The sequence below is a fragment of the Triticum urartu genome, chromosome 2A (genome assembly GCF_056163025.1).
Source record: "Triticum urartu cultivar PI428250 chromosome 2A, HENAU_Tu73, whole genome shotgun sequence".
Lineage (NCBI taxonomy): Eukaryota > Viridiplantae > Streptophyta > Magnoliopsida > Poales > Poaceae > Triticum > Triticum urartu.
This window is the reverse complement of record NC_141874.1, coordinates 92,451,065-92,523,153: the sequence shown is the minus strand read 5'-3', so window position 1 is coordinate 92,523,153 and position 72,089 is coordinate 92,451,065. Positions and strand designations below refer to the sequence as shown.

General features: G+C 49.4%; 2 protein-coding genes across 2 annotated transcripts; one reads left to right on the top strand and one right to left on the bottom strand.

The window, feature by feature from the left end:
* Window positions 1-1,051: 1,051 nt before the first annotated feature.
* On the bottom strand, window positions 1,052-1,462 carry LOC147984010 (ethylene-responsive transcription factor ERF053-like). Its single transcript, XM_087540949.1, has one exon. It carries the CDS (start codon window positions 1,460-1,462, stop codon window positions 1,052-1,054), a length of 411 nt encoding a protein of 136 aa, XP_087397075.1.
* Window positions 1,463-41,302: 39,840 nt separating this feature from the next.
* LOC147984009 (uncharacterized) lies at window positions 41,303-41,994 on the top strand. Its single transcript, XM_087539664.1, has 2 exons — window positions 41,303-41,849; window positions 41,960-41,994. Exons 1-2 carry the CDS (start codon window positions 41,318-41,320, stop codon window positions 41,992-41,994), a joined length of 567 nt encoding a protein of 188 aa, XP_087395790.1. The 5' UTR covers window positions 41,303-41,317.
* The last annotated feature ends 30,095 nt before the right edge of the window (window positions 41,995-72,089 follow it).

Below are 72,089 nucleotides of genomic sequence, written 5' to 3'. Positions count from 1 at the left end.
ATATAAGCAATGCGATGAAACTAACCTTGATGGAAAACAACACTGTTCTCAATATTGTCCTTTATGACTATATATGAAGGCATGTTAAGCACAACAGGCTAAACATCAAGCAAATATATCCATGGTAGACAACATAATCTACAAATGATAACTTCAGTGTGTAGCCTTAAGCACGCTAGTTAAGAAAAACAAGAAGTGGAAAGGTGTGTTAACTGCATCAGGCATAACATTTAAAAACAAGCAAATAGTCATTCAAATTGGTATTGTGCACATCTAGATTACACTAGTTATTGTTAAAAAAAGAAAAGACATGTTAACTGCAATATCCTTAACAACAACCAAATATCGTAATTCATAGTGGTATTGTTGAAATTGTTATTGATGAAATTGAACTGCACGGCGAATAGTTGCACATATAGAGCATCACTTTGTGAAGAACTGAAATAAACAAGGCATAAGGCCATGTCTAGCCGATCCTTTAAAAGTTAAAGGATTAAAACCCTTAGTGGGTGTATATATACTCCAGCAATTTTTCGCCATTTCTAGTCGATCCCCTAAACTTAATGTTGTAAACTTGAATTTGGTCAAGTTCAAAGCAGGTTCAACTGAAAGTAGCATGCATTCAAACATAAACATAGATAGTTTTGCATAAATGAAGATAAAACATAAATTTAAACTAAGCTAAACTACTTTCGGTCGAAGTAGAGGTCAAGTCAATCCTTCCTCTTCATGTACGGTGTGCCGCGAGCCGGGTCCGGGATGGTGCCGTCGTCGGGGTCGTTGGGGAAGACACTCCTCCACTCGTCGACATCGATCTCCTTGTCTTCGCCGCCCACCTCGACACCCTCCGCGCCGTCGTCCTCACTGCCTTCGACCTCGTCATCGGAGGAGAGCGCGATAACCTCGACGCCCTCCGCGCTGTCAAAGATAGCCCGCTCTGCCTCCACGATCTCCGGGTGCTGTCGACGGAGCTCTTGCATGTAGACCTCATCGGCGGCCTCGGCCTCGAGGTGCTCCCATGCCTCGTGGTCCTCCCGCACCATAGCCGAGCTCACCACCCTGACTCCGGCGGAATGAGGTGAACCGGACGTGTGCCGAAGGGGAAATTCAGCCTAGCCGCCGCGCCGTGGTAGCGGACCTGCCAGCGGTCATACTCCATGGCTGCGAGCTCGGCTGTGTGGAAGCTACCGAGCCACCAGCGAGTGTGGGTCTGCCGATCTGTAATCTCAGTGACCCACGTCCCACACCGCCACTGCCGAACCCTGAGGTAGGACCTCGTCGGTTGCCGGGTCAGAGGGAGGACGGGGAAGTCCTCGAACCGGCGTAGGGGCGTGGCGGCGGGCAGATCGGGGGACCGGCGATGGGGGATCGATAAAGAGCCCACGGAGGACGATGGGGACACCTCGGCAGCCACCTCGCCAGCGTCGGGCAAAGAGGCCGCAATAAACCTCTTTTTGGCCATTGGCTCCTCGAGCTCCCCGTCACACATGCAGAGGTTGAGGATGGAGGCGGCGGCAATGGCGGCGACCTACCAATGGTTTCGAGGTGGTGTGTGTCTATGTGAGCGGAGGTTTGGGGAGTGTGTGGTGTGTGTGGAGGGGGGCAAGGTGGTGTTTGAGGAAAGACCGCGACAACTGAAAATTTTACTAGGCGGGAGTAACAAGGCGGGGCTACAGAAAATTTGGATCAAGGGTGAGCAGATGTTTTTGAGATTGCGAGGGATGCAGAGGCAGGAGTGAAATGCCGGGGCCCGGGGCTACTGAAAATTTGAATCAAGGGACTGAAGCAGAGCGGGAGTAAGAAACATCGCACACGGTCCACACATACTAATTCTGTGCTATCAAACATTAAAACCTTCCACATAGTAGATATTTTCGAGATTACGAGGCAGTAGATATTTTCAAGACCGGGAGGCAAGCCTCATGGAGCCCAATCTACTGTGCTGATGTGAGGGACTGCAAGGCACGGGTGTGGCACATGGGTAGTCTGACCAAACCGTGTCTGTTGCGTACCCAATCGCAGCTGGTTTCTACATCCAACTCGTGCGCTATTTATAAATTTGGCAAAAATAATAACGCGTGAGAGTGCTATCAAACATTAAAACCTTCTACGCGGTAGATATTTTCGAGATTACGAGGCAGTAGATATTTTCAAGACCTGGAGGCATGCCTCATGGAGCCTGTCGGGTGGTTGGTGCGACATATGCCAACGGTGTCTTATCATTGTGGGAGCCAATAAAACATCGCCGGTTCCTGGAAACGGGATAAGGCGAAGACATGCACGCCGGCGGATCTTACCCAGCTTCAAGGCTCTCCGTGGAGATAACACTCCTACTGCTGCTCTGTTGGGTCTCCGCATGGTCACTAGGTCGACAAGTAGCTACAAGAGGCTCCTTGAGCTGTTCGGTGAAAGGATGAAGAAGGGCAAGGCTAGCTCGCTTCTCCTCTCGATGTGGTGTCTAGAACTACTGAAGAAGGATCCCCCTGCATGGGTGCCTTGGGGGGTTTATATAGGCCTACCCCCCAGGGGTACAATGGTAATCCGGCAGGGCGTGGGCCCTAGCCGTCTATGTCTATGCTCGCCGGCTTCTCCACCGACCGATGGGGCCCGCCGACTGGTGGACCCCGCCGGCTACCGGCCTTCTGGTCGACAGGCCGGTCCCACCGCTTGGGGGTTTTGTCTACCATCTTCTGCACATTCTTTGAAGATTCAAAATAAGCTGTCAATGTAAGTAAGCTGTCAACTATTTTGAAATAAACAATATAAATTAGTTAATAACTATGTTTGAGAAACTCACATTGCGGTAGAATCGCAAGCGTATCAACAAGGACCCAAATGTCCATATTGTCTTGCTCGATGTCAGGATTACCAAGATCCATGGTGACAATCATACCCTCATAAAAACCATACATTTTGCAAAGTGCTTCCCAATTTTGGCATCCAAAATGGTTATGCTCTGAGAATTGTACATATTTACTTCGAAATCGATATCACGATGGGTCCTTAGGTGTATTTTCTTTGTTTCAAAATTTTCATGGTCTTCAAAACCCATCCTCTCCAAGACATAGCGTCTTGCATGGCATGGGATAAGCTAGTCGAATTGTAAAAGATGAAAATTAGACGTTGAAATAGTTGAAGTCATGCTTAATTACGAAAAAAACATTTGCCATTGTTGCGTACCGTTTCAACATCGAAGATCTCCTCGAGCTTAATGCTGAAGCGCCGATCTTCATCCAGCTCAACGAACCTATTGCACATACCTCGATCATCGTGGCACCAGCTGCACTCCCTCGGGAGACTGTCGTCGTCCGAGTACGACATTTCCTACGTTCATAATTCAAAGATTAAACTTGTACAATTAAATATATGTACTAAAAAACCTAAATTAGATCATTATTTTTTGAGAAAATCCAGGCCACTCGATATTTCCTACATATTCTAGCACAAGTCATGCCAGAATTCACAGAAAAATCCGGCTTGACCTTTGCTAAAAAAGGACATATCGAGCGCGTGAAATTTGCCGGAACGGAAATTAATCAACACTCGGGCAAAACATAGGCCACTCGGAGGTGTAACCAAAACATGACCGGGCACTCCGGCAAAACAAGCGCCTGAAACTCATAAAGGACTCATATTGACATGGAGATTTTCCTGGTCTCACCTCGAGGTCGGAGGGGGTCGATGACGGGGACGACGGCGGGGATGATGGAGGGGCTCCTTGATTTCTGCAAAAGCAAAAACCCTATTAATTCAACTAGTACATCCCGAATAATTGCTTAAACTAAAAAAATAACAACAAATATGACATGTTCAACTAGTTCTATTAACTCAACTAGTTCTTACTAAATATAAACTTACTATAAATAGAAAAAAACTAGTTCTTTCTAAAAATAAAGTAGTTCAACTATTTATTTTAATTTTCTTACTAAAAATACATTAGTTCTATTAATTCAACTAGTTTATTAATTTACTTACTAAACTAGTTCAACTAAAACTAAACTAGTTCTATTAATTCAACTCGTTCTTACTAAATATAAACTTACTATAAATAGAAAGAAACTAGTACATCTACTACTACTAATTAACATCTACTACTACATCTACTACTAATTAACATCTACTACTGCTAATTATACAACTAGTTTACCATCACTACTACTAATTAATATCTACTACTACTAAAAATCATTATCTATGAACCCTAAATTAACATCTACTACTACTAAAATCATCTACTAACTAAGCAAAGAGAGAGGGGGTGGGGGAGGGGTGGGGGGCTTACAGAGAGGGGAGAGACAGTGGCGGGGAGGTGCTCGGCGACGGAGGTAGGGGCGGCGAGGGACGGGCTCGGGATCGGGAGGCGGCGATCCTGGGCGGGCTCGGGCGGCGGCGGTGAGGTCGAGACCGGCGGCGGGCGGCGGCAGTGAGGTTGAGGGTGGGCTCGGGCAGCGGCGGTGAGGGGAGGCTCGGGCTCGGGTGGCGCGGCGCGACAGGAGTAGGGGAACAGGGGGAAAGGAGGACTTAGCAAATTTTGAGCCGGGGGTGGTGGTTAAGTCGAACTAGCAGTAGCGCTCGTAAGGAAAACGCGCTATAGCTAACTTATCTATAGCGCGTTTTACATAAAAACGCTACTGCTAATGGAAGTAGTTATTTCTTTTGTTTATCCCAAAATCAGTAACGCTTTGTCCTGAAAAAATGTTGTAAGTCTAAGCAATGTGAAAACATCAAAAATATACATTGGTCATCATTGATCTTTTTGTGTAGAATCTAAATAGTCAACATGAATCCTCACTGTACCTGTATAGGTACATGCGAGGATTCATATTGCAGCTACAAATCATACACATATAGTTCAATGAAGACCAAGTGCTCGAGATAGGTTGAGAAGTAACATATTTAAGGTGGTAAACACCTTGTTCGCTTAGCAGTATGGGACTAAACTTAATTAGTTGCGGTGATACTTAGCAGCAGCGAGTTTTTAAGAAAAACGCTACTACTAAGTACTTTAGCAGTAGCGCGTCCCCCGGAAGGTCGCTACTACTATATCTAGCCGGGAGGCAACACCATGGCAAATATAGTAGTAGCGCTTGTTCCGCATAGAGCGCTACTGCTACTTAGATATTAGTAGCGCTGCTCTCTGGAGCTCGCTACTGCTAATTAGCAGTAGCGTCTGTTTTTAAAACACGCTGTTGCTAAGATTCCGTGTATAAGGTTTTCCCTAGTAGTGAGCCCCCTCCGGTGTCTATATAAACCGGAGGGTTTAGTCTGTAGGACAACATACAATCATACCATAGGCTAGCTTCTAGGGTTTAGCCTCTATGATCTCATGGTATATCAACTTTCGTAATACTCATATCATCAAGATCAATCAAGCAGGACGTAGGGTATTACCTCCAGCGAGAGGGCCCGAACTTGGGTAAACATCGTGTCCCCTGCCTCCTGTTACCATCCGCCTTAGACGCACAGTTTGGGACCCCCTACCCTAGATCCGCCGGTTTTGACACCGACATTGGTGCTTTCATTGAGCGTTCCACTGTGCCGTCACCATAAGGCTGGATGGCTCCTTCGATCATCGGTAACGATGCGGTCCAGCGTGAGGTTTTCCTCCCCGGACAGATCTTCGTATTCGGCGGCTTCGCACTGCGGGCCAACTCGCTTGGCCATCCGGAGCAGATCGAGAGCTACGCCCTTGGCCATCAGGTCAGGTTCGTAAACATAAACTACACTGCCGACATCCGCAGAGACTTGATCTTCGACGGATTCGAGCCCGTGTCAGGTGCGCTGCACGATCACGACGAGCATGATTTAGCTCCGTCGTCGGACTGTGTTCGGGAGATCACACCTACAACTACTCCATCCTTCAATCCAGAGCAAATTGCACCATCCGAGGACAGAGGGATAGACCCCGCCATGGAGGCCGCACTCTCAGTGGCAATGGAGTCGGATACTGACTTCACCCCTTACGAGAGCCCTGTTGCCTAACCATTGGATTCATCTCTGCCCACGGGCTCCAAGCTGCCTGCGTCCGTGCCTATCAAATCTGATTGGGCGCCGACCATGGAGTTCACCTCCGCGGATATCTTTCAGCACTCACCTTTCGGCGACGTGCTAAATTCATTAAGGTCTCTCTCCTTGTCAGGAGAACCTTGGCCGAACTATGTCTCGCTAGAATGGGATGCGGACGACGTAGAAATTCGCTCCCCACCCACCACCCACTTAGTAGCCACTGTCGACGATTTAACCGACATGCTCAACTTCGACTCCGAAGACATCGACGGTTTGGACGACGATGCTGGAGACGAACAGGAACCACCGCCCACAGGGCGCTGGACCGCCACCTCATCATATGATATATACATGGTGGACACCCCAAAGAAGGCAATGGCGACGAGACAGCGGAGGATGACCCCTCCAAGAAGCAACCCAAGTGCCGACGTCAGCGGCGCCGCTCTAAGTCCTGCCATAGCAAAAGTAGTGATACCGGCACAAGAGACAATAACACTCCGGATAGTGCCGAAGACGACAACAATCCCCCCCAGCACGATTTAGAGCGGGAGGGTGAACAAGCTAGCCCTCCAGAGCAGGCAGCAGATGGAGAATCGGAGAAGGACAATTACATGCCTCTCTCCGAAGACGAGGTGAGCCTCGGCGACGAAGAATTTATCGTGCCTAAGGACCCCGTCAAGCAGGAGAGCTTCAAGCGCCGGCTTATGGCCACAGCAAATAGCTTGAAGAAAAAGCAACGACAGCTTCAAACTGATCAAGACTTGCTAGCAGACAGATGGACCGAAGTCCTTGCGGCCGAGGAATACGAACTCGAGCACCTCTCCAAGAGTTACCCAAAGCGCAGGTTGCTACCTCACCTCGAGGAGGAAGCATTGAAACCTACATCACCAGTGCACGATGCGGCTGACCGGCCACCTCGTGGCCGAGCCAGAGAGGCGTTTCAGCCTGAAGTTCAGCCTGCACCCGGCCGCCACTCAAAAAAAATACCAAGGCCCGGGGCAACACACGGGACCTGCGAGACGTATTGGACAGCAGGGCAAAACATGCAAGATCAATATAGGGTCACGGGGGCACGCGCCAACGCGGGACGATGACCGTCGCGCCGGACACACTAAAAGTAAATCCGGCCGGGCCGAATACAGCAGACAAGACTCATATGAACTACGTCGTGATATAGCCCGGCACAGAGGCGCCGCACACCCCCTATGCTTCACTGATGAAGTTATGGATCACGAATTCCTGGAGGGTTTTAAACCCGTAAATATCGAATCGTATGATGGTACAACAGATCCCGCTGTATGGATTGAGGATTTCCTCCTTCACATCCACATGACTCGCAGTGATGATCTTCATGCCATCAAGTACCTCCCACTAAAACTCAAAGGACCAGCTCGGCATTGGCTGAATAGCTTGCCAGCAGACTCCGTCGGTAGTTGGAAGGATTTGTAAGATGCATTCCTTGACAACTTCCAGGGCACTTATGTGCGACCACCGGATGCTGATGACTTGATCCATATAACTCAGCAGCCAGGGGAATCGGCCAGGCAATTATGGACACGGTTCCTAACTAAGAAAAACCAAATTGTCGACTGTCCAGATGTGGAGGCCTTAGCGGCATTCAAGCATAACATCCGTGACGAGTGGCTCACCCGGCACCTCGGCCAGGAGAAGCCAAAGTCTATGGCAGCCCTCACGACACTCTTGACCCGCTTTTGCGCGGGTGAGGATAGCTGGCTGGCTCGCAGCAACAACACATCAAGGAATCCGGGCACTTCGGATACCAAAGATGCCAAAGGCAGACAACGTCATAACAGACAAAAGCGCCGCAACAATGGTGATAACACCGATGATACGGTAGTCAATGCCGGATTCAGAGGCTCTAGATCCGGTCAGCGGAAAAAGCCATTCAAAAGAAGTACTCCGGGCCCGTCCAGTTTGGATCGCATACTTGATCGCTCGTGTCAAATCCACGGCACCCCGGATAAGCCAGCCAATCACACCAACAAAGAATGCCGGGTGTTCAAGCATGCCGACAAGTTAAATGCCGAAAACAAGGACAAGGTGCTGCATAGTGATGACGAGGAGGAGCCCCGGCCACCGAACACTAGAGGACAGAAGAGGTTCCCCCCACAAGTGAAGACGGTGAAGATGATATACGCAACCCACATTCCCAAGAGGGAACGGAAGCGTGCACTAAGGGACGTTTATGCGATAGAGCCCGTCGCCCCAAAGTTCAACCCATGGTCCTCTTGTCCGATCACTTTCGATCATAGGGACCACCCCACTAGTATCCGCCATGGCGGGTCCTCCACATTGGTCCTAGACCCCATCATCGACGGATTTCACCTCACTCGAGTCCTTATGGACGGCGGCAGCAACCTGAACCTGCTCTATTAGGATACAGTGCGAAAAATGGGTATAGATCCCTCGAGGATCAAACCCACCAAAACCACCTTTAAGGGCGTCATCCCAGGTGTAGAGGCCCGTTGCACGGGCTCAATCGTACTGGAAGTGGTCTTCGGATCTCTGGACAACTTCTGAAGCGAGGAGTTAATCTTCGATATCGTTCCGTTCCGCAGTGGCTATCACGCACTGCTCGGGCGAACCGCATTTGCAAAATTCAATGCGGTACCGCATTATGCATACCTCAAGCTCAAGATGCCAGGACCCAGGGGGGTCATAACAGTCAATGGAAACAAAGAACGCTCGCTCCGCATGGAAGAGCACACTGCGGCCCTCGCAGTAGAAGCACAAAGCAACCTTTTAAGGCAAACCACCAATTCGGCGATACAGCCCCCGGACACCATCAAGCGAGTCCGGAGTAAATCACAACAGGATCGCCTGGAACGCTCAGAGCTCTCCTAGCAATTCGCCCCCCGCCCTAGTTCTAGTCAAGCGACAAAATCCGTGCCGCACGTACACAATTACACACTGAAAATACCATGGGCATAGGCGGGGGCATGATCAGGGCACGTCCCGCAATGCGGCTTCACCGCCCTAGGGGCTGCATACCTTTATCATTTTTTCTCTTTCAGTACCTTACTCTCTGGAAGCCCTTTCCGACAGTAGGATTGCCGGACACATCACGGGAAGGAACAACCAAGGAGGCAAGAAACTAAAACGTACAAGGGAACCCCCAGGTGGTCTCTAATAATAATCAGTATACCCGCTTTTACTATCCATACGCAGCTTGCCCTTGGATAGGACATGTCAAATAGTCCTATTTTTGCTTATTGCACTACTTGTATCAGTACGCTTCGACGTATTATTTAAATAACAATGCATAGCATTAGTCTATTATTGCATTATCCATCCATTTTTTCTTATATGTTCATTTACAACAACTTGCACCCGTACATTCTGGTACGGTCAGTACGCCAGGGGCTTTCATTTACCCCATAATACGACATGAGAAGTCCGAACACTTTGGACAGTGCAGCACCCCGAACTTATAGCATTATATGCATCAGCTCCGAATCATGTCTTGTCAATAGTTGGGTTTGCCCGGCTCCCATGCTTTGGTACCTTACGTTCCGCTATGTCGGCTAAGGTAGCGCTGGGAGAACTACTGCGATTGTGTCATGATAAGGCGAGAGCTGGTCGCTGTTCGAGAGGTCTTAAGTCCTTAAAGACTTTTTCTGCTTTGGGCAAGGAGTCGGCCTTGCCCGACTTAGGCGTATATAGCGCCCCAACTTCGGCCTTCTAAATACTAGGGGCTTTGCCAAAATTTAAAATTGTAGACTTCTATGGCTAAGTGAGAGTGATAAAGCCTTATAGTCTGATTGCCTGGTTCGTTGTGCTGAACACCTCCCTCGAAGGACCCAAAATTGGGATAAAGAGTGCTCAGGTTTATCCCGAACACCCCAGTACTAGTTACATGGGGGCAGAAGCCGACGACTGGCCAACTCTCAGATTTTATAAACGGCCACATAGAAGGTAATATTTTAAATTGAAAAAAGCGTTGCATAGCGCAAATGAACTTGTTTCATATTACAAGATCACATGAGCATGTTCATTCAAAAATTACATCCCTAGCACATTCATCCGCCACAAGGCGGGAACCCTTCAGGACACTGTCATAATACATTTCAGGGCAGAGATGCTCCTTACCCTCCGGTGGCCCCTCCTTCACCACCTTCACGGCCTCGAGCTTCGCCCAGTGCACCTTCGCCCGGGCAAAGGCCCTGTGCGCACCCTCGATGCAGACGGACCGCTTTATGACTTCAAGCCGTGGGTAGGCATCCACAAGCCACCTCACCAGACCAAAGTAGCTTCTAGGCAGGGGATCGCTAGGCCACATCCGGACTATAAGACCCTTCATGGCCTGTTCGGCCGCCTTGTGAAGCTCGACCAGTTGCTTCAGCTGGTCGCTCATGGGCATTGGGTGTTCGGTCCCAGTATACTGAGACCAGAACAACTTTTCCATCGAGCTCCCCTCCTCAGCTCGGTAAAACTCTGCGGCATCCAGCACACTGCGGGGAAGATCTGCGAACGCTCCTGGAGAGCTCCGAACTCGGGTAAGTAAAAAAGAAAGTTTCCTTCACATGCTTGCTTTGCATAATGAATGCCTTACCCGCAGCTATCTTCTTCACCGCATCTATCTCCTAGAGGGCCTTGTGGGCTTCAGCCTTGACGCTCCGTGCGCTTTCGAGCGCCTTCGCAAGCTCAGACTCTCGCGTCTTAGAGTCAAGCTCCCAGGACTCATGTTTTTTGGCAAGAGCCTCGAGCTCTTGCTGCACCTTGCCTACTGATAACCCACAAGTATAGGTGAGGGAGTCCTGGATTAGGGGGTCTCCGGACAGCCGGACTATATCCTTTGGCCGGACTGTTGGACTATGAAGATACAAGATTGAAGACTTCGTCTTGTGTCTGGATGGGACTTTACTTGGCGTAGAAGGCAAGCTGGGCAATACAGATATGTATATCTCCTCCTTTGTAACCGATCTTGTGTAACCCTAGCTAGCCCCCTCCGGTGTCTATATAAACCGGAGGGTTTTAGTCCGTAGGACAACATACAATCATACCATAGGCTAGCTTCTAGGGTTTAGCCTCTTCGATCTCATGGTAGATCAACTCTTGTAATACTCATATCATCAAGAACAATCAAGCAGGACATAGGGTTTTACCTCCATCAAGAGGGGCTGAACCTGGGTAAACGTCGTGTCCCCTGCCTCCTGTTACCTTCCGCCTTAGACTCACACTTCGGGACCCCCTACGCGAGATCCGTCGGTTTTGACACCGACATTGGTGCTTTCATTGAGAGTTCCACTGTGCCGTCGCCGTAAGGAAGGATGCCTCGTCTCGTTGTTAAAAACAACATTACCGCCGGGGAGCCCTGGCTGTCGGCCAAACTCTCCGGCTAGGCAGTTTCATCATGACCGCCCGTTCGGCTGCTACACCGACGATGACTTCTCGGGTCATCGAAAACAGCCTCCACGTCGGCTCGGAATTTGCCGAGCAGATGGATCCAATGGAGCTCTCATCCCTAAACGAGCTCTTGGTTCGCATCGCTGCCTTGGGAGTCGCTAAGGACTATGATCGGATTGGGCTTAAACCCGATCAAAGGGAGATTAACTCTCCACCGGTCACCCATCATATTGCCATGGTGGAGGAACAATGCGGTGATTCTTCCTCTATCTTGAGGACTAACTATGTCCGGATTCCTGAGCTCTCCGAGCCGGATACCCGTTTACGCGAGGGTATCACCCAAGCCCTGAACCTAGAATCAGGCAGCGGGCTAGACTTATCGGGCAACATCCCGGAACCCGAACTTCCAAGATTGGAAACTCCTCGGCCCCTGGGTCTCAGATCGGGTAAAGGTTCAGACTCAAATCCACCCACCCACCCAAACATAAATGATCTTTCCCACATCAGGCAAGCGCCCTAGGAAATAGTACATCATTATTGGGCTAGATTCCTCCTTGTGATGAAGAAGGTTAAGGACTGTCGCGAGGAAGACGCAGTCTCATTTTTCCGCAATAGTTGCATGGACAAGGGAATCCTTAACGCCTTAAGTCGCTGTGACATATCATGCTTCGCTGACTTGGCGTCCATAGTACGAAAGTACTGTGCGATGGAAAGCGCCTGGACAACCGAAACGAAATTTTGGGATAATCCGGCTCCAAATATACACCCAGTCCGAAGTAAAAGGGTGCACTATCATAAGACACCCGAGTTAATTACAAAGAAGCAAAAACCCTCTACAGGGCGTGGAACCGTATTGGAGGGATGGCTCAACGGACCCTGTAAAATTCATAGTACAACGGATACCATACCAACACACAGCCTTAGAGCATGTTGGGTACTCCGGCAGGTGGCCAAAAGTGGTGAGGATCTTCTCATCCCAGATGCCACAGAGCACCATCCCGGGGTTAACAATACGGTATTAACAGTCTTTGAAACCTTCGCATCAAATAATAGGCGCAAGCGAACACTCCACAGCCTTGCCGAAATCTGCCACGTGGCAGCAATAAATCCATGGAGTGACACGGCTATTACCTTCAATGCCAGTGACGAACCTAAATTCCGAACAGCCCGAGCACCAGCTGCACTGGTCCTCAGTCCAATTGTGGACGGATCTCGACTCACCAAAGTACCCATGGACGGCGGCAATGGATTAAACCTCATATATGAGGAAACTCTTCAAAAAATGGAAATAGACTGGAACCGCATTGAGCAAAGCAGCACAACCTTCAGAGGAATCATCCCCAGTCGGGAAGCACGCTGTGCTGGGAAAATCACACTAGATGTGGTATTCGGCACGCCGGAGAACTATAGGTCCGAAGAAATTACATTCCAGGTGGCCCCGTTCAGTAGCGGATACCACGCCCTTTTAGGGCGGGAGGCGTTCACGATCTTCCAAGTCATACCCCATTATAGGTACATGAAGCTCAAAATGTCTGGGCCCAACGGAATCATCACTCTCGCTAGTGATTCGGACACGGCACTCCGCGCCAAAAACAAAACAGCCGCATTGGCCCTCGAGGCATTATCCGAAGCCCTTTCGGCCGAGGAATTAACTGCGCTATGCTCCACAGTGGACAGGGACGACGTGATACTTGACAAGAGATCCAAGTCCACCTCTTTTAAACCAGCGGATGAAATATTCAAATTCCAAGTCCACCCAACAGACCCTACAAAAACAGCCTCCATCGGGGCACAGTTAAACCCCACCGTGGACGCCGCACTACAGAGTTCCTGTGTGAGAATTGGGACATATTTGCCTGGCACCCCTCAGACATGCCAGGAATCCCACGCAGGCTGGCCGAGCACAACCTCAATATTCTAAAGGGATTCAAGCCGGTCAAGCGGACTCTTCGGCGTTTCTCTGAACCTAAGAGACAAGCTATGGGAGAGGAACTAGCCAAGTTATTGGAGGCCGGATTCATTAGAGAAATAAAACACCCGGAATGGCTAGCAAACCTGGTGATGGTACCAAAGAAGGACAAATCCTGGCGCCTATGTGTCGATTTCAAGGACCTCAACAAGGCTTGCCCAAAGGATCCCTTCCCCCTCCCCCGCATCGATCAAATTATCGATGCTACCGCAGGACACGATTCATTGTGTTTCCTCGACGCATACTCCGGCTACCACCAAATCAAGATGGCGGAGTCCGACCAAGCCGCAACGGCATTTATCACACCATACGGCCCCTTCTGTTTCAACACAATGCCTTTTGGGCTCAAAAACGCCGGCGCAACATATCAGCGCATGATTGAGACATGTCTGGAGAAACAGATCGGCAAAATAGTAGAGGCATACGTAGATGATGTGGTCGCCAAAACCAAACAGGTCGACTCTCTAATAGACGACTTGAGGCTCACATTCGAGAACCTCCGAACATACGACATCAAGCTCAATTCGGAAAACTGCGTTTTCGACGTACCAGCCGGAAAGCTCCTAGGTTTCATTGTCTCCAGTAGAGGAATTGAAGCAAATCTGGCCAGAATCCGAGCTCTGTCATAGTTGGCTATCCCAACGGACCTCAAACAAATCCAGAAATTAACCGGATGTGTGGCGGCTCTAAGCCGCTTTATCTCCCGCTTAGGAGAAAAGGCATTACCCCTTTATCGCCTCCTTCGGCGCACCGAACACTTCGAGTGGACGGACGCTGCCATAGCTGGATTGGAAGAAATAAAAGCCATACCGGCAACCAACCCAATCCTGGCCGTGCCAAACATCGGTGAACCAATGCTGTTGTACATTGCGGCAACTTCATCAGGTTGTAAGCGCAGTGCTCGTCATCGAACGAGAAGCGGACGGACATAAATCCCCCCTTCAAAAGTCGGTATATTATGTATCCACTGTCCTCACTCCATGAAAATCACGATACCCACATTATCAAAAGATAGCCTATGCGGTATTCATGGCATCCCGGAAGCTGTGACACTACTTTCAAGAGTGTTCAATTACAGTAGCCTCGGAAGTGCCACTTAATGATATTATAAACAACCGCAACGCCACGGGCCGGATTGCCAAATGGGCCATTGAGCTCCTCCCGTTTGACATAACATACAAACCCCGGCGAGCCATTAAATCACAAGTATTGGCCGACTTTGTCACCGAATGGACGGAAGCCGAACTCCCTAAAGAGTATGGCGCATACTCCAATTGGATCATGCACTTCGACGGCTCCAAAATGCTGGCTGGTCTGGGGGCTGGCGTCGTCCTGACGTCCCCAACCGGAGATACAGTTCAATACGTACTATAGATACTGTATACAGACTCCAACAACGCAGCCGAATACGAAGCCCTGTTACATGGTCTCCGGATGGCAGTTTCCATGGGCATTCAACGCCTGGAGGTGTGTGGGGATTCGAACCTCGCAATATCCCAAATAAATGGAGACTTCAATGACAAGGATCCGAAGATGGCGGCCTATCGCAACGCCATCCTAAAGATGTCAGCTCGGTTCGAGGGGCTCGAATTTCACCATGTGGCTCGGGAAAACAATCAGGCAGCGGATATCCTCGCCCGCGTCAGCGCAAAACGCGATGCGATCCCCCCCCCCCCCCCCAACATCTTTTTGGAGAGGTTGTTTAAGCCATCCGTGGTATGGGAAGGGGACACCAGTAACAATAGTCCGGACCCGACCAAAATGCTCGATACCGAACACTCTGACATAATCGGAGGCTCTGCCACTGAAATAACACATTCAGCCCACGTAATAATGGCCATCATCGCCCTGTGGACAGAACCATTCCTGGCCTACCTAACTTGGCAGTAACTTCTCGAGGACCAAAATGAGGCACGCTGCATAGTGCCTCATCTAAAGCCTACAGGGTCCATGAGGGAGAGCTGTATAAAAAAAGCACTACCGGAGTCCTTCAAAGGTCCATCTCCGAAGAGGAAGGGCGGAAACTTTTGGCAGAAATTCATGCCGGACTCGGTGGCCACCACGCCGCAGCCCGGGCCCTTGTAAGCAAGGCCTCATGTACAGGTTTTTATTGGCCGATGGCCCGGGTAGATGCACAGGACTTGGTCCAACGCTGCGTCGGTTGCCAGCTTTTTGCAAACCAAAGCCACATGCCACCCACCGCCCTCCAAACAATCCCCATTACCTGGCCCTTCGCGGTCTGGGGGCTTGACATGGTTGGACCCCTTAAAGGGGGAACCCATAAGAAAAAATACTTACTGGTCATGGTCACCAAATGGATAGAAGCCAAACCTGTTAAAACGGCTGATCCGGACCGGAGATAGACTTCATATCCGGGGTTGTACACCGTTATGGCGTCCCCCACAGCATCATCACTGACAACGGCACGAACTTTACGGCCGATGAGGTAAAACTCTATTGCAGCAACATGGGCATCAAGCTCGATTATGCTTTTGTCTGTCACCCACAAACCAACGGCCAAGTTGAGCGAGCAAATGGTCTTATCATGTGCGGCATCAAACCTAGATTAGTGCGGTCCTTAAAGGAGTCTAACATGCACTGGGTAGAGGAGCTCGACTCCGTACTCTGGGGGCTGCGGACCATGCCGAATCGTACTACCGGATACACACCCTTCTTTATGGTGTACGGAGCAGAGGCGGTTCTGCCCTGCGACATAATTCATGACTCACCTCGAATGCGCATGTACGAAGAAAGAGAAGCCGAGCTCGATCGGCTGGACAGTCTGGACACCCTGGAGGAGGAGCGCGACGTGGCAAAAGCCCGTTCCGCATTCTATCAGTAACAGGCTCGAAGATACCAAAGCAGAGAAGTACGGGCCAAAACTTATAACGTTGGCGAGCTAGTTCTACGCCTGCCGGAGAAGAAAAAGACCAAGCTCGAGCCCAAATGGGAAGGTCCCTTCATTATTGACCAAGTTCTGAACGGTGGAGCGTACCGTCTGCGGGATGCATCGAATAATCGACTTGAGCCGAACCCATGGAACACAGCCAGGCTCCAAAGATTCTACGCCTAGTGTCAGACTCTATGTTCGTCTCCTTCCTCTGTCCATTTTTTGCATATACATTATCTGTCTTTTTTCTCTTTCTTTCTTTTATTCTTTCTCAAGGCCTTCAAGGGCCAACTTGTGCCTTGCCTGCACACTATTGACGCGCTAACCGCGCTCATTATACCTAGGGGCTTCTTACACAGAAGCTTAATTATTTATCTGGGCTTCATGCCCCGCACATGTGTTATTCTTCCGCATGTACCTTTTCTTCGCAATTATATGCATCAATATGACTTAAGTTTTGGCCAAGCTGGGTTACCTGGCTCTTGTATTTATGCCCTACGTTCCCATTAATTCGGCTAGGGCATAAGGGGAGCACCTCTGCGATTGTTACTACCGGGTCAGCCGGATGTGTACCTCGGACTGGGTGAAGCCGAAAGCTAGTGTTCTTAAGGGAATATTCGGTCGGTGAACAAAAGATGATTTTCATTTATTTTCCATATGTGCCCCCAGATGTTTTTGCCTGCGTCTCCTCTCGCAGTTCGGATATGCAATTTAGGGCATGCGTACCCAGGGAAAGGAACCCTTAACGGAACTATTCTCCCTGGAAGATGTTTCTTACTACCCATGTAATATGACATAACTAGTTGGGTACTTGTCTGTTCAAGCACTAATGACCCCTACGCCTGGTTTCCACGCATACCCCAGTTCTTATATAACTGAGCGGGTATTCGGATACACTCCGGACTATCGGGTCCCGAGGTTGAAGCGAAAAGGTCCGCCATGACAAATGATTTACAATCCGGCTAGAAGGCATTATACATGTCACTTTAATTACATAGTCATGTAGACTGACTAAATTCCTCTTCTATACCATCCAACAGGCTGACTAAATTCTGTTGGGAATACTTTGCGGCTAATTCTACTTGCCCATACACTAAGCTAACTGGATCTCTTTCCCATCGGGCCCCACAGGTCCGACCTCGGCCATGTGGTTTGGGTCAGCCTTGGTATACTGCGTCTTCACCATGGCCCAGGCTTCCCTGGCACCTTGACAGTAGGCCGATATCTTCCATAATCGGAAGCGCCGCCGCGCTCCCTTGAGCTTCTCCGCAAGCTCTCCAATGCCTGCTGGCAGGGAGACGGATGGCCACAAGGCCTGGGCAATAGCTTGCATCACCTGCCGAACTTGTTCGTGCAGTTGTGAGAGCTCGGGTAGAAGATCACCCATAGACCCGGGTATCTCCTCCACGGGACGACCCGTCAGCTTCCTGCAGACATAACTCTGTTAGTCGGCTTCTCCGCCGCACCCTTTTAAGGGTTCGTTCAAGCACTTACTGAAAATGCCACGTCGAAGCCGCTTATTCTCCTTCTCGGAGTCCGCAAGTTGAGCTCGAACATCTTTCAGTTCCACGCTCAGCTTGGTATTGGCGTCTTGGAGATTGTTTTTCTCCCGCCTGACCTTAGTCAGCACGCGTTCGCCAGCCTTTAGCTGTCGTACGACATGCTGGTCCTCCGGATTCTCTCCGGTGTCATCTGCAATATCTGTTGTTAGATCTGCAGCCATGCCGCATGCTATATGGTACCTATCATTCTTTGAAACAAATGTTACCAGCTGGGGACTTTTTAGGTTTCTTCAATGCGGCAATGGCGACCCAAAGTTGGGTCTTGCATTCCTCCAGCTCCTGTGACAGTCGAGTATTCTTCTTTGTAAAAACCTGCACAATAAATGATCCTTAAATCAGTTGTCCCAACTATTTCAAGTCTCAGGGGCTACTAATACATATAATCGTCAGATTTTCTTACCCGTACATCCCTTACATACTGGTTTGTGGCTTTGGCTAGACCATTTTGAGCAGCACAGAGGTACGCGTCTCCAGAATTGAAGGCATCAAATGCCTCTGGTGAGAAGCAAACGTCACGGAGTACGGCCGGGCGACGCCTATGATTCATGGCGCTCTCCACTTCTAAATTTGTAGCGGACAGTCTATCCGCATCCTCTGTAGGAGGAGTATCCGGCATCCGCCCCATGTCGGCTTCCGCCTCTATGTCCGGCCCTGGAGCCTAACTGGTGGAAGCATGATCGGCAGCCTCTCCGGACATATTCCGGCGAGCGTTTTTTCTATTAAAGAAACATGGACGTCATTACATTTTGAGAAAGACGACAACCACGGAGCGGGGTTTTTTGTCATACCTCTGCGTCAGCGTCTCCATCCTGACCGCCTTCCTTTTTGGCCTACCCGGACTCGGTGCCTCTTGTTGGCGAGTTGCTGCGGGTTCGGCACGGCGTCCCGAATGCCTTCCCTGTAAAACACCATATGTATATGGTAGGTGAAGTGTCTAAAAGGGGATCCTAGTTTTTGGAGTTGGGATTTTGGTTTCTCTTACATGCGACGCAGGGAGCAGTCCGGGATAGTCGGCCGTAATGGCCACCACGGCGTCATCACAGCTCAATTGATAGAACTGCTTGTCTATCAGCTCCACGAATATGTCCGGATCTTCTTCGAGTCTGGGACCGAGGGCTCGGTTAGGGTCGTCTGGTTGTGGAGATGGGCTGTTGACCTCCCTTATGGCTTTTCGCAGTTCCTGCCGTAAAATGACAAGGTGAGTACCTACGATAAAGAACGCGGGAAGAATGGGAGTAAGGAGATATAACTCACCCAGCTTGGAGGGTTGTACATGGAGAATCCATCCCGTGGCTTGATGCGGATGAACTCCGCTTCCTCTCCCTTGAACAACTCGGACAGAATTTTTGCTAAAGCAGCAGCGGTGTCCGGTCCCTTACGCCCGCAACGGGTGGCATCATCTTCCCCGTTAAAACACCACAGGGGGTGCCCTCGATATTGAAGTGGCTGCACTCCCCGCATTATGCATATTGACATAACCTCGATTACTGTCAATCCTGATTGAGCCAGCGCTTTAATCCGGTTCATCGGGTAAAGGAATTCTCCGTTGTCTTGCTCCTAGGGGCTCCGTGGGCGCCAGCTTCGGCGTTTCTTCAGAAGAGCATTGTTGAACTCAGGAAGACCCCACCGAACAGGGTCCGGAAGGGGGACGTCCTCCATATAAAACCATTCCGAAGGCCAGTCTTCGGACGTCTTCTTCGGAGTACCGGACAGGTATCCGGTTTCGGCGATGCGCCATATTTCGGCTCCGCCACTTGATAAAGTGACCCCTTCTGTGTGCGGGGGATGTGTAATATGGAAGCAGGGGTGAAATTATGCAGTTGGAGGCCGTAAAACTCCAGGAGCCCGCGGTGGAACGAATGAATTGGAAATTTGAGTCCCCTTAATAAGTAAGGAACAAGGCACACCTGCTCCCTCGTAGAGGGGCTGGGGAAGCTCTCCGCTTGGTCCCCGCCATTGTAGGTGGCGAGCCCGGCTCGGATGGGAACCATATACGCTGGAGGGAGAAATCCCTAAGTCTGCAGTTCGACTAATCGACTGTGTGAGACGAAACACTTCTCCCAATCACCAGGCTTAGGGCTACGGGGGCGAGAGGAGGAGCTGCGGTGGTCGGCCATGTTGGAGTGGATTTTTCCGAAGTGCGCTCCGATGGATTCTCGCTCTGGGAGGATGGTATGGATTGGATCTAAGAATCCCCATCCCTTTAATAGACAATTTATTTATCTGGCTAGGGGGGCGAATGTAAAAATGCCCTGGCTCCTCATATTCATTCAACGCAGGGAAGATAGCCCTTATTGGGCGCAGAAGCCAAGAAGTCCAACATTTATGGGGCCGGACACTACTTAACGAACATTCAAAATTTGGAGAAGAACCCGCCTTGCAATGCCGAAGACAATACTGCGTGTCGGACTTGACGTCATTGAAGCCTGGTTCGGGGGCTACTGAGGGAGTCCTGGATTAGGGGGTCTCTGGACAGCTAGACTATATCCTTTGGCCGGACTATTGGACTATGAAGATTCAAGATTGAAGACTTCGTCTCGTGTCCGGATGGGACTTTACTTGGCATAGAAGGCAAGCTGGGCAATACAAATATGTATATCTCCTCCTTTGTAACTGACCTTGTGTAACCCTAGCCCCCTCCGGTGTCTATATAAATCGGAGGGTTTTAGTCCGTAGGACAACATACAATCATACCATAGGCTAGCTTCTAGGGTTTAGCCTCTTTGCTCTCGTGGTAGATCAACTCTTGTAATACTCGTATCATCAAGAACAATCAAGCAGGACGTAGGGTTTTACCTCCATCAAGAGGGACCGAACCTGGGTAAACATCGTGTCCCCTGCCTCCTGTTACCATCCGCCTTAGACGCATAGTTCGGGACCCCCTACCCGAGATCCGCCGGTTTTGACACCGACAATAGGGGATCGCAACAGTTTTCGATAAGTAAGAGTGTCGAACCCAACGAGGAGCTAAAGGTAGAACAAATATTCCCTCAAGTTCTATCGACCACCGATACAACCCTACGCACGCTTGACGTTCACTTTACCTAGAACAAGTATGAAACTAGAAGTACTTTGTAGGTGTTTTTGGATAGGTTTGCAAGATAATAAAGATCATGTAAATAAAAAGTAGGGGCTGTTTAGATAAAGACACAACTAAGTTAGTTTTAGTAAAGAGGTTTTTGTTACGAGAAAGTTATTTGTCCCTAGGCAATCGATAACTAGACAGGTAATCATTATTGCAATTTTATATGAGGGAGAGGCATAAGCTAACATACTTTCTCTACTTGTATCATATGCACTTATGATTGGAACTCTAGCAAGCATCTGCAACTACTAAAGATCATTAAGGTAAAACCCAACCATAGCATTAAAGCATCAAGTCCTCTTTACCCCATACGCAACAACCCCCTTACTCGGGTTTGTGTTTCAGTCACTCACGCAACCCACTATAAGCGAATCATGAACGTATTGCAACACCCTACATCGGGGATTCCTCACGCTTGCGCGACACGGAGAGCACCATAGGACAGCACCAATAATAAAAAATGCAACTCAAACCAATCTTGATCATCAAATAGCCCATAGGACAAAACTGATCTACTCAAACATCATAGGATAGCCATACATCATTGGGAAATAATATATAGCGTTGAGCACCATGTTTAAGTAGAGTTTACAGCGGGTAAGAGAGAGGTTACACCGCTGCATACAGGGGGAAGAGTTGGTTATGATGGCGGTGAAGTTGTTGGTGAAGATTGCGGTGATGATGATGGCCCCGGGTGGCACTCCGGCGCCACCGGAAGCGAGGGGGAGAGAGCCCCCCTCCTTCTTCTTGTTCCTTGACCTTCTCCCTAGATGGTAGAAGGATTTACCCTCTGGTCCATGGCCTCCATGGCGTGGGAGGGGCGGGAGCCCCTCCGAGATTGGATCTATCTCTCTGTCTCTCTCTGTTTCTGCGTTCTCAGATTCTTCCCTTTCACCATGTCTTATATTCCCGGAGATCCGTAACTCCGATTGAGCTGAAATTCTAACACGATCTCTATCCGGATATTAGCTTTCTTGCGGCGAAAGAAGGGCACCAAACCTCCTTACGGGGTGGCCACGAGGGTCAGGGGCGCTCCTTCCCCCCTGGGGCGCGCCCCCTGCCTCGTCGGCCCCTCGAGCATCGTCTCATGTGGATTTTTCTTCCCAAAAATCATATATATTCCAAAAAAAATCTCCGTCAATTTTTATTCCGTTTGGACTCCGTTTGATATGGATATTCTGCGAAACAAAAAACATGCAACAAACAGGAACTGGCACTGGGCACTGGATCAATATGTTAGTCCCAAAAATAGTATAAAAAGTTGCCAAAAGTATATGGAAGTTGTAGAATATTGGCATGGAACAATCAAAAATTATAGATACGACGGAGACGTATCAGCATCCCCAAGCTTAATTCCTGCTCGTCCTCGAGTAGGTAAATGATAAAAAGATAATTTTTTATGTGGAATGCTACCTAGCATAATCTTGATCACATATCTAATCATGGCATGGATATTAAGACACGAGTGATTCAAACCAATAGTCTATGATTTGACATAAAAACAATAATACTTCAAGCCTACTAATAAAGCAATCATGTCTTTTCAAAATAACAAGGCGAAAGAAAGTTATCACTACAAAATCATATAGTCTGGCTATGCTCCATCTTTACCACACAAAATATTCACATCATGCACAACCCCGATGACAAGCGAAGCAATTGTTTCATACTTTTGACATTCTCAAACCTTTTCAACTTTTACGCAATATATGTGTCACATCCCTAGTTCTGGTATGACCTAGGCTAGCCTTCATGTTTGCATCATGTTTAAATTTCATTTAAATTTGAAATGGGGATTTGTGAAACCCTCAGAATCATTCTAGAAATGACCCAAATAAAAAATTGCTCCAAAAGGGTCCAAGAAAATGCTCATGTTGCTCTCTGAAAATACTGGACAGAGATAAAAATCAAACCAACATTTTCAGGAGCTCATAAGTATTTATTTTGGGCATTTGGAATTAATGCAGTAATTACTTGCTTTGGATATATATTGTTATATATATAATATTGTCCAAAAATTATGCCAGTAGTTGAGGTGCTCAGGAATAATACCACTAGCCCCTGCAAAAATTGGCATAAGAAAATAAAATGGTTTAGTATTTTTTTATTAAACCAAACAAATGACAGAAAATAGAAAAAAGAAACAAAAGGGAAAAACCTCACCTGGCTTACCTGGCCCAGGAGAGAAACCGGCCTAGCTGGCTGGCTAGCCCAGCAGCCTCCCCCTGTCGTCTTCCTCCTCCGCCAGGAGGACGAGGGCGTGTGCCCGGCGCCTGCGGCCACACGCCGTGGCCACCTCCTGCTTCCGCCGACGCGGGAGAGGCTCCTGGAGCCGCCACGCACCACCCCGACCTCCCTCACTCTCTCCCCGTGCCCTTCCCTTTCCTCTATCTCTCTCCCTCGCTCTCCCCCTCACGCGCCTGAGCACACCGCCGTGAGCCGCTGCGCCCACCGCCGTCGCCTTGCCTCCCTGAGCTATCCAGAGCCTCCGCCACCTCTCGCTTCACCTCTGCACCGAAGGAAGGAATCACAAAGGCCCCGAGCAGCCGCCATCATCATCGTCTTCAAGCTTCGGCTCCGGCGCCCTTCTCCATCGATCCGGCCACTCCGGCGCATCCCCGAGCCTGCTTACCATCCCTGCAGCTCCGCGGTGAGCCGTTGACCCGATTCCCCCTTGCCCCGTCGTCCCTCACGTCCTCTAGCGCTAGCGCCGCCATGACCGAAGCTCACCACCGCACAGCCATGTCGCCGCCGTGGCCACTGTCACATAGAGCTGCACCCGAGCACATAGCCGTGCTCAGCGCAATGCCAGGAGGCCGTAGATGCCTTCCGCATCCGCTGTCGTGCCCCGTAGACCGTTCCCGCTCGAAGCCGTGCTCCGGCTGCTGCGCGGAGCTCCGCTCCGGCGAGCTCCGGCCGTCCCTTCCTCTCCCTTTTGCTCCAGAAGACATGGACGAGCCCTGGCTCCTCGCCCGTGGCCTCCGCCGCCCAAATGGTCGCCAGAAGGTGAATCCCGTGGCCCTCCGCCGCGTCTGGCCTCGCCGCCGTCGAGTCGCCGGCGGGTTTGACCCCGCTGACCGGGGGTTTGACTTTTCCCCTTGTGTCACTGATGCGTGGGCCACCCCCCTGACATTTTAGTTAGTATTAGTTTAACACTAATTTAACTAGGTTAGTTAGCTAGTTAGTCGCTGACCAGTGGGCCCGACGCCCACTAATCCTAATTAGACTAAATAAAACCCCCCTGTTAACTAACTGAGTCACTGACGTGTGGACCCCACACGTCAGGTTTGACTTGGTCAGCGCCTTTGACCTGCTGACGTAAGCATGACGCTGTGCTGACGTAATATATCATTTTCTGGTTTAAAAGTAAATCAGGAAAATCCAGAAAATGTTATAAAGTTCAAAAATTCATAGAAATTCAACCGTAGCTCAGATTGAAATAATTTATATATGAAAAATGATCAAAAAAATTCAATCTATCCTTATGTACCATTTTCATGCATGACAAACCAACCTTTACATGCTGTATATATGAAAACATATAAATGGCATATTTAAGAGCTTAATTTGGAGTTGCATTTGAACCCTTGGTTCAAATGGACTTCAACCAAATAAATGCTAGATGCATTAAGTCAAACAACATCACATACTCATGCCATTTTCATGCATCATATTGTTGCATATGCTTTTGTTTGATTTTCGACACCGTTCCTTCTCGATAGGTCCTGCTCCGGAGACTGATCCAGAGTACCTGTCAGTGGAGCAGTGCCCCCCTGTTGATCTACCAGGCAAGCAAACCCCCTTGTTCATTCTGATACAATACTACCCTCTCGCTCCTGCTCTCACTTATTGCATTAGGACAACAACGATTCAACTGCTACTTTATGTTGCGGTAGTTGAACCCATTCCTCTGCATGACCTGTCATTGCCACAGTAAATAGTTAAAACCCACTAGCATGTGTAGGAGTTGACTGAGCCATGTTGTGTTCCTACCATGCCATGCCTGCTATTGCTTAGAGTTGTGTCAGGTCTGATTCATCGGGAATGAATTGGAGTGTTATGCTATGTTCTGATGCTGAGAGTTAAGTGTGTGAACACGATTTGGTAAAGGTAGCGGTGAGAGGCCATGTAGGAGTACATGGTGGGTTGTCTCACTGGAACCGTCCTTAAGCACTGAGTTCCATGTATGTCGTCCAATGACTAGCTACTACCACACATTGGAATGCTTAAGTGCCCCTCTCCACTTATTAACCAACTTGATCTCTGTCCAGGAGTTGCAAATAGTTTCTGGTGTTTGTAGGTAGTGCTATTTTTCTACTGAGTGGGACCCGACAGGGTGGACTTGGGACAGACTAGGCACATGTGGCCCGGTGTACCGAGTGGCACCCGGATGGTGGGCTCGGGAACCCTGTACACATCGTTTGGGGCCGTGATCGAAACCCCGGCCGGATCTCCTTGCGGATGGAACCCGAATAGGTGATAAACCTGGACTAGAGTCTTGTGTAGTTAGTCAGGTCGTGGCCGACACCCTCGCCAGGCTTCCGCTTGAAGGTTGCCGAGATACATGACATGTATATGGTGATAAGTGGTGAGAGCGTGTGTGAAGTACACCCCTGCAGGGTTATCATGATCTATTCGAATAGTCGTGTCCTTGGTTATGGACTTCTTGGATGCTTACGTGGTACATAGACAACTTAAAGTGAATACCCTAAAATGCTCAAGACAAGTGTGAGTGCTATGGATGGCCTTCTCGTAGAGAGACGGGGATGAATCCATAGTAGTGTATTGATGTGGTGATTAGAGGACTCATGTGCGCTGCCTCACCTCAAAGAAGTTTCTCGTTGTCGTAAAACATGATAGCCATTGAGTCAAAGCTGGCTTGCTGCAACTAAACCCCACATTACCTTCTTGATACAAATGCATGTATGATAGGATCTGATGTAAGTCTTGCTGAGTACCTTTGTACTCACGTTTGCTTTATTTATGTTTTGCAGGTGGGACATCTATCTCACTAGTAGTACCGCTTGGACTTCGACGAGTAGCTTGTTACCTCAGCTACGATCTTGTTTCCTTGGGAGGGACTTGTAGATAGTCCGGCTTCTCAGCCTTTTTCTTTTGTAGTTGTCTGTACTCAGACATCTAATACTTCCGTTGCTTGTATGCTCTGAATGATGGGTCATGAGACCTCTGTTTGTATTAATGCTATGTAGCTCTTCTGGGCCTTTATCTATATGAGTTTGCGTTATGTTGTGATGCCATGTTGTACAGCACATACTTGCATGTTATGCGTACATGTGACGTGTATTGCTATGTGTGGAGTCCGACAATCTAGCTGTTTATCCTTGGCAACCTCTCTTATGGGGAAATGTTGTCTAGTGCTTCCTTGAGCCATAGTAGTCCGCTACAGCCCGGTTCACCGGAGTCCGGATATCCCAGCACTACTGCTCAGGACACTTGACTGGCCGGCATGTGTTTCGCTTCGTTCCTATGTCTGTCCCCTCGGGGAAATGTCACGCGGTGACATCCGGAGTCCTGCCTAGCCTGCTACAGCCCGGGTTCCCCGGAGTCCTGTTGGCCCAGTGCTACAGCCCGGATTCACACGCTGCTGACCGACATGCTTGATGTGAATCATGTATGCCTGTCCCCATAGGTTAGTACCGCTTTGGGTTCACGACTAGCCATGTCGGCCCGGGTTCTCTGTCATATGGATGCTAGCAACACTATCATATATGTGAGCCAAAAGGCGCAAACGGTCCCGGGCCATGGTAAGGCGACACCCGTGGGAATACCGTGCGTGAGGCCGCAAAGTGATATGAGGTGTTACATGCTAGATCGGTGTGACTTAGAATCGGGGTCACGGCAGCTTTGGTATCAGAGCCTGACTGCCTGTAGGATTACCAAGCCAACCTGGTCGAAGTTGAGTCTAGAAATTCTTTAGCTATATAGGGGAATTGATTGTGGAAGGGAACGTAAGGCTCTTTTTCCTTCTTATACCTCATGCCTTCTGATATGAGTCATCCTATCTTTCCTACGGGGTTAAGGAACTAGGCTTTCTCTTCCGTCTATAAGGATCACGTGTTACTACTCCGTAGTCTCTTAGGATTGGTTGATCTGAGTCATATCCCAGTTCGAGTACTTCCAGTGTAGTTTGTTTAGTAATATCTCAGAACCTTGAGTGATGATGTTGAGTATGGTGCTACCCCGTCTTTTGCAGAATGTCTCATTTTGAGCATTTTACTGCCGTTATGCTGCCAGAATTGTCCTAGGAGTTCGAGAGATACTAATTTCTTGTGCTACCTTCTGCATCCTATAGTTGGTGCTGAATCCATCCTTGTTTTCCTTGATTTCGTTCTTCAGGATGTTGCTGGTCAACCGAAGTTCTGTTGCTCGTAGTCGGAACCACGGAGATGGTAGGGATGAGGATCCTCCCGACCAGCATTCGTTGGCAAAGTTCATGCTAGAGGTTGACATGAACAAGCGTGAGACCAACCGCTTGTTAGCACGTATAGAGGAGAACACCTCCCATCAGCACAAAGAGTTTGTGTCCATTCATGACTTCATTGGCCTGAAACCACCTACCTTCCATCATTCCATTGAGCCACTCGATGCCGATGACTGGCTCCGTAGTATCACTATCAAGTTGTGTTCTGCGAACGTAGCTGAAGGTGACAAGGTCACCTATGCTACATATCACCTGGAAGGTCCTACTAGTATTTGGTGGCAGAACTATGAGGCTATGCTTCCAGCTGGCCAGATAACCACCTGGAGAGATTTCACAGAGGATTTTCGCGAGCATCACATTCCTCAGGCTCTCATTGACCGCAAGAGAGAAGAGTTCTATAGTTTCACCCAGGATAAGATGGTTGTTGATGCTTATAGTAGAGAGTTTGAGAACCTTGCCCGCTGAGGGAGTCGTGGCAGACTTGGCATTTTCAATAGCCACCGCGAGCTCGAACGCTCGCGTCTTTGAGTCAAGCTCCAAACTCTCATGTTTTTCCATGAGAGCCTGGAGCTCTTGCCGTACCTTGCCAACCTCGGCCTCATACTTCACCCGCTCGATGCGCCCCGTGGCCGCCCTCTTCTCGGCCTCGACCAGTGCTTGCTTAAGGGTCGCCACCTCAGACGTGGCCCCTACAATAGCCATGATAGTCCTGTCATTTTTTGCAATTGCACCTTTTTATATATATTTAAACAAGGTATTTCTTACCTTCATTGTCCTCGAGCTACTTCTTGGCACGCCCGAGCTCTTGCTCGGACCGTTCGAGGTTCTGCTTTAGCGTGTCCACTTCCGCAGTCAGTGCGGCAGACGCAAGCAGAGAAGCCTGCATACGCATATTGACTCCTTTTTGTTAGACTCCTGGGAATTTTATTTGATCCTCTATTCGGCTTTTCTTCCCGAACGCCAAACAGAGCATCAGGGGCTACTGTCTATGCGGTAATATTATTTACACATTCTTTCCTTACCTCAAAGCCTGTTAAAAGGCTAGTACAAGCTTCAGTCAGTCCGCTCTTGGCGGATTGAACCTTCTGGACCACCGCACTCATAATGGTGCGGTCCTCCTCGTCGATGGAGGCACCTTGGAGCGCCTCCAACAGATTGTCCGGCGCCTCCGGTTGGACGGGGGTCACCGGCACGGTGGGCTTGCTCCTCTTGGAAGGAGGTCCCCCGCCGGACTCTAGAACCTTTGAAGGTTCCAGAGCGGTGTCTGGCCTAGAGCCGGACTTGGAGCCCTAGGGGGTTTCATCCCCTTTACTCCTGGAGTCCGGGAGGTCGCCTTGCGGCGCCTCCAGGACCACCTCCTCCCAGCTTGGAACTTGTTGGGAAACACTTTGGTGTCGTCCGTAGGGCGGGGGGAGGAAGCCGTCAGAAGCGAGTTCACATCCGACGAGTCCAGTGAGCCGCTCGACGACAAAGTGAGCCGGTCTTTGGGTGGGCTGCATAAACATATTCGACATAAGGGAAAGCTGTGCAATAAACGAATACTATGAATTACTCTGGTATCCGGATACTTACGATTTTGCCAGGGGCTTGGCCCTAGGCGGCCACTCCTCTCCGCTGTCGTCGGCGTCGGTGGAATAGTCCGGAGGAAGGGTTTTCCCCTTCTTGGACCCTCCGGCCTCCCCAGAGAGGGCGGCCTTCCTTTTCTTCTCTCCTCCCGCTGGAGGGGGAGAGGTCTCTTCTTCTTCCTCCTCGTCTTCATGGGAGGAATGCGCCTCGGAACCGTCGGATGATGGGTCCGACACCTCCTGGCGCCGAGCACTCTTTCGAGTCCCCATGGCCTTTTTTGCGGCCTTCTTCTCCGGCACCACATAGGGTGCCGGAACCAGCAGCTTCGCCAAGCGAGCGTTCGCTGGGCCTTCGGGCAAAGGAGCCGGACAGTTGATCTGTCCGGACGTCTCCTGCCAATCCTGTCAAAGGTAAGGGAGCTTAGATCCCGCATAGAGTCAAACTATGAAAAACCGATACCCTGTAAAAGGAAAAAACAGCTTACCGCATGAGCGTGACGCTGTGTACTGAATCCGCGATCCTCGGTAGCGGATGCGGGGGCCTCGGCGCCCTTGAAAAGCACCTTCCAGGCATCTTTGTGCGTCGTGTCAAAGAGCCTGCTCAGAGTTCGGTGACGTGCCAGGTCGAACTCCCACAGGTTGAAAGCCCGTTGTTGACACGGGAGGATCAGGCGGATGAGCATAACCTGGACTACTTTGACAAGTTTGAGCTTCTTGTCCACCAGGGTTTGGACGCATGTTTGGAGTCCGGTCAGCTCTCCTTTTTTACCCCATGACAGGCCCGTCTCCTTCCAGGAGGTGAGCCGCGTAGGGGGTCCGGATCGAAACTCGGGGGCTGCGACCCATTCGGGGTCGCGTGGCTCGGTGATGTAAAACCACCCCGATTGCCACCCCTTCAGGGTCTCCACAAAGGAGCCCTCGAGCCATAAGACGTTGGCCATCTTGCCCACCATGGCGCCTCCGCACTCCGCCTGGTTGCCGCGCACCACCTTCGGCTTGACATTGAAAGTCTTGAGCCATAGACCGAAATGGGGGCGGATGCGGAGGAAAGCCTCACACACGATGATAAACGCCGAGATGTTGAGGACAAAGTTCGGGGCCAGATCATGGAAATTCAGGCCATTGTAGAACATGAGCCCCCGGAAAAATGGGTGAAGAGGGAAGCCCAGTCAGTGGAGGAAATGGGGGAGGAACACCACCCTCTCATGGGGCTAGGGGTGGGGATGAGCTGCCCCTTTTCGGGAAGCCAGTACACAATATCGTTAGACAAGTATCCTGCCTTCCTCAGTTTTTTGATGTGTCCCTCCATGACGGAGGAGACCATCCACTTGCCTCCCGCTCCGGACATGGCTGGAGAAGGTTGAGGTGGGGAGTGCGGATTTAGGCGCTGGAGCTCGAGTGCGCGAGAATGGATAAGCAAGGGAGGAAGAAGGCGTAGGTGAAAAGGTGGATCCTTATCCCCTTATATGGGTGGACGCAACTACGTGTCCCCACCAGCCTGGTAAAACTTGCTTATCTCCAAGCGCCGTAATCAATGGCGCGGTTGGGTTACCCACGCCCGTATTGATGAGAATCCCGGAATAAGGGGACACGATCTCTGCTTTAACAAGACGTGCCAAGGAAACCGCCTCGCATGACGCGCTGAGGTGGGATAATGAAACGACTCGGATAAAGGCTTGGCCATGGTGTGTCACACTACGGAATACGTCAGCAGATTAGATTTGTGTAAATATTATTCTCTCTATGGCAATATGTGGAAACTTATTTTGCAGAGCCGAACACTATCTTTGTGTTCAAAATCTTCTATGAAGTACTTGGAGGAGGAACCCGCCTTGCAATGCCGAAGACAATTTGCGCACCGGACTCGTCGTCATTGAAGCCTAGTTCAGGGGCTACTGAGGGAGTCCTGGATTAGGGTGTGTCCGGATGGCCGGACTATACCTTCAGCCAGACTCCTGGACTATGAAGATACAAGATTGAAGACTTCGTCCCGTGTCCGGAAAGGACTTTCCTTGGCATGGAAGGCAAGCTTGGCAATACGGATATGTAGATCTCCTACCATTGTAACCGACTCTATGTAACCCTAACCCTATCCGGTGTCTATATAAACCGGAGGGTTTTAGTCCATAGGACAATGCAATCATACCATAGGCTAGCTTCTAGGGTCTAGCCTCTCTGATCTCGTGGTAGATCTACTCTTGTACTACCCATATCATCAATATTAATCAACCAGGAGTTTTACCTCCATCGAGAGGGCCCGAACCTAGGTAAAACTTCGTGTCCCTTGCCTCCTGTTACCATCCGGCCTAGACGCACAGTTCGGGACCCCCTACCCGAGATCCGCTGGTTTTTACACCGACACCCGCTATGCTACAGAAGAGGTCTCCACAAACGCCAAGAAGCAGGCTAGGTTCCGGAAGGGTCTCAACCCCAAGTTGCATCGTGATCTCCACTTGCATCATTGCAATACATTCCAGGCTCTTGTGAACAAGGCCATTAATGTAGAGACAGCTCAACTCACTTGCGAGAAGTCTCGTAAGAACAACCGTGGTTTGGGTTCTTTCTCCGGTTCTACTTCGCAGAAGCGCCGGATTTGGGTTCCGAACTCCGCTCTTCCACCAGGTTATACACCAAGGCCTTCTTGTGTGCCACCTCACCCAATTCAGTTACATGCTCCACCCAGGCCTATTGGTAGACCGCTTGTCAAAGCGGGTCCACGTCCTACTTCAGGGATTTGTTTCACATGCGGAGAGCCAAGACACTATGCACGTGACTGCTCTCAAACCAACTATGCTCCACCCCCGTCTGAGAAGTCTGTTGGCCGTGGTAAGCCATCACGCAAGATGATTATTGTCATGTTAGCTCCGACTGAACGTGGATGTGTGCATCACGTCTCAGCTAAAGACGCTCATGATGATCCGGATGTCATTCTGGGTACACTCCTTGTCAATTGTCATCCAGCTTCGGTTCTGTTTGATACCAGAGCATCTCACTCCTTCATCTCTGAAGGCTATGCTCGTTTGCACGACATGTCATTTTGTGATATGCCAACTCCACTTGAAATCCAAACTCTAGGCTCTAGATGGCAAACTACCAGAATAAGCCATGGTAATGAAATCCTTGTTGACAGACTTGTATTCCTTGCATCACTTGTAGCCCTCACGTCTTCAGATATTAACATCATCTTGGGTATGGACTGGATGACAGCTCATCATGCCAAGATTGATTGTTTCACCAGGTATGTTCAGCTTACACACCCATCTGGCAAGATAGGCACTATCTGCACTAGAGTTGCAAAGCACCAACTCTATTCTCTTAATGCCAACCCTCTTCCTGACCTTGAAGATATCCCGGTAGTCCGTGACTTTCCGGATGTCTTTCCTGAGGAACTGGCAGGTATTCCACCTGACAGAGATGTAGAGTTTGCCATAGATCTTATCCCAGGAACCGCCCCAATCTCTAGGAGACCTTACAAGATGGCAACCTTAGAGCTAGCGGAGATTAATAAACAACTCGATGAATCCTTGCAAAAGGGTTTCATCCGTCCTAGTTCTTCTCCCTGGGCTTGCCCCGTCCTCTTCGTCAAGAAGAAGGATGGTACGGACCGAATGGTTGTAGATTATCGTCCCGTTAATTTGGTCACGATAAAGAACAAGTATCCGCTCCCCAGGATCAACGATCTGTATGATCAGCTCGCTGGATCCTCAGTCTTTTCCAAGATGGATTTGAGGTTAGGCTACCACCAAATCAAGATCAGAAATGGGGACATTCCTAAGACGGCTTTCGTCACTCGTTATGGTCAGTACGAGTACACCGTCATGTCCTTTGGTCTAACCAATGCTCCAGCTACATTCACTCGCTTGATGAACTCGATCTTCATGGAGTACTTAGATAAGTTTGTCGTGGTTTACCTCGATGATATTCTTATTTACACGAAGAACGAGGAAGAGCATGCCGAACATCTTAGACTTGTGCTAGAAAAACTCAGAGAGCATCGCCTTTATGCCAAGTTCTCCAAGTGCAAATTTTGGTTGCCAGAAGTGACCTATCTCATCCACGTGATCTCTGGCAAGGGCATTGCCATAAATCCTGAGAGAGTTCAAGCCGTTCTTGATTGGACTCCGCCTGGAACGGTTAAGCAAGTTAGGAGTTTCCCTGGCCTAGCCAGTTACTATCGACGCTTTGTTGAAAACTTCTCCAAAGTGGCCAAACCTCTCACGGAACTTCTCAAGAAAGATAAAAAGTTTGAGTGGTCCCCACAGTGTGACTACAGTTTTCAGGAACTGAAAAGATGCCTGACTTCTGCTCCCATACTTGTGCCATCGGATTTCACTAAGGACTTTGTTATCTATTGTGATGCCTCACGACAGGGACTAGGTTGCATTCTTATGCAAGATCGCCATGTGATTGCCTATGCATCTCGACAGTTGCATCCACATGAGGATAATTATCCTACACATGATCTAGAGCTTGTAGCCGTAGTCTATGCACTTAATACATGGCGACATTACCTTCTTGGTAAACGTTGTGAGATTTACACCGACCACCAGTGTCTCAAGTATATTTTCACCCAACCAGATTTGAACCTTAGGAAAAGACGTTGGTTGGAGTTGATCTCAGATTACGACTTAGGAATTACCTACACCCCAGGCAAGGGAATGTCATGGCTGATGTGCTAAGTCGTAAGTCCTATTGCAACAATCTTATGTTGCAGCAGGGCCAACCACTTCTCCGTGAGGAATTTAGTAAGCTTAACCTTCACCTTGCTCCTCACGGATTCCTATCAACCTTGGTGGCGAAACCTACCCTTGAGGATCAGATCATTACTGACCAGAAGTTTGATAAGGGTGTTATCCGCATTAAGAGGAACATTAAGAACGGAGTTGGTGGATGTTTCTCTATGGATGATCGAGGTGTTGTTTTCTTTGAGAACCGCTTGGTGGTTCCCAAGAACCAACATATGCGACAACTGATTCTTAAGGAGGCTCATGAATCTCCTCTCACGATTCATCCCGCTAGTACTAAAATGTACCAGGACCTACGCCAGAGGTTCTGGTGGACTAGGATAAAGAGAGAAATCGCTGAGTTCATTGCTAACTGTGACATTTGTCGTCGCGTTAAGGCAGAACATCAAAGACCTGCTGGCACCCTTCAGCCTTTAGCTATTCCTGAGTGGAAATGGGATAAAGTTGGTATGGACTTCATCACCGGCTTTCCTAGGACCAAGAGAGGGAATAATGCTATCTTCGTAGTCATTGATCGTCTTTCCAAAGTGGCTCACTTCCTACCTGTTCGAGAGAGTATCACTGCTAGTCAGCTCGCTGACTTATATATTTCTCGAATAGTGTCACTTCATGGTGTTCCACTAGAGATCAATTCAAATCGTGGTAGTCTTTTCACTTCTCATTTCTAGGAGAGTTTCCAAACAGCCATGGGCACCCATCTCTCCTTCAGTACCGCTTTCTACCCTCAATCAAGTGGTCAGGTGGAAAGGGTCAACCAAATTCTTGAAGACATGCTTAGAGCTTGTGTTATCTCATTCGGTATGGATTGGGAGAAGTGTCTTCCCTTCACCGAGTTTGCTTATAACAATAGCTACCAATCCAGCCTCAAGAAAGCTCCTTTTGAGGTCATGTATGGACGAAGATGTCGAACACCTTTGAACTGGTCAGAAACCAGTGAAAGACAATTCTTTGGACCGGATATGATCCAGGAGGCAGAAGAACAAGTTCGCATCATTCGTGAGAATTTGAAAATAGCCCAATGTCGTCAAAAGAGCCAGTATGACCGTCATCATAAGGAAGTGGCTTACGAAGTTGGAGACAAGGCTTATCTTCGGGTTACTCCTTTGAAGGGTACCCATCATTTCGGTATCAAGGGCAAGTTGGCTCCTCGATACATTGGTCCTTTTCGCATTCTCGCTAAACGAGGAGAGGTTGCCTACCAGTTGGAACTACCCCCACATCTTTCTCGAGTACATGATGTCTTCCACGTCTCCCAACTCAGGCGTTGCTTCTCGGATCCCATCCGCGGAGTGGACCACAAAACGCTTGATCTCCAAGATAACCTCACTTATCGAGAGTACCCTGTTCGCGTTCTTGATCAAGCAGAGCGTGTCACTCGACGTCATAACATCAAGTTTCTCAAGGTTCAGTGGTCTCGTCATTCTGAGAGAGAAGCTGCCTGGGAGCGTGAAGATCGTCTTCGACTTGAGTACCCCACTTTCTTTCTGCCGACCCCTGAATCTCGGGACGAGATTCTTTCGAGTGGGGGCGAGTTGTCACATCCCTAGTTCTGGTATGACCTAGGCTAGCCTTCATGTTTGCATCATGTTTAAATTTCATTTAAATTTGAAATGGGGATTTGTGAAACCCTCAGAATCATTCTGGAAATGACCCAAATAAAAAAATTGCTCCAAAAGGGTCCAAGAAAATGCCCATGTTGCTCTCCGAAAATATTGGACAGAGATAAAAATCAAACCAACATTTTCAGGAGCTCATAAGTATTTATTTTGGGCATTTGGAATTAATGCAGTAATTATTTGCTTTGGATATATATTGTTATATATATAATATTGTCCAAAAATTATGCCAGTAGTTGAGGAGCTCAAGAATAATACCACTAGCCCCTGCAAAAATTGGCATAAGAAAATAAAATGGTTTAGTATTTTTTTATTAAACCAAACAAATGACAGAAAATAGAAAAAAGAAACAAAAGGGAAAAACCTCACCTGGCTTACCTGGCCCAGGAGAGAAGCCGGCCTAGCTGGCTGGCTAGCCCAGCAGCCTCCCCCTGTCGTCTTCCTCCTCTGCCAGGAGGAAGAGGGCGTGTGCCCGGCGCCTGCGGCCACACGCCGTGGCCACCTGCTGCTTCCGCCGATGCGGGAGAGGCTCCTGGAGCCGCCACGCACCACCCCGACCTCCCTCACTCTCTCCCCGTGCCCTTCCCTTTCCTCTGTCTCTCTCCCGCGCTCTCCCCCTCACGCGCCTGAGCACACCGCCGTGAGCCGCTACGCCCACTGCTGTCACCTTGCCTCACCGAGCTATCCAGAGCCTCCGCCACCTCTCGCTTCACCTCTGCACCGAAGGAAGGAAGCACAGAGGCCCCGAGCAGCCACCATCATCATCATCGTCTTCAAGCTTCGGCTCCGGCGCCCTTCTCCATCGATCCGGCCACTCCGGCGCGTCCCCGAGCCCGCTTACCATCCCTGCAGCTCCGCGGTGAGCCGTTGACCCGATTCCCCCTTGCCCCGTCGTCCCTCGCGTCCTCTAGCGCTAGCGCCACCATGACCGAAGCTCGCCGCCGCACAACCATGTCGCCGCCGTGGCCACTGTCACATAGAGCTGCACCCGAGCACATAGCCGTGCTCAGCGCAACGCCAGGAGGCCGTAGATGCCTTCCGCAGCCCCTGCCGTGCCCCGTAGACCGTTCCCGCTCGAAGCCGTGCTCCGGCCGTTGCGCGGAGCTTCGCTCTGGCGAGCTCCGGCCGTCCCCGCCACTCCCTTTTGATCCAGAAGACGCGGACGAGCCCTGGCTCCTCGCCCGTGGCCTCCGCCGCCCAAATGGTCGCCAGAAGGCGAATCCCGTGGCCCTCCGCCGCGTCTGGCCTCGCCGCCATCGAGTTGCCGGCGGGTTTGACCCCGCTGACCGGGGGTTTGACTTTTCCCCTTGTGTCACTGACCCATGGGCCACCCCCCTGACATTTTAGTTAGTATTAGTTTAACACTAATTTAACTAGGTTAGTTTGCTAGTTAGTCACTGACCAGTGGGCCCGGCGCCCACTAATCCTAATTAGACTAAATAAAACCCCCCTGTTAACTAACTGAGTCACTGACGTGTGGACCCCACACGTCAGGTTTGACTTGGTCAGCGCCTTTGACCTGCTGACGTAAGCATGACGCTGTGCTGATGCAACATATCATTTTCTGGTTTTAAAGTAAATCAGGAAAATCCAGAAAATGTTATAAACTTCAAAAATTCATAGAAATTCAACCGTAGCTCAGATTGAAATAATTTATATATGAAAAATGATCAGAAAAATTCAATCTATCCATATGTACCATTTTCATGCATGAAAAATCAACCTTTACATGTTGTATATATGAAAACATATAAATGGCATATTTAAGAGCTTAATTTGGAGTTGCATTTGAACCCTTGGTTCAAATGGACTTCAACCAAATAAATGCTAGATGCATTAACTCAAACAACATCACATACTCATGCCATGTTCATGCATCATATTGTTGCATATGCTTGTGTTTGATTTTCGATATCGTTCCTTCTCGATAGGTCCTGCTCCGGAGACTGATCCAGAGTACCTGTCAGTGGAGCAGTGCCCCCCTGTTGATCTACCATGCAAGAAAACCCCTTGTTCATTCCGATACAATCCTACCCTCTCGCTCCTGCTCTCATTTATTGCATTAGGAAAACAACGATTCAACTGCTACTTTATGCTACGGTAGTTGAACCCATTCCTCAGCATGACCTGTCATTGCCACAGTAAATAGTTAAAACCCACTAGCATGTGTAGGAGTTGATTGAGCCATGTTGTGTTCCTACCATGCCATGCCTGGTATTGCTTAGAGTTGTGTCAGGTCTGATTCATCGGGAATGAATTGGAGTGTTATGCTATGTTCTGATGGTGAGAGTTAAGTGTAGGAGATATGCCCTAGAGGCAGTAATATCAGTTATTTTGTATCTCCTGGTTTGTAATGAAGGTTTATGTTCCATGCTATAACTGCAATGATTCTCGAGTCTGCAAATAAAACGAGGCTTGGAGGGAAACTCATGTGCATGTGTGGGATAATAAACGGTAAAATGTATTCCTAGTCAAGCCTCTATGACTGGCTCAAGTATTGCATGATGATCCTATTTTCCTGATCATGGGCATGACTATGCCGGCAATTTTGAGGGCACAATTATTAGTAGAACACTTGTGTTGAATCGACCCAATTTGATGTTATGCTATGAGATACATTCGTCACAAGTTAATGGTTAATAACACAGAGAAGTCAATGTTTGCATAATTCCTTAGACCATGAGAGTATCGAGTTCCTTCATACTTGCTTTGTGAACTTTGGGGTATGTTAAACGTCATCCATAACTGGGTGGCTATTACGGCGGCTTACAGGTTCACGGAAAAGTATGGCGAGTAACGAGATAGCTCAAGATTGGGATTTGCTCCTCCGACGATGGAGAGATATACTCGGGCCCTCTCGGTGTAAGGTATCCATCATCGTCTGGCCAGACACATTGTGATTTGATCACTGGGATGCCGGAACACGGAAATAAGAAAAGAGAACAAAACCGGTAACGAGGTAACTTGCATGGTGGACAAATTGTTGATCCACAGGAATGCAATAAATCTCACCTCGGGTGTTTGTGACATATCGCGAAGCAACAGGAATAGCTCAAGGCAACTGGAGGTTCACTCGAATATTCATTCGTGTGGGTATAGGGGTCAATACGGGTGTCCACGGCTCCGATGTTGATCATTGATCGGAAGAGGTTTCAGGTCATGTCTATACTTCACCGAACCTATAGGGTCACACGCTTAAGGGTCATCTATCTGCTGAATACTAGACAGGGAGTCTGAGAGAAAATCAACGAAATAGTTTCGGACACCGGAAAAGTTTCGGACAGCGGAATCGTACCGCGGAGAGAGGTCATCGGATGAGTTTCAATGATACCGAAAAGTTGTTTCGGGATATACCATTAAGTCAAATTGGTTTCAGAAAATGCCTGATAATTCTTGGAGGGTGCCAGAATCATTCTGGAAGCTTTTTGGAATTTTCTGAGATAAAAACCGGAAATGTACCAGAGCTGCCGGAGCCACTTCAGATGCGTTTCATAGATGAAAATCACTAAAACCGGAATTGTTTCGGAACGTGTTGAAAATTATTATGGTGGGTACTGGAAATGTTCTAAGCCCACATAAATATTTTCAGTTCGAACGGACGCTGAAATATGTTGTCGTGAATAGTGAAAGTGCTTTTTGGGATATTTTATGGTGAGTCACCTTTTGGGATATTTCCAAAAGGCTTCTAGAAGGGCTTGGGGGCCAAGCATGCTCCTCATGGGGGCCCCCCAAGGGGGTTGGCCGGCCACATGTGTGGGCCTCCATGGAGCTCCACTTCCCTCCCCATTATGCCCTTCATGTGTGACATTTGCATGGGCATTTTGGGTTTTTGTGAGCCATCCCTACCCCTTGGCTTTCCTATAAATAGAGGAGGAGTGGGCAGCCCAAAGGTCATCCCCTTGCTCTCATACACATGCCATGCATTATCTGGATTCTTCTCTCCCTCCCACAAAAAGAGTTTCGTAGAGCCATAAGGTTGTCTGGGTTCCGGCAGGAACTTGTTTTGGACGGCGAAGCCCTGCCGGATAGCTGACACCATATGTGTGCAACCCCGTAGAGAGGTTGTAGTTTCGGTCTTTTGCCCGAGGAGCTGTTCGAGTGTCCTCCCGAAGGGCTATCCGAGTCTCCGTTCGAGTTTTGAGGGTCCTCCCGAAGGGCTGTCCGCGACATCGTCCGGGGGACTGTCCGACCGCCTCCCGAAGGGCTGTCCGGCGAGGGAGTACATCCTCGCGGTTGGGAGGTTGTAAATCCTAGCTGCGGGGATCTGCACCAACGATCTCCACCGACTCTTCTTCCGCCGGGCTTCGAGTCGGTACGGAACAGATCAAACCTTGTATGCAGTCTCCATAGTGGTCCTGGGCGTGCTCGCTATACCGAAAATTTTCGTTTTCTATCGCGTTCCCCTACAGTGGCATCAAGAGCCGTGCTATGCGTAGATGCAGGTTACGATCTAGAATACATGGAGATGTAGCATAATATAATTTTGGAATAGATGAGATCTATTGCCGAAAATTATTTATGCGGGTGACAGATGAAATCAGTTACCCGACGTTCTTGTTGCTTCCCTATAATTTGCGTTTGCTCAATATTGAGACAGCATGGTAGAATTTGACAAAGTTCTGGCAATCCGTGATCCTGATTGATCATGGAAGTGCTATCAGTTCTTTGGGTTCTGCCATAGTCAAAAGAAAGATGAAATTCACAGATGAAAGGGCATTGCAGATATGATCTGCACGGGGGTCATGCATATGACGAAGTTTAGTATGGGGCTCAAGATTTAATTATCTCGTGTTTCATACACCCCGAGATGTTAATATAGCAACTTGAATAATCATACTTGATGATAAAACGTTGGTAGCTGCGGTTTAAGTCAAAACCTTAGAAGCCACGTAAAATAAAATTTTGCATAAACCGATTAGAGGCGTCTAACTTGGTTTTGCAGGATGTGCATATGATGTGGTATAGCAATGCTCATATTCAATTTGATTATGTATGAGATGACTATATGATGTAATTAACATGACCTGCGTGTCATGATTCGGCATGATGGCTGGAGCCATATGATTGCACTTTAATGACCTGCGTGTCAACCTTAAGTAATGCACTTATTTTATTAGCTATAGAGATAGCAATATTATCTGGTGCATCGACAAGGTGGTGGCAATGTTCGCGAAGGTGAACACCGACGCAAATGTCGAAGACGAAGAATTGAAAGACTTCTCTGTCAGAAAGGGCTATACCATATCATGCTAATTATGAATTGCCTGAGATGTTTATCCCCTATGATGCACCCTTCTTGATTGCACGGTAGTCGCTTTTATTAGGGTGATCTCTCACTTAAAGAAATCAAGTAGATAGTGTTCTCCCAAGTGTAGCACCATCATGGCACCTATCTTTTCGGGGTGCGCCGTATCACACGGGTACGAACGATTAGAGAAGTGTGAGGCGGGTGAGTTGAGACCTCGCAGCGAGATCACTTGGTTGTCTTGACGTTCAGGCATGACCGTCATGAGCTCGGAACACACGCATCGAAAGATGAACAAGAGTCATATAGTGATGTGATTGGCAAGTTGTCCTACCGGTTAAGATTTTTGTCATCAGTGGTGTTACACCAATGGCGAACAATCAATACATGGATCTTGAATCACTCATAATCAATTTTGAGAGATATTGATTTGAGTGGGAGTGCATTTTAGAATAAAAATGTTTATTCACTAGTGCAAATTTCATTATAAACAAAGTCTAAGTGAAACTTGTGTTTTCCGTTGTAGATCAAATGGCTCGCAATACCGCGTTCAACTTAGGCTCGATGTTAGAGAAAGAGAAGTTAGCTATGACTGGAAACAACTATGCGGACTAGGTCCGTAACCTGAGGATTGTCCTCAGGAGCGCTAAGAAATTGTACGTGCTTGAAACTTCTCTTCCAGCTAAACCGGCGGCAGAGGCCCCGGAAGATGAACAAAATGTCTGGGCCACTAAGGATGATGATCACAACTTAGTGCAGTGCCTCATGCTAGCTTGCATGAGTCCAGGGCTTCAAAAACGTTTTGAATTCCATAAACCCCGTGATATGATCTGGGAATTGGATGCTTTGTACATGGAAACCGCAAAGTCTGAACGACTTGATATCATGAAGGCTTTGATGGAATGCAAGATGGCTGAGGGTAGTTTAGTTGGCGAACACATGGTCAACATGATTGGCTATTCTGAAAGGCTTAAAGCCCTGGAATTTCCACTTCCACCTGGCCATATGATGGACATGTTGCTTTCTTCACTCCCCCCGTCTTACGACGGTTTTGTCATGAACTACAACATGACAGGGATGGAGAAGACACCGGAAGAGGTGCTCGCCATGCTGAAAACTACAGAAGGAGGACTGCGGAAAAATCGCAAGCAAGTGTTGCTTGTGAATAAAACCGCCAGTTTCAAAAAGAAAGGCAAGCCAAAGAAGGGCAAGGGCGCCGATAAGACCGGCTCCCAAAGCAACTCTAAGGGCGGAGCCAAGAATGAAACTGAGTGCTTCTACTGCAAGGGCACAGGACACTGGAAGAGAAACTGCAAGAAGTATCTGGAAGATAAGAAGACCGGGAAAACCGGAAAAGGTATAATTGTTATACAAGTTAATGTCATTGATGTTTTGCTTGCTAGCGAAAATTCTAAGTCTTGGGTATTTGATACCGGATCAGTTGCTCACATTTGCAACTCGATACAGGGGCTTCAGAAGGTGCGCAAGCTGGCAAAGAATGAAGTCGTGATGCGCGTCGGGAACGACGCTGGGATCGCCGCTCAAGCCGTCAGCACTATGCCTCTACGTCTCCCTTCAGGATTTATCTTAGAACTAAGTAACTGCTATTTTGTTCCTTGTTGTGTAGAAACATTATCTCCGGATCATGTTTAGTACACGATGGGTATTCGTACAAGTCTGAGAACAATGGTTGTTCACTTTATTGTAAGGATATGTTTTATGGATTTGCACCCATTGTTGGGGGCCTTTTCATACTAAATCTTGAATGTGGAAATGATGTCTTTAACGTGAATGCTAAACGCCTTAAGAAGGCTGATACCACCACCACTTTCTTGTGGCCCTGTCGGCTTGGCCACATCGGAAAGAAACGCATGCAAAGACTCCATAAAAATGGAGTTTTACCGTCCTTTGATTTTGAATCATTTGACACATGTAAAGCTTGCTTGATGGGGAAAATGACCAAGACGCCGTTCACGGGTCATCCTGAAAGGGCGGATGAATTATTGGGAATAATACATAGTGATGTATGTGGTCCAATGAACACAGCCGCACGGGGTGGGTATTTCTACTTCATGACTTTTACTGATGATTTAAGTTGGTATGGATATATCTACTTAATGAAGCATAAGTCAGAAACCTTTGAAAAGTTTAAAGAATTTCAGAATGAGGTAGAAAATCATCGTGACAAAAAGATTAAGTTTCTGCGGTCTGATCGCGGAGGCGGGTATCTTAGTCATGAGTTTGGCCAACATCTGAGTGACCGTGGAATCGTTTCACAACTTACGCCTCCCGGAACTCCACAGAGAAACAGAGTATCGGAACGACGTAACCGAACCTTGTTGGACATGGTAAGGTCGATGATATCTCTTACAAATCTTCCGGTATCTTTTTGGGGTCACGCACTACTTACTGCTGCTCACACACTAAACAAAGCACCGTCTAAATCTGTTGAGACGACACCACATGAGATGTGGCACGGGAAGAAACCTGACCTGTCATTTTTCAAAATTTGGGGTTGTGAAGCTTATGTAAAGCGTTTACAGCCAAGCAAACTTGATCCCAGATCAGACAAATGTTACTTTGTAGGTTATCCCAAGGAGACAGTTGGGTATTCTTTTTACCACGCCTCCGAGAACAAAGTGTTTGTTGCAAAACATGGAGTCTTTCTTGAGAAAGAGTTTCTCACTAAAGAAGTGAGTGGGAGGACAGTACAACTTAATGAGATTAGTGAATCTTCGGCAACCGTTGATATGGCTAAGGAACCAGAAGAAATTCCGCTAATTATCCCTACAACCGATCCGGAAGTTGTCGCATGTGATGCGGAGACTTCAGACAATGTTGTAACTGAACCGCGCAGATCAGGTAGGGCTATCCAGCTACCTGAGTGGTTTCATAACGAAATCTTCATTCTTGAAGACGATGAACCTGCGCACTATAAGGAAGCAATGGCGGGGCCCAGCTCAAAAGAATGGCACAAAGCCATGAGATCTGAAATGGAATCCATGTACGAAAACCAAGTTTGGAACTTGGAGGAACTTCCAGAAGGCGTAAAGCCGATTGGTTGTAAATGGATTTTCAAAATAAAGACGGACGCGGATGGTAACATTACTATCCACAAAGCTAGACTTGTCGCGAAAGGGTTCACGCGAGTTCCAGGAGTGGACTACGACGAGACTTTCTCGCCCGTAGCTATGCTTAGGTCTGTTCGGATATTGCTAGCAATTGCTGCTTATTTCGACTATGAAATATGGCAGATGGATGTCAAAACGGCTTTCCTAAATGGAAACCTCAGAGAGGATGTATACATGATACATCCAGAAGGTTTTGTCATTCATGAGGATGCTGGAAAGGTATGCAAACTTTAGAAAGCCATTTATGGTCTGAAGAAAGCATCAAGGAGCTGGAACATTCGTTTTGATGAAGTGGTCAAAGAGTTTGGCTTCATCAGGAATGACGAAGAATCTTGTGTTTACAAGAAGTTTAGTGGGAGCGCAAAAGCATTTCTAATCTTGTATGTGGATGACATATTGTTGATTGGAAATGACGTGAATTTTCTTAGCGAAATAAAAGACTCATTGAAAAAGAGGTTTTCAATGAAAGACTTAGGCGAAGCGGCATATGTATTGGTCATCAGAATCTATAGAAATAGATCAAAACGCCTGATAGCGCTTAGCCAAAGCACGTACATTGACAAGGTGTTGAAAAGGTTCAACATGGAGAACTCCAAGAAGGGCCTTCTCCCCATGTCACCTGGCACAGTGCTTTGCAAGAATCAGTGTCCTCGGACTCTCGATGAGCGAGTGCAAATGAATGATGTTCCATATGCCTCGGCAGTTGGTTCTCTTATGTATGCCATGCTATGTACAAGACCGGATGTTTCCTACGCGCTAAGTGTTAGCAGTCGGTACCAAAGTGATCCAGGATTGGAACACTGGACCGCAGTCAAGGGTATTCTTAAGTACCTCAGAAGGACCAAGGATTTACTCCTTGTGTACGGAGGTGATGAAGAGCTCATTGTAAGTTGTTACACTATTGCAGGCTTCATGACTGACCCAGATGACTTCAAATCTCAATCAGGCTATGTTTTCATACTGAACGGTGACGCAGTAGATTGGAAAAGTTCTAGACAAAAGACTGTGGCGGATTCTACAACGGAGGCGGAATATGTTGCTGCTTCAGAAGCCTCCAAGGAGGCGGTATGGATCAAGCAATTTCTTGAAGACCTTGGTGTGGTTCCTAGTGCCCAGGACCCGGTGGAGATATATTGTGATAATAGTGGTGCCGTGGCTCAGGAAAGGGAGCCAAGTTTGCACCATAAGACAAGAAATATTCAACGGAAATATAAACTCATTCGACATCATTTCGAAGAGGGTTTAGTGAAAGTACGCAAAGTTCACAAGGATCTGAATGTGTCAGACCCGATGACAAAGCCTCTACCACGAGCAAAGCATGAGCAACACCGGATAGCCATTGATGTTAGGGAAGCCATGTAACTGGATTATGACTCTAGTGCAAGTGGGAGTCTGTAGGAGATATGCCCTAGAGGCAGTAATATCAGTTATTTTGTATCTCCTGGTTTGTAATGAAGGTTTATGTTCCATGCTATAACTACAAAGATTCTCGAGTCTGCAAATAAAACGAGGCTTGGAGGGAAACTCATGTGCACGTGTGGGATAATAAACGGTAAAATGTATTCCTAGTCAAGCCTCTATGACTGGCTCAAGTATTGCATGATGATCCTGTTTTCCTGATCATGGGCATGACTATGCCGGCAATTTTGAGGGCACAATTATTAGTAGAACACTTGTGTTGAATCGACCCAATTTGATGTTATGCTATGAGATACATTCGTCACAAGTTAATGGTTAATAACACAGAGAAGTCAATGTTTGCATAATTCCTTAGACCATGAGAGTATCGAGTTCCTTCATACTTGCTTCGTGAACTTTGGGGTATGTTAAACGTCATCCGTAACTGGGTGGCTATTACGGCGGCTTACGGGTTCACAGAAAAGTATGGCGAGTAACGAGATAGCTCAAGATTGGGATTTGCTCCTCCGACGATGGAGAGATATACTCGGGCCCTCTCGGTGTAACGGTATCCATCATCGTCTGGCCAGACACATTGTGATTTGATCACTGGGATGCCGGAACACGGAAACGAGAAAAGAGAACAAAATCGGTAATGAGGTAACTTGCATGGTGGACAAATTGTTGATCCACAGGAATGCAATAAATCTCACCTCAGGTGTCTGTGACATATCGCGAAGCAACAGGAATAGCTCAAGGCAACTGGAGGTTCACTCGAATATTCATTCGTGTGGGTATAGGGGTCAATACGGGTGTCCACGGCTCCGATGTTGATCATTGATCGGAAGAGGTTCCAGGTCATGTCTATACTTCACCGAACCTATAGGGTCACACGCTTAAGGGTCATCTATCTGCTGAATACTAGACAGGGAGTTTGAGAGAAAATCACCGAAATAGTTTCGGACACCGGAAAAGTTTCAGACAGCGGAATCATACCGTAGAGAGAGGTCATCGGATGAGTTTCAATGATACCGAAAAGTTGTTTCGGGATATACCATTAAGTCAAATTGGTTTCGGCAAATGCCTGATAATTCTTGGAGGGTGCCAGAATCATTCTGGAAGCTTTTTGGAATTTTCTAAGATAAAAACCGGAAATGTTCCGGAGCTGCCGGAGCCACTTCAGATGCGTTTCGCAGATGAAAATCACTAAAACCGGAATTGTTTCAGAACGCGTTGAAAATTATTATGGTGGGTACTGGAAATGTTCTAAGCGCACATAAATATTTTCAGTTCGAACGGACGCTGAAATATGTCGTCGTGAATAGTGAAAGTGCTTTTTGGGATATTTTATGGTGAGTCACCTTTTGGGATATTTCCAAAAGGCTTCTAGAAGGGCTTGGGGGCCAAGCATGCTCCTCATGGGGGCCCCCCAAGGGTGTTGGCCGGCCACATGTGTGGGGCTCCATGGAGCTCCACTTCCCTCCCCATTATGCCCTTCATGTGTGACATTGGCATGGGCATTTTGGGTTTTTGTGAGCCATCCCTACCCCTTGGCTTTCCTATAAATAGAGGAGGAGTAGGCAGCCCAAAGATCATCCCCTTGCTCTCATACACATGCCATGCATTATCTGGATTCTTCTCTCCCTTCCACGAAAAGAGTTTCGTTGAGCCGTAACGCTGTCTAGGTTCCGGCAGGAACTAGTTCTGGACGGCGAAGCCCTGCCGGATAGCTGACACCGTATGTGTGCAACCCCATAGAGAGGTCGTAGTTTTGGTCTTTTGCCCGAGGGGCTGTTCGAGTGTCCTCCCAAAGGGCTGTCCGAGTCTCCGTTCGAGTTTCGAGGGTCCTCCCGAAGGGCTGTCTGCGACATCATCCGGGGGACTATCTGACCGCCTCCCGAAGGGCTGTTCGGCAAGGGAGTACATCCTCGCGGTTGGGAGGTTGTAAATCCTAGCTGCGGGGATCTACACCAACGATCTCCACCGACTCTTCTGCTGCTGCGCTTCGAGTCAGTACGGAACAGATCAAACCTTGTATGCAGTCTCCATAGTGGTCCTGGGCGTGCTCGCTATACCGAAAATTTTCGTTTTCTGTCGCGTTCCCCTACATTAAGTGTGTGAACACGATTTGGTAAAGGTGGCGGTGAGAGGCCATGTAGGAGTACATGGTGGGTTGTCTCACTGGAACCGTCCTTAAGCACTGAGTTCCGTGTATGTCGTCCAATGACTAGCTACTACCACACATTGGAATACTTAAGTGCCCCTCTCAACTTATTAACCAACTTGATCTCTGTCCAGGAGTTGCAAATAGTTTCTGGTGTTTGTAGGTAGTGCTATTTTTCTACCGAGTGGCACCCGACAGGGTGGACTTGGGACAGACTAGGCACACGTGTCCCGGTGTACCGAGTGGCACCCGGATGGTGGGCTCGGGAACCCTGTACACATCATTTGGGGCCGTGAGCGAAACCCCGGCCGGATCTCCTTGCAGATGGAACCCGAATAGGCGATAAACCTGGACTAGAGTCTTGTGTGGTTAGTCAGGTCGTGGCCGACACCCTCGCCAGGCTTCCGCTTGAAGGTTGCCGAGATACATCACATGTATATGGTGATAAGTGGTGAGAGCGTGTGTGAAGAAGTACACCCCTATAGGGTTATCATGATCTATTCGAATAGCCGTGTCCTCGGTTATGGACTTCTTGGATGCTTACGTGGTACATAGACAACTTAAAGTGAATACCCTAAAATGCTCAAGACAAGTGTGAGTGCTATGGATGGCCTTCTCGTAGAGAGACGGGGATGAATCCTTGGCAGCCTCTCTTATGGGGAGATGTAGTCTAGTGCTTCCTTGAGCCATAGTAGTCCGCTACAGCCCGGTTCACCGGAGTCCTGATAGCCCAGCACTACTGCTCAGGACACTTGACTGGCCGGCATGTGTTTCGCTTCGTTCATGTGTCTGTCCACTCGGGGAAATGTCATGCGGTGACATCCGGAGTCCTGCCTAGCCTGCTACAGCCCGGGTTCCCCGGAGTCCTGTTAGCCCAGTGCTACAGCCCGGATTCACACGCTGCTGACCGACATGCTCGATGTGAATCATGTATACCTGTCCCCATAGGTTAGTGCCGCTTTGGGTACACGACTAGCCATGTCGGCCCGGGTTCTCTGTCATATCGATGCTAGCGACACTATCATATACGTGAGCCAAAAGGCGCAAATGGTCCCGGGCCATGGTAAGGCGACACCCGTGGGAATACCGTACGTGAGGCCGCAAAGTGATATGAGGTGTTACATGCTAGATCGGTGTGACTTAGAATCGGGGTCCCGACAATATGAGCATGAGCCATGGACATAGCACTATAGGTGGAATAGAATGGTGGTTGTGGAGAAGACAAAAAGGGGAAGATAGTCTCACATCAACTAGGCCTATCAACGGGCTATGGAGATGCCCATCAATAGATATAAATGTGAGTGAGTAGGGATTGCCATGCAACGGATGCACTGGAGCTATAAGTTTATGAAAGCTCAAACTGAAACTAAGTGGGTGTGTATCCAACTTGCTTGCTCATGAAGACCTCAGGCGTTTGAGGAAGCCCATCATCGGAATATATATACAAGCCAAGTTCTATAATGAAAATTCCCACTAGTATATGAAAGTGATAACTCAAGAGACTCTCTATACGAAGAACATGGTGCTACTTTGAAGCATAAGTGTGATAAAAGGATAGTAACATTGCCCCTTCTCTCTTTTTCTCTCATTTTTTTATTTTCTCTTTTTTTGGGCCTTCTCTTTTTTCTTGGCCTTTCTCTTTATTATTATTATTATTTTTTTTGTCCGGAGTCTCATCCTGACTTGTTGGGGAATCATAGTCTCCATCATCCTTTCCTCACTGGGGCAATGCTCTAATAAGGATGATCATCACACTTTTATTTACTTACAACTCAATATTACAATTCGATACTAGAACAAAGATATGACTATATGAATGCCTCCGGCGGTGGACCGGGATGTGCAGTGATCTAGCATAGCAATGACATCAAAAAATGGACAAGAAATGAAAACATCATGCTAGCTATCTTACGATCATGCAAAGCAATATGACAATGAATGCTCAAGTCATGTATATGCACTACAACATGAACCCCCTTATAGCAACGCTTCTATCCGTATCTACAAGTTCATATATGCGTTGTTAGCGCCTTTACCAACGGTTTCGGATGCGTTGCCTTATCCAGTGTTGCTAGAGCATAATGCAACGCTTATACCACTATTGGTATATTGAACCGTTGCAAGAATGCAACACATAAAACATAATTATGCAATGCTTATATACGTTGGTGCTTAATGCACAGGAATCAAAATCCCGTTGCTTGGCAACAAATAACATGCAACGCTTCAAGCATCGGTACATATATAATGTGAATAATATTGTTTTTCATATTTATTTATGACCGGCGGTTAAATTAATGTTCCATGTAATGGTGACAATTATGTATTTTAAGTGAAGAAAAGACAAGAGAATATACACACGGGAGGAAGAAATTGTATATTAAATAAAATTGTTGGATTACAATACTGGATAGTACAGGAGGAACATCATACAAATGTGATGCATAATCAAAATATTTTCTTGACAACAAAACTTAAACTGAAAGCATCCATCAACATCCCTGTAACTTAACTAAAACTTAACATCATCCAATAGCTTAACTAATATGAAAGCATCCATCATCATCTTCATCATGAATAGTAACATCATCATCGTCATTGCACTAGACTTTCCATGCACCCTTATAATCAAGTTTTCTTTTGAATCTACAGACATAAAAACAAAATGAAACATTAACACATATGGCGTTGACATGATGCAAGTAGTGATAGCGGAAGGATATTAGTCACATACAAATATTACTGCAATTGTAACAATGAAAGATTTACAAAATCTTAGCTTGTAAATATTTGATTTGTGATTACAAAATCTTAGCTTGTAAATATTTGATTTGTGATTTAAGTTCCTATCGCTGTTCTTCAAACATTGGAAAAAAGGCTAGTAAGGTCATTCTACTATGCATATTTTTTCCCTCTAGGAAACATTGAAATTGCTATAAATAAATAAATAAGTGAAGTGATTTTTTAATACATTAGATACATCAGTTTTCAGCACACACATGTATCTTCTGTTTTTCATGTCTAATAGTATCTTTCAAGTCCCTGTTGTCAAGTGGCTTGCATACCTTTAGAAGAACCACAAAGGTTCAAACTCATCTAGCATGTATGTAGCTTATTTCTTCATTGCCGAACTTCCCTTTTGTTAATGAGAGGTGGTAAGGAAGATTTAAAAGTCATGGGACAAGAAACAATTAACGCGAGCTGCAAAATATTGATCTGAAATACATATGAGAAGGCACTGCCTTCGCACAGTTCAGTCAGTTATAGCTATATAAACTTATCAAACTACATTTAAACAGAAGGATACTTACATATTTTTGTGCCACATAATATATATACTGGACAATGGCATTGAATGCATAATTTTATTTCAAGAAAACGCAATCAACAAACACATGTTAGAGAAGCAAAAGTTGTGGTCTGAAGTTGCAGATTTGTAATATAGCCCATTGCTCAATCACATGTCAGCGTCAATATACCTGAAAATTTATGGTACCATGGAATGATAGGGGAGGCATGCCGCCTTTCAGTCAACTCTGTTTTGCAGCTACAAGGAAACTTTCTAATAATATATAATCAAGTGAGAGGAGAGTTAGACCAACACTTCCTATTACGTGTAAATCAATAAGTTATTTACGATTTATTCCTCGGCAGCATATGGAAACTTACTTTTCCCATACACCATTTCACAAATCCACCATATATACTGCGGCATGCACTTCCAAACCCCTGCCTGCATTATGAAATTTGTCAGCCTGAGAACGGTATAAGTAAAGAGAAGACATAAGTTCGCTAGCTTATTATTTAGTAAAATGAAGTAATATCGTTGCTATATCATCAAGAAAACACCACAAACAGTATGTTGCTGCATGACGTATCAGTGCAGAGTGCAGACCTTGCTGCTGAAGAATGTTCTCCATAATCTTCATTCACATTCATCAGCTTTACGAGGGTAAAAACTGCAAACAGTATTCAAATTAGAATGTGTGTTGTCTCCTGTAATAATCAATCTTCGTAGAAAGCATGCATGCTGAGAAGTGTTATCAATCAGGGCAAAACAAGACTCAAAATTTCCTTCAACAAAAGTTTTTTATGATATGAAAATTGAACCAATAAACCATGTACAGATATTTACTTTATTCAGAGGAATATAAATGTTGGTCCTTTTATTGCATTGAAAACTAAAGTAGCAGCATACATGAATAATCTATCACAAGTATATCAGTATCATAACTACCAAAGCTTCTTCCAAAATGGATACAACATTAAGAAGATGGTCTGAACCATTAATTTTTATAAGCACAGTAGGCCGGAATGTGCACTACTTGTGCAATTCAATGATATTTACCAATGTATGATGAACTTCTCGTCGTAGTACCTACAATGCTTGGAATCCAGCTAGTAGCAGGTGAACAAAATTCAATGGACACCATGGGCTTCCAACATTATTCCATTGGATTGCACAGGAAATAACATTCTCAATATTAAATCTAGCCAGGGGAACAGGACACTGAACAACACACTTGGTGCCGAGAAAAAAAAGATTATAAGGTATGCAGATTCAGGTGACCATCCATGGCAATGTGTTGTATTGGTGCATTGTCTATTTGAAATTTCAGTGGCCACGATATATTCTCCGACAATGACAACCTTTGATCTCTAACATAACATGTCCACTTTATTACAACTAAGCAATATGTGGACACTGAATACTACAACAATCATGTATGAGTCTCTGGTTTTAAGTCCTATACCTAATGGATGAAGAACAAAAGGTACAAATCATAAGGTTAAGTAACTTATTGGCTCGCCTACCAAACAAACATATAGAAGCTTAGCTCCATGAGACCTTGACCATGAACTCGGGTGAAGAAACAGCTACAGAATTTTCTTAAACCAAACAGATCTTCTTAGCTCTCAAGAGTCAAGACCATCATGCAGGAACACCGGATAAACAAATCAAAATCTTTGGCCGCCACCTTCACTATGTACCTAGGGATCAAACATTTGTTCCTGCCGTTCATGGGCTTGTGATAAAAAAATCAATTTCTCAAACTTGGCGGGCAGGCTTGAGCAGATTCATGGCCGTACCTTGGATTCGCCAATGGTCACAAGGAAGGGGTGACGAGGGGCGGTGCGCCGGGATGCAGAGTCGCAGGGGAGACGTGCTGGCGGCGCGTCGGGACGGATGAGAGGACCACATGCAGGGGAGTGGTGACGAGAGGTGGCGCACCGGGCTGCAAGGTCACACGGGAGTGATACCTTGAACTCCTGAGAGGCGGCCGCCGGGATGGAGGACCGCGGGGGAGTGAAGAGGGGAGGCGCGCCAGGATGCGGGTTGGTCGCAGCCGTGAGGGGCGGCGGCTGGCGTGGGAGCCTAAGGAATAGGGGAGGGTGGGGAGAGAACGACCTAGATTATTTGTGAAAGCCAATTTGGGCTGGGCTATTACAAGAAAGAGGCTGGGTAGTGTGCTGGGCTTTACTTGTACTACAACAGAGGTCATGAGGTACAACTGTACAACGCATAAGGTGCAATGCTTGTATGCGTATCTATCGTGAATTTTGCAACATACAGTTAAAACATTGTAGAATGTGTGCTGCTTTATGAAGGGTATCCTTGTAGTGATGACGATGATGGAAGTTGCATGGAAATATATCTCGGAATGGCTATGGAAATGCCATGATAGGTAGGTATGGTGGCTGTTTTGAGGAAGGTATATGGTGGGTTTAAGGTACCGGCGAAAGTTGCGCGATACTAGAGAGTCTAGCAATGGTGGAAGGGTGAGAGTGTGTATAATCCATGGACTCAACATTAGTCATAAAGAACTCACATACTTATTGCAAAAGTCTATTAGCTATCGAAACAAAGTACTACGCGCATGCTCCTAGGGGGATAGATTGGTAGGAAAATACCATTGCTCGTCCCCGTTCGCCACTCATAAGGAAGACAATCAATAAATACCTCATGCTCCGACTTCGTTACATAACGGTTCACCATCCGTGCATGCTACGGGAATCACAAACCTCAACACAAGTATTTCTACTAATCCACAACTACCCACTACCATGACTCTAATATCACCATCTTTATATCGCAAAACTATTGCAAGGAATCAAACATATCATATTCAGTGATCCACAAGTTTTATGTAGGATTTCATGACTAACCATGTGAATGACTAATTCCTGTCATCTCTCTAAATAGATATAAGTGAAGCAAGAGAGTTTAATTCTTTCTACAAAAGATATGCCCATGCTCTAACAAATATAAGTGAAGCAAAAGAGCATTCTACAAATGGCGGTTGTCTATGTAAAGATAAACAGACAATCCAAACTTCAAATGATATAAGTGAAGCACATGAAGCATTCTATAAAGCCATACTCAAAAGATAAAAGTTAAGTGCATTGAGCATTCTATAAATCAACCAAGGAATATCTCATACCAGCATGGTGCATAAAAGAAAAATGAAAAAAGAGGGGATACTTCTTGAAGATTTACACATATCACATGAACGAAACGAATCCGAAAACATACCGATACTTCTTGAAGAAAGAGGGGATGCCTTCCGGGGCATCCCCAAGCTTAGACGCTTGAGTATCATTGAATATTTACTTGGGGTGCCTCAGGCATCCCCAAGCTTGAGCTCTTGCCTCTCTTCCTTCTTCTCACATCAAGACCTTCCCGATCATCGAACACTTCATCCACGCAAAACTTCAATAGAAAACTCGATAAGATCCGTTAGTATAATAAAGCAAATCACTACTTTAAGTATTGTTGTAAACCAATTCATATTTTGTTTTTGCATTGTGTCTACTGTAATATAACTTTTTCATGGCTTAATCCACTGATATAATTTGATAGTTTCATCAAAACAAGCAAACTATGCATCAAAAACAGAATCTGTCTAAAACAGAATAGTCTATAACAATCTGAACATTCACCATAGTTCTGATACTTGAAAAATTCTGCCAAAATTAGGAAAAATAAAAAAATGTATAGAAAGACAGTGCAAAAAGAATCAGAACCATTTGACGTTGCCGATAAAAATGTAAAATCACGCACTACAGCCAAAGTTTCTGTCCTGCACCGTACAAACCAACAAGCAAAGTAAACATCCAAAAGGCAAACCTTGGCACATTATTTTTATAATACAATGGAATTGTACAAGGGGATAATTATTTTTGTTGAAAAGTTTCTGTAATCAAGATTCACAAAGTTGCGGTGAGCATGAACAAAGTTCAAGGAGCTCTCCCACTTCAACAATGCTTGTCTTTCTCACTTTCACTTTCCTTTTTGAAAAAGTTTTGGGTTCCCCTCTATATTTTTGTTGTTTTTAAACTATATGAAAGCACTCAACATAAATAAATGACTCTCTAAAACTTCCGGGTTGTCTCCCTGGCAGCTCTTTCTTTAAAGCCATTAAGCTAGGCATATAGTGCTCAAGTAATGGATCCACCCGGATCCCGAGGTATATCAAAGCCAATTTTAATTAACAATGATTTGTAATTTAGTAGTGAGCACAAAGCAACATATATCATGTAACTATGAAGTCTAACTCTCTTCATATGCACCAGCATGTCATAAAAGAACAATTCATGCACACATAGTAGAGGCCAATGCATAGTATAAACAGTTTCTTGCAATTTTATCATATTGGAAACATAGAGAGGTGGAGATATAGTTCCTCTCTCATAATAATTGCAAGTTGGAGCAGAAAGCACATGCATATTATATTCATCAAAATCATCATAGGACTATCATGCGTGGGTGCAATAGCAAAAATTTCATGTTTAACATAAGGAACTATAGCAAGTTCATCTTCATAAGCATAATTCATATTGGCATCTTGGCCACAAGCATAGCAAGCATCATCAAAAAGGGATATTTCAAAAGAATCAATGGGATCGTAGCAATTATCATAGCATTCATCCTTCGGTAGGCATGAAGGGAAATTAAACAATGTATGAGTTGAAGAGTTACTCTCATTAGATGGTGGGCATGGGTGATCAATCCGCTCTTCCTCCTTTTGTTCTTTGCTCTCTTTCTCATCTTTTTCTTCCAATGAGCTCGCAGTTTCATCAATTTCTTCTTCCATAGACTCCTGCAAAATATTAGTCTCTTCTTGGACAGCGGAGACTTTCTCAATAAGCACATTAATATCGGAATTGTATTCATAATTCTCATAGCAATATTTAAGGATAGCTAAATTTTCAGGTCTATAAACCGAATCATCAAAATCTTCAAACTCTTTAAACATAGATTCAATTTCATAAGCACCCATAAAAGCAACAAATTCTTCTATTTGTTCCACATCATAGTAATCATATATACCATTAGCATAAGAAGCTAAGGTTTTATTATCATTAAATTAGCATAAAAAGGGAAGGTGTGGAGCCTTCATCCTAGAGCAACAAGTATAATCATATCTCAAGCATAGTTTCCTAGCATACCATTCAATATATGAATTTGATCCCATAATAGTTTCCCTTTTTGTGTCAAGCGGTAATCCCTAAAGTATTCATGTTGATCCAACATTACTCCCATTACATAATTGAATGGGGTTTTCTCAGGATTATTAAAGTAGTACATAATATCTTTCACATAACTAGCATCGAGGGTTTTAGGAGGTTCCCCATCTCCATGAGCAGAAAGTACACCTAATTTTTCGTGTTCCATATCCATAACTAAAGATAGAGAACAACTAAGAACAACAAATAAAAATTAATTAGTGAGAAAGCAAACAAGCACACACGAGAATATTCACCCCACGCTATTGCTCCCCGGCAACGGCGCCAGAAAAAGGTCTTGATAACCCACAAGTATAGGGGATCGCAACAGTTTTCGCTAAGTAAGAGTGTCGAACCCAACGAGGAGCTAAAGGTAGAACAAATATTCCCTCAAGTTCTATCGACCACCGATACAACCCTACGCACGCTTGACGTTCGCTTTACCTAGAACAAGTATGAAACTAGAAGTACTTTGTAGGTGTTTTTGGATAGGTTTGCAAGATAATAAAGAGCATGTAAATAAAAATAGGGGCTGTTTAGATAAAGTCACAACTAAGTTAGTTTTAGTAAAGAGGTTTTGTTACGAGAAAGTTATTTGTCCATAGGCAATCGATAACTAGACTGGTAATCATTATTGCAATTTTATATGAGGGAGAGGCATAAGCTAACATACTTTCTCTACTTGGATCATATGCACTTATGATTGGAACTCTAGCAAGCATCCGCAACTACTAAAGACCATTAAGGTAAAACCCAACCATAGCATTAAAGCATCAAGTCCTCTTTATCCCATACGCAACAACCCCCTTATTCGGGTTTGTGTTTCAGTCACTCACGCAACCCACTATAAGCGAATCATGAACGTATTGCAACACCCTACAGCGGGGATCCCTCATGCTTGCGCGACACAGAGAGCACCATAGGACAGCACCAATAATAAAACATGCAACTCAAAGCTATCGTGATCATCAAATAGCCCATAGGACAAAACGGATGTACTCAAACATCATAGGATAGCCATACATCATTGGGAAATAATATATAGCATTGAGCACCATGTTTAAGTAAAGATTACAGCGGGTAAGAGAGAGGTTACACCACTGCATAGAGGGGGGAAGAGTTGGTGATGATGGCGGTGAAGTTGTTCGTGAAGATTGCAGTGATGATGATGGCCCCCGGTGGCACTCCGGCGCCACCAGAAGCGAGGGGGAGAGAGCCCCCCTCCTTCTTCTTCTTCCTTGACCTTCTCCCTAGATGGAAGAAGGGTTTACCCTCTGGTCCATGGCCTCCATGGTGTGGGAGGGGTGAGAGCCCCTCCGAGATTGGATCTGTCTCTCTGTCTCTCTCTGTTTCTACGTTCTCAGATTCTTCCCTTTCACCGTTTCTTATATTCCCGGAGATCCGAAACTCCGATTGGGCTGAAATTTTAATACGATCTCTATCCGGATATTAGCTTCCTTGCGGCGAAAGAAGGGCATCAACCTCCTTACGGGGTGGCCATGAGGATCAGGGGCACGCCTGCCCCTGGGGCGCGACCCCCTGCCTCGTGGGCCCCTCAAGCATTGTCTCGCGTGGATTTTTCTTCCCAAAAATCATATATATTCCAAAAAAAATCTCCGTCAGTTTTTATTCCGTTTGGACTCCGTTTGATATGGATATTCTGCGAAACAAAAAACATGCAACAAACAAGAACTGGCACTGGGCACTGGATCAATATGTTAGTCCCAAAATAGTATAAAAAGTTGCCAAAAGTATATGAAAGTTGTAGAATATTGGCATGGAACAATCAAAAATTATAGATACAATGGAGACGTATCACCTACCCGGGCTTCTTGCTTTTCCCGCTCAATGCGCTCATTGGCCGCTTTGTCTTCGGCCTCGGACAGCGTCTTCTTCAGGGTCGCCACCTCGGTCGTGGCCCCTGGCAAATTCATGATGATCCTATTACTTTACAAACTGAGCTTATTTTTTAATGTATAGACAAGGTATTGCTTAACTTTGCTCTCCTCGAGCTGTCTCTTGGTAAGGCCGAGCTCGTCCTCGGACCGCTCCAGGTCCTGCTTCAGTGCAACAACCTCCGCAGTACGTGCGGCAGCGGCCAGCAGCGAAGCCTGCACATGCGCACAGACATATTCTGATTAGACACCTGAGTCATTATTTGATCCTCTATTCGGCCTTTCTTCGCGAACGCCAAACAGAGCATTAGGGTCTACTGTCTATGTGGTAATATTTTCCTATATTTTGATTGCTTACCTGAAAGCCTGTTAGGAGGCTGGCACAAGCTTCGGTCAGTCCGTTCTTGGCGGACTGAACTTTCTCGATCACCGCACTCATGATAGTGCGGTGCTCTTCATCGATGGAAGCGCCACGAAGCGCTCCCAGCAAGTTGCCCCGCGCCTTTGGATGGATAGAGGCCACCGGCACGGGTGGCTTGCCCCCCTTAACGGGGGATCGCCTGCCGGAGTCTGGAACCACCGAAGGTTCCGGCGCCTCTGGATGGACAGAGGCCACCGGCACGGGTGGCTTGCCCCCCTTAACGGGGGATCGCCTGCCGGAGTCTGGAACCACCGAAGGTTTCGGCGCAGTGTTCGGCTGGGGGCCGAACTTGGAGCCCGTGGGAGTCTTTCTCCCTTTGCGCCCAAGGTCCGGAAGGTCGCCTTGAGGTGCCCCCAGGACTACCTCTCCTCGGCTCGGTGCCTTTTGAGACAACACCTCGAAGTTGTCCGTAGGGCAAGGGGTGGAGGCGGTCAGAGGTGAATCGCTATTCATATCCGATGAGTCCAAAGAACCGTCTGACGAAGATAAGTCGAGACGGGCTCGGGACGGACTGCATAATCATATTTGGCGTAAGGAGAGGCAGTGCAATAAAACATACCATGAATTACTATGGTATCCAGATACTTACGACTTCGCCAGGGGCTTGTCCCTGGGTAACCACTCGTCGTCGCTGTGGGCGGCCGTCGTGGAGCAGTACGGAAGGAGGGTCCTTCCCTTCTTGGACCCTTCGGCCTCCCCTGTTGGGTCGGCCTTCCTTTTCTTGTCTCCCCCAGCTAAGGTGGGGAGAACTTTCCTCTTCCTCCTCCTCGTTTTCTTGCGAGGAGTGTGCGTCGGAGTCATCGGACTATGAGTCCGATATAACCTTGTGCCGGAGACCCCTTCGGGTCCCTGTGGCCTTCTTCTGGGCCTTCTTCACCGGCACCTCGTAAGGCGCTAGAACCAGCATCTCCGTTAGGAGAGCATCTGTAGGATCTTCAGGTAGAGGGGCTGAGAAATCGATCTGCTCCGTTGTCTCTACCTAGTCCTGTTAATGGCATGGGAGCTTAGATCCCACACATGATTAAACTGGGGCAAATAAATGTCCTGTGAGATATAAAAACTTACCAGATTGGAATGGCGCTTTGCGCTGAGTCCGCGGTCCTCGGTAAGGGGAGAAGGTACCTCGGCGCCCTTGAATAGCACCCTCCAGACGTCCTTGTGTGTCGTGTCGAAGAGCTCTCGCAACGTCTGGTGCTTGGCCGGGTCGAACTCCCACAAATTGAATACCCATCGTTGACACGGGAGGATTCGGCAGAAGAGCATGACCTGGACCACGTTGACGAGCTTGATTTTCTTGCTCATCATGTTCCTGATGCAGGTCTGGAGTCTGGTCAGCTCTACCGGGGAACCCCAGGACATGCCCTTCTCTTTCCAGGAAGTGAGCCACGTGGGGATTCCGGATCGAAATTTACCCAGTTGGTGCCGGGTGGCTCGGTGATGTAGAACCATCCCGATTGCCACCCCTTTATGGTCTCCACATAGGAGCCTTCAAGCCAGGTGACGTTAGGTATTTTTCCCACCATGGCGCCTCCACACTCCGCTTGCTGGCCGACCACCACCTTCGGTTTAACATTGAAGGTCTTCGGCCATAGGCCGAAGTTGGGCCTGATGCAGAGGAAAGCCTCGCACACGACGATAAATGCCGAGATGTTGAGGATGAAATTGGGGGCCAGATCATGAAAATCCAGCCCGTAGTGGAACATGAGCCCGCGGACAAATGGGTGAAGGGGAAATCCTAGTCCGCGGACAAAGTGGGTAAGGAAAACTACCGTCTCATGGGGTGCGGGCGTAGGGATGACCTGCCCCGCATCCGGCAGCCGGTGCGCGATGTTCGCGGCCAGATATCCGGCTTCCCGTAGCTTTGCAATGTGCTCCTCCGTGACGGAGGAGACCATCCACTTGCCTCCCGCTCCAGACATGCTTGGAGTGGTTTGAGAAGAAAGACGCGAACTTGGGCGCTGGAGCTCGAGTGCGCGAGAATGGATAAGCAAGGAGGAAGAAGGCGTGGGTAAAAAGGGTGAATCTTTGTCCCTTTATAAGGGCAGAGGAGGCGATGCGCCTCCCCACTTACCTGGTAAAATCGCTTATTCCCCGAACGCCATAATTGATGGCACGGTTGGGTTACCCATACCCGTATTGATGAGAATCCCGTGATAAGGGGACACGATCTCTGCTTTGGCAAGACGTGTCAAGAAAACCGCCTCGCGATATGTGCAGTGCTGTTTGAGAAAACGGTTCGAATAATAACCGGGGCATGGCATGATGTCATATTGCAAAACGTGTCAGCAGATTAGATTTGTGGAAATATTATTCTCTCTATGGTGGTATGTGGAGTTTGTTTTGCAGAGCCGGACACTATCCTTGTGTTCAAAATCTTCTATGGAGTATTCGGAGGAAGAACCCACCTTGCAATGTCGAAGACAAATCTGCGCGCTGGACTCATCGTCATTGAAGCCTGGTTCAGGGGCTACTGAGGGAGTCCTGGATTAGGGGGTCTCCGGACAGCCGGACTATATCCTTTGGCCAGATTGTTGGACTATGAAGATACAAGATTGAAGAACTCGTCCTGTGTCCGGATGGGACTTTCCTTGGCGTGGAAGGCAAGCTTGGCAATATGGATATGTAGATCTCCTCCCTTGTAACCGACTCTGTGTAACCCTAGCCCCCTCCGGTGTCTATATAAACCGGAGGGTTTAGTCTGTAGGACAACATACAATCATATCATAGGCTAGCTTCTAGGGTTTAGCCTCTACGATCTCGTGGTAGATCAACTCTTGTAATACTCATATCATCAAGATCAATCAAGCAGGACATAGGGTATTACCTCCATCCAGAGGGCCTGAACCTGGGTAAACATCATGTCCCCTGCCTCCTGTTACCATCCGCCTTAGACGCACAGTTCGGGACCCCCTACCCGAGATCCATTGGTTTTGACACCGAGAACAGCCCTAAAAGAATTAATCCTCCTTGTTTGTCAAACGCGTACCTCTCTCTCGCTGAGTCAAAGTGATGGACGACGAACTCGCGGGACCAACACAGAAGCAAAGCATACATCGCACACGAGTGATCATCCTATATAAGACTACGTACCACCGTCTGCATGCATTTGGCCCAAAGAGCTGTTTGTGTCATGTTTGAATGCACAATGCACAATTTTTATGTGGCACCACATATATAGGAAACCAAAAAGTCCCCGTAGAGAGCGCGAGGTTCATGACGCGTGGCATGTGCTATATGTATGCCCCCATTCGACACATGGTATATATGTACTTCTACTGTATAGCACAAACCAAAAAAGAATCATTCCTTGATGATCAAATTAACCTCTCTCTCATTGGGTTAAAGTGAAGGAGGACAACCTCGCACGCCCACGGATGGAAGTGCCACACGCGAGTGAGTTCCATTATACAGGGCAACCACCGCCTGCATGGTATTGCGTGTTGTTTGAATACCAATATAAGGTGCAACTTTGAGGTGGAACCTGCCTCGGGAACCGAAAAGTCCCCACATGGAGCGAGGTTATGACACGCATATATATAGAGTATTCATGTTGTCGGGTGGTAGGTGCGACATATGCCAACGGGTGGCTTATCATTGTGGGAGCCAGTAAGACATCGTCGGTGCCTGGAAACGGGATAAGGCGAAGACATGCACGCCGGCGGATCTTACCCAGCTTCGGGGCTCTCCGTGGAGATAACACCCCTACTGCTGCTCTGAGGGGTCTCCGCATGTTCACTAGATGAATCAAGTAGCTACACAACGCCCCTTGAGCTGTTTGGTGGGAGGAGGAAGAAGGGCATGGCTAGCCTGCTTCTTCTCCTTGTGTGGTGTCTAGAACTAGCAAGGGGTCGAACCCTTTGCATGGGTGCTCCGGGGGGTTTATATAGGCCTACCCCCGGGGGTACAATGGTAATCCGACTGGGCGCGGGGCCCAGCCATCTATGACTGCGCTCGCCGGCTTCTGCGCCGGCTGCTGGGGCCCGCCGACTGGTGGGTCCCGCCGGCTGCCGGCCCCTTGGTCGACAGGCAGGCCCCACTGTCCAGGGCCTGGTCGGCGGCTGGTTACTGTGGCTCCATCTTGTTGACGTGGGCTTCGTCGTGGTAAGCGCGGCTACAGTACCGCCGCCTGTCAGGCGATCGCTGTAGCCTCACCGCGTCTTGTCTTCTTAATGGGGCATCTTCTTCGAGGGAGGCGGCAAGCCGGCTGCGGGGAGCCGGCTCTGTCTTGGGCCGACTGGTTGGAGGCGTGGCCGCCTTCGGACGTCTCTCTGCTCAAAGGGGGCCCACCGTCTGTGGGCCACGCCGGCGGCCCGTCGTGGGTGATGCCAGGGTCAACACGGCAACAGTGCCGCGCCGGACGGGTCATGCCTACCCCGTATGGCGCACTGTGCCAGGCGTGCTCCGGGATTCGAGGGTGGCAGGCTTCACTATAGCCACGCCCCGTCGCTCCGCCGTTAGGTGGGTGCAAACTTTGAGGGTACGGTCTCGACCGCTTTATGGGAGCCGGCTTCTTGGAGTCGGCCTTCTCATGGCCGGCTTCTTGGAGTCGGCCTTCTCATGAGGGCTAAAGTCGGACCGCCTTCCGAAAGCCGGCCTGGGTGGCAGCCAGCAAGGGGAAGGCGGCCCCATATCTTGGATTCTTGAGAGCCGGGCGGGCTCGTAACTTTTTCAGAAGGGCCAGGGGAAGCTGGCTAGGCTACCCATGGCTATTTACTCCGACAGTAGCCCCCGAAGCTGATCGAGCTCCGAGGCGAGCAGGGGGACGAGAAGCTTGGTCAGCTTCCCATCCTGAAGAGCCGGCTTTGCGGGCGTGTGCCGACTTCAGAGAGCCCCGCGTCTCGTAGGCGGGAGGAGGGGGGACCTGCGTGCTGACCACGGGCCCTCCCGCGGCCACGTGGCAGCGAGATCCTGCGAGCGCACGCGCGCGACGGGACGCCGCCGCAGGCCTGGGCCCGCCACTCGCGAGCCTTGGTCCGGGCGCAGATCTTCCGTGGCCCACAGGGGCTGCTTGCCTTCTCGAGGCAGTTTTGTTTCGCCGTTAAGGCTCAATAATTGCGGGACGTGGGGAGTGGGCACGATCGATCCCCACGCTTCCCCACGCCGCGCCTCCTCGGCTCCGCCACGCGAGCCTATAAGTAGGGGGAGGGGGGAGAGCGACAGAGGTTCGCACGCTCTTTCTCGCTCCACCCCTCCTAATCCTTGTTTCTTCCTCTCGCTGCCGTCGCAGCTTCCCATCACAGCACCCCCACATCGTCCTGCTCCCATGGCGTTGTCAAGCTCGTGGGACGGCTCCAACGTCCATGAAGACCATGTGGAGTTCCTCCGCCAGACTCGGCGCCTGCCCGACGCCGACCTCGTTCAGGTCCGCCTGGCGCCGGAGAAGGAGATCTCACCGGCGCCGGAGGAGGGCGAGCGGGTCGTCTTCCGCTCGCACTACTTGCACGGCTTCGGCCTTCCGGCGAGCGGATTTCTGCGCTCCTTCCTGGAGTTCTACAACCTCCAGCCGCATCACCTCACGCCCAATGCGGTGATGCTGCTGTCGGCCTTCGTCTCCCTCTGCGAAGGCTTCTTGGGGCTGCTCCCCACGCTGGAGCTCTGGGGAGAGTTCTTCCAGAGCAAACTCGGCACCGTCGTCGCCGGCGTGCCCGCCCCCTGCGGGGCCTTCATCGCCATGAGGAGGAAGAGCGAGAACAACCCGTTCCCGCCCATCCTCCTGATCCAGTCGGTGAAGGTCTGGCAGAGATCATACTTCTACGTGAAGAACGTCGCCGATCAAGGAGACTACATCAACCTGCCGGCTTACGTAGCCGGCCTGCTGGCTGGGAGGCAGCCCTCGTGGAGTTTCTGGTCCCGGTCACTGTCTCCGGCCGGGAACGCCGCCATCTCCCGGCTTCGGGTGATGATTCAGTCAGAAGGCCTGCGCGGGGCCGACTTGGTGGCCGCCTTCGTGGAGCGCCGGATTCTTCCTCTCCAATGCCGGCCCCATATGATGTGTCAGATGAGCGGCCGCTTCGACCCAAGCCGGCTGAGCACATGGGAAATGCCCCACGCGGAGGTGGCGCTCATGGTTAATTACATCGCCAACTGCAAGCTCGCCGGGGACTGGCAATACGGCAAGGCGCCATATTCTCGCGCCAATCCTCCGCCTGTGGTAAGCTTTTCTCTCTATCTTCTTTTTGTCGTCAGCCGGCTTCATGACATCCGGCCTCTGACCAGTCGGTTCTTTTGAGCAGAACCCTCTTCTTGCGCCGCCGGCCGGGGCGGCAGGGATTGAACGCCAGTATGCCCCCGAATGCACGGTGGACGACGTTGACGACCCGGACTTGGGGGCGGCCGCCATGGAAGACGCCGTCGTGGGGGACAGCGCCGAGCCTGGAGGCTCAAGATTCACCGCGAGCTTCGAGGACTGGCTGGACGATTTCGAAGCCGAAGTCGCCCCGCGTCGCCAGCCGGCAGCCGACCATCAGGGCGCGGGCTCGTCTATCGCGCTGGCTGCCGGCGGCGGCGCACAGAAGCGCCGGGCCGCTTCAGGCCTCTTCGGCAGTCGGCCGAAGAAGTCCAAAGCCTCCACCGCGGTGACCAAGCGAGACGAGGCAGCTGCGAATGCGGCCCGCTTCCGCAAGGCGGTGAAGCAGCCTCAGGCGGTCTTAGCGTAAGTCTTCAATTGCCTTGCCGCATGCTCGTCATCATTCTCTTTCTCTTCGAATACTCTTCTTAACTTTTTCTCGCTTGCTGGACAGGGCGCCGCTTTCCCTTGAGCGGGGTCCGGGCGGCTCCGTCGTGGGGCCGGCTGGAGGGTCTTCGAGCTATCGCCGCGTGGACCCCCGCGCCGATCTCAGGGAGGCCACAGAGCGGAACGCCTGCGAAGCGCGGGAGGAGCGCGAGGCGGCGGAGAAGGCGGCCGCCCAGGCGGCGAGGGAGCAGGCCGACGCGGCAGCCAAGGCCCAGACGGAGGCGGCTACCGCGGAGACGGAGGCGGAAAGCTCGCGCAACCAGCCTCTGCTGCTCGCCGTTCCTCTCCGAGTCGTAGCCCACGACACCCCATTGCCCTTGGCGGAGGAGATCGTCCAAGACCCGCCGCTGATGGAGAGGGAGGAGGACCCCGTGGCCTTTGCGAGGAGAGCGCCGCCAGCAGCGCCAACCGGAGCGGGCCAAGGCGGCCAATCGTCAGCGGCGCCAGAGGGGCCGACCGGAGGTGAGCCGGAGAACATAGCCGGCCTCGAGGTGCAGCCGGCGACGAGCCGGCGCGCAGGGGGAGGCGCCGCTCCACCGGAGTTGCGCCGATTCGCGGGCGCAGGCCAGTCAGCGGAAGATCTGGAGGCGGCCAGCACTGCCACGTCCGAGTGGACTCCCAGCAGGGGGACTGGCGAGCTGAATGTGGCGGCTCAAAGGGGTCCGGAGCCGGCTGCAAGCTCAGGCCGCCCTGCTGCAACAGTTCACCCAGGAGTTCTTGTCAACGCGAGCCACTATCCGGGTGAGTCCTTCGTTCTTGGCTGCTTTGCTTTCTTAGTTTCTTCCGTGGGGGCGCGTCAGCGCACCCACTAGGTGTAGTCCCCGAGATTCGGGCCGACTGCTGCGCAGTCGGGTCGGATCTTTCATGACGGCTACCTTACTTTGCTTTTTTTCTGAACTTTCAGGAATATCACAACCTTCGTGTTGCCGCCTTCAACTCCCAGGCTCGGGAGTTGAGCCGGAGGACCGACGACCTGGCCGAGAGCCGAAGTAAGTACTCGATCCTGTCTATCTCCTGTGGGGGCGCGTCAGCACACCCACTGGGTGTAGTCCCCGAGATTCGGGCCGACTGCTGCGCAGTCGGGTCGGATCTTTCTTGACGACTCTTTCCTTATTGGTTTTTCTTTTTCTATGTCTTCAAGAGCCAACGCCGACTTGAGGAAGGAGCTCGGCGAGGCGAAGGCCGCCCTTCACACCAAGGAGGCCGAGTACGCCGCCTTGGTCCAGGAACGGGATCGCCTAGCCAAGAAGCTGGCCGACCAAGAGGAGGCCCACAAGGCGGCCCTGCAGGCGGCGCAGGATAGCGAAGCCGCCTTGAAGGCGGAGTATGAGACCGAGGCGGCGAGCTGGTCTGAGACCCGGCGAGCCTTGGATGAAGGCTTCGGCCGGATCGAGGATTTGATCGACGGTAAGCCGCCTTCCTCGCCCCTCTCCTGCCCCTTGCCGCCTGGGTTTTTGGCTTATCTTGAGCTACTGCTTGTTTTTTGGTGTAGACTACTTCCCCGGCTACTCCGCCTTCGCCGCCCAAAGCATTGAGGCCCATCGCGAGGCGCGTCGTCAGGCGGGGGCCAACATCGCGCCGGATGCGAACCGGACACTTGAGGAGCAGCTCCTGGCTGTCCAGGCGCGGTTGCAGCCGGCTCATCGGATGCTTCGCCGGCTCCAACGTGCCGGGGCGCAAGTGTTGGCCGCCCTCTGGCCCGGCGAGACGATCCCCCGCACCCCAAGCCGAACTGCCGACTGGCTGGAGGTCGTAGTTGGTCGCTTTGAGGCTTGGAAGGCGTCGGCGGCCGCCTCGGAGCCGGGCGGGCGTTTGAGTTCGTTCAGGCTTGGTACCCAGGGCTGAGCCTGGACCAGCTGCGCACTTGGCGGATGGAGGCCGACACGGAGCTGGAGGAGGTGAGGCCGGCTATCACCCAGCGAGCTTCGACGATCGCCGAGTGCACCGACATCAGCGTTTTCGCGCCCGAAATCGATGATGACGGTGTTGCTCAGCCGGAGGAGTGGTTCGGGATGAACCCGACGGTGGGCGAGGACTCGGCGGAGGAGATTGCCTCCAGCGATGAAGGCGAGGATGACGAAGAGGAGGACGGCGAAGACGTCGAGCCGGCTGGTGGAACAACCGGCCGACCTCAGGCCGACCGTGCCTCCAGCAACGAGGCGCGTGGAAGCGCGCCCTCTGCAGGAGGCGGCGACCAAGCCGAAGTTCGCCAGCCGGCCGCTCCTTCAGCCGGCACGACCGTCTCCGCCAACCAGTCCGGCTCGTCGGCCGCTCTGCCAGCTTGACCTGCCATCTTTATCTTTCCTGCTTGTTGTCTTTTGAACAATCTTTGTTAAGTTTTCGCAGTTCCACCCACTGGGGGTGTATCCAAACTATGTTGAATGCTGGCCTCTCGGAGGTCTTTTTATGTAAATATTATTATGTGTATGTTTGGTTTCCATTCGCGTGTGCTTTTTATCCTTAGGCTTTTTCCTTTGCCGCCTTCCCTCTTTGGGGAGGCAAGTACTTGAGCTTTCATGGATTGAAGTGAAGTGAATGGAAACCGGCCGGCCGGCTACTCTGGTAGCCATTCAGCGGTGGGAGAAAAACCGGCTTTTGTTATATTAGTCCGTTAGTCCCTAGCCGTTTTTCGTGTGGGCGCCCGTTCCTGCCTTTAGCTCTTGCCAGCCGGACAGCCAGTTCTTCGAACTGCGACTTTTGGCAAGAGAAAGCTTGGGAGCCGGCACACTACTTGTCTGACTGCGGGTAGGACTTCTAACATAACTCCAGTCGGCCAGTCCCTGAGCCGACTAGTCAAACTCGGTGTCGGACGGAATAAGTAAATGACATGACAAGGTCATAAGCATGATATTTTTCATTCATAAATAAGAGATGGCAGTCTCCGAGCCCTCCTCGGGGGGCCTATTGTCTCGTACTTAATACAAAAGTTAGCGTGATACATACTGCATTTCATCAACTTTAAAATCTTCGAAGGAGGTTGGCGTTCCATTGTCGTTCCGACTCCTTGCCGGAGTCGTCTCTCTTGCGTGCCTTCGGCTTCTGTGCGTCGATCAGGTAGTAGGAGTCGTTGCCTAGAGCTCTGCTGATGACGAAGGGGCCTTCCCAAGGGGCTGAGAGCTTGTGCTGGCCGGCTGTTCGCTGGATCAGCCGGAGCACAAGATCGCCCTCTTGGAAAGATCTTGGCCTGACTTTCCGGCTGTGGTAGCAGCGCAAACCCTGCTGGTAGATGGCAGACCGGCTGAGGGCTAATAGCCGGCTTTCTTCCAGCAGGTCGACGCCGTCTTCTCGTGCTTCCTTGGCCTCCGCTTCCGTGTACATGGTTACTCGAGGCGAGTCGAACTCGATGTCGGTTGGGATGACCGCCTCGGCACCATACACAAGGAAGAAAGGGATGAAGCCGGTTGACTTGTTTGGTGTAGTGCGCAGACTCCGGAGGACAGCCGGTAGCTCATCGAGCCAACAGCCGGCTGAGCGCTCCAGAGGTACGACCAATCTGAGCTTGATGCCGGAGAGGATGAGGCCGTTGGCTCGCTCGACCTGGCCGTTTGACTGCGGGTGGGCGACGAATGCTAATTCCAGTCGGATACCTTGTGCTGCGCAGAAACGTGCCAAGGCTCCTTTGGCAAAATTTGTGCCATTGTCGGTGATGATGCTGTGTGGCACACCGTACCGTGCTGTTATGTCTGCGATGAATGTCACAGCAGTCGGCCCATTCAGCTTCTTGATCGGCTTTGCCTCAATCCACTTGGTGAATTTGTCCACGGCGACGAGCAAATGCGTCATGCCGCCGCGCGCCGTCTTGAATGGGCCTACCATGTCCAGTCCCCAAACGGCAAAGGGCCAAGTGAGGGGAATGGTCTTGAGTGCCGAGGCCGGCATGTGTTGCTTGGAGCAGAAGAGTTGGCACCCCTTGCAATGTTTAACTAATTCTTTGGCATCATCCAAAGCAGTCGGCCAGAAGAAACCATGGCGGAAGGCTTTGGCGACAAGTGATCTTGAGGCCGCATGGTGGCCGCATTCTCCTTGGTGAATGTCTCTGAGGATTGCAATGCCTTTCTCTTGCTCGACGCACCGTTGGAGGACTCCAATGACACTGTGCTTGACGAGCTCTCTGTTGACGATTGTGTATGCTCCGGCTTGACGTTGGACTTGTCTTGCTTCTGTTTCGTCAGCCGGCAGCTCTTGGTTTACTAGGAAGTTGAGGATGGACTAAGCCCATGATGGAGCCACGACTTCTTCTACCGCCAATGTGGCTAGTGCCACCAGGGTGGGCGGGCCGGGTGGTGAAATGCTGGAGTCGGCCGCCGGCTGTTGTGCTGGGGCAGTCCCCGGGCCGGCTACCGCAGTCCCCGAGCCGGGTGTGGCAGTCCCCGAGCCGGTTGCCGAAGTCCCCGGGCCGGCTGCGGGAGTCTCGGGGTCGCCTGCTTGGTTCTTCGAGCCGGACCCGGCCGCATCGGGGTTAGGCGGCATGAAGATGGAGTCGGACTCTAGAGACGGCTTGATAGATGGCTTGAGGAGGCGTTGTAGAGCGACGCCGGTTGGTATTGCTTGCCGAGTAGAGCCTATTCGAGCCAGGGCATCGGCTGGCTCGTTGTCGGCCCGCGGTACATGGAGGAACTCGCATCCTTCAAAGTATCCGCTGAGTTGTTGGACCAGGAAGCAGTAGCTCGCCATATTTGCGTCCTTGGTGTCCCAGTCGCCGGATGATTGCTGGACCACCAGGTCCGAGTCGCCATAACATAGGATCCGGCGAATGCCAAGTTCTTTGGCAAGCCGGAGCCCGTGTATGAGTGCCTCATACTCGGCCACGTTGTTGGAGGCGGCAAAGTGGATCTGTAGCGTGTATCTGAGCTTGACGCCTTTGGGAGAGGTAAGGACGACGCCGGCTCCCAAGCCGGTGCGCATCTTGGACCCATCGAAGTGCATGCGCCAATGGGTGGAGTCGGGAGCCGGCGGCAGGTACTGGGTCTCGGCCCAGTCGACAAGGAAGTCGGCCAGTGCTTGGGACTTGATGGCAGTGCGGGGCTGGTAGAAGATCGTGTAGGGGGCCAGCTCGATGGCCCATTTCGCCACCCGGCCGGATGCGTCCCGGCTGCCTATGATCTTGGCTAGCGGGGCGGTGCATACGACCATGACGGGGTGCTCTTGAAAGTAGGGCTTCAGCTTCTTGGCGGTGAAGTACACGCCGTAACACATCTTCTGGTAGTGCGGGTAGTTCTGCTTTGAGGCGGACAGCACCTCGCTCAAATAATACACCGGCCTTTGGACCGGCTGGGCTCGGCCTTCTTCTGGGCGCTGGACTACGATGACGGTGCTGACCACCCGGCTGGTTGCGGCGATGTAGAGGAGCATGGGCTCTTTCTCAGTCGGCGCCGCGAGGACAGGCGGCGTGGCCAGCATCTTCTTCAGCTCGTGAAAAGCTTGGTCGGCCTGGTCGTTCCACTCGAAGTGAGTGCTCTTCGTCATGAGGCGGTAGAGGGGGAGAGCTTTCTCTCCGAGCCGGCTGATGAAGCGGTTCAAGGAGGCCAAGCACCCGGTGAACTTCTGAATGTCTCGAAGCTTGGTGGGGATCGCCATTCTCTCGATGGCCTTGATCTTCACCGGGTTGCATTCGATGCCGCGTTCGGAGACCAGGAAGCCTAGGAGCTGGCTGGCTGGCACTCCGAACACGCATTTCTCGGGGTTTAGCTTGATTTGGAACCGGCGTAAGTTCTCAAACGTTTCCTTGAGGTCTCCCAGCAAGCTGCCGCGCTTCTCCATCTTCACCATGATGTCGTCCATGTAAACGTGAGCGTTTCTGCCGAGTTGCTTGAGGAGGCACTTCTGCATGCAATGCTGAAAGGTGGCACCGGCATTTCTCAAGCCGAATGTCATAGTCAGGTAGCAGAAGGCTCCAAACGGCGTGATGAAGGCGGTCTTCAGGCGGTCGTCCGGATCCAGCTTTATCTGGTGATATCCAGAGTAAGCATCCAAGAAACTCAACAGCTCGCATCCGGCCGTGGAGTCTATCACTTGGTCTATCCTTGGCAGGGCAAAGGGATCTTTGGGGCAGGCCTTGTTGAGGCTTGTGTAGTCTATGCACATGCGCCACTTGTTGTTCTTCTTTAGCACGAGGACCGGGTTGGCGTGCCATTCTGGAAAGAAAACTTCCATAATGAAGCCGGCTGCCAAAAGCCGGGCTATCTCCTCCCCTACAATCCTGTGTTTCTCCTCCGACAGTCGGCGAAGGGGTTGTCTGACTGGCTTTGCGTCTTCTCGAACGTGTAGTTTGTGCTCGGCGAATTTCCTCGGAACACCCGGCATGTCTTTGGGAGACCATGCAAAGATGTCCCGATTCTCACAGAGGAAATCGGCGAGCTCGCCTTCCTATTTGTTGTTCAGGTTTGCCCCGATGACGGCAAACCTCTCTGGATGCTCGGGGTCAAGAGGTATCTTCTTCGTCTCCTTGGCCGGCTGGAAAGATCCTTGAGCATCATGCTCCTTGGGGTCGGGGGACACGGCCGACTGCTTGCCGGCTATGGCCACGACTCGGTCCAGCATCTTCTTTTCTTCGGCAATCACAAGGGACTCGGCCAGCCGGCTGCTGGCTGCTGCGCACTCAGAGGACTTCTTGTAATCGCCGCCTATGGTGATGACGCCTTTGGTGCTCGGTATCTTCATCTTGAGATATGCATAGTGGGGAACTGCCATGAATTTGGCCAAGGCAGGTCGGCCAAGCAATGCATGGTAAGGGCTCTCCAGGTCCACCACTTCAAACCAGATCGCTTCCCGGCGGAAATGCTCCTTGTCCCCAAAAAGTACATCGATCTTGATCTTGCCAATGGGGGCGCAGGATAAGCCCGGCACGATGCCATGAAACACTATCCGAGTAGGCGTGAGCTGCTTCGTCTTGACGTTTAGCTTTTCCAGGGTGTCATGGTACAGGATGTTGATGCTGCTCCCGCCGTCTATCAATACACGGGAGAAGCGGGCGGCGTGTCTGTCCGTTGCAAGGGTGGCTTCCAGGACCAAAGCATAAGAGCCGGGAGACGGCATCACCTCCGGATGATCGGCCCGGCTCCAACTGATAGGCTTTTCTGACCAATGCATGTGTCCGGCGGGGTTGGCAGCGACCACGCTAACTTCCTGGCGCTCTTGGCGTTTGCTGCGCCGGTCTTCGGGCTGGCTCGTAAATACGATGTAGGTTGCTTGCTCGTCAGGGAACTCGTCATGCACGGCTCCGACTGCGGGCCGAGCGGCCGGAGGCGGCGGAGGCGGAGGCGGCGGGCCGGCAGGCGGAGGCGGCGCGAGCCCTTCGCCTTTAGAGATTCGGGTGAGCCAATGGCACTTCCGGGTCGTGTGGTTGGA

Bases quoted from the DNA above. Each gene is read 5' to 3' on its own strand.
- LOC147984010 (XM_087540949.1), bottom strand. From the start codon at position 1,462: ATGGCCAAAAAGAGGTTTATTGCGGCCTCTTTGCCCGACGCTGGCGAG.
- LOC147984009 (XM_087539664.1), top strand. From the start codon at position 41,318: ATGATCTGGGAATTGGATGCTTTGTACATGGAAACCGCAAAGTCTGAA. The intron at 41,850-41,959 runs GTATAATTGTTA...AACTCGATACAG, and splicing joins GACCGGGAAAACCGGAAAAG to GGGCTTCAGAAGGTGCGCAA.